We start from the raw sequence: 72,089 nt of genomic DNA on the forward strand, positions 1-72,089 counted from the left end.
GCAAGAACAAAGAAGGTATTATCTCAGTCTAATTTATAGCAAGATTTGCAGAAACTTTACATGGCATCAGAGCTCTGGTAGTGAAACTTAGGCTTTGCAAATTAAATGATTAGACTTTATATATCTAGCAACATCCTTCTACCTTCAATGGCAAGCACAATCAGACTGGAGGACAGATTTGATGGGAAAGAACACTTTGTTGCTTGGAAATTTAGAATTATGATGATTCTTGAAGCCAATGATGTGAAATAGTTTGTTGGTTCAACATCCAAGTAACTTGCTGTTGAACCTAATAAAACTATTTGGAGTAAAGAAAATAGGAAAGCCATGCAAATCATATTAGATGGAGTGAAAAATGAAATAGTACCTATGCTAATGAAACATCAGACAACATTTCATATGATGAATGCATTATTAAATGCATATGAAGTTAACAATGTGACTAGAACCCTTGCACTAAAAAGGCAAAAAAATCATATACAAATAAACAAGGGAGAATCTATGAACTCTTACTTCCTAGGGGTGGCTAGTCTAAGAGACAAACTTGCAAGTATAGGGACCATAATTGAAGAAAAGGAACTAACACTTATGGCTATAGATGGGTTACCAGATTCATGGGAAACATTCTCACAAGGAGTAAGTGCTAGAGACAATCTTCCAGACTTTAATAGACTTAAAGGAGATTATCTGCAAGAAGAATTTAGGAAACTTAAGAAAGGAGGAAGATTGAAAATTGAAGATGATGAACTTAATGTTCTCAATACAAATTCCTACAAAGGTAAGAATAAGTACTTAAAGAAGAAGGGTAATCAAAGAAGATAACTATGATCCTGAGAATCATGTATTGTATTTGGCACCATCAAATGAAGTATCAAGCAAAGCATGGGTATTTGATAGTGGATCATCTTGACACATTACAGGATACAAAGAAGCACTGGACTCTATATCTAAAGAAGTTGATGGCAAAGTTACCATTGGTGATAATTCTGCTCATTCATTAAAAGGAATTGAGAATTGCACCTTGAAACTAAAGTTGGGTAGTTCTCTACATCTCAAAGGAGTACTCTTGTACTCTATGTACTAAGAATAAAAAGGAATCTAATATTAGTTACAAAACATGAAGATGATGGACATAATGTTGCATTCATGGATGGTAAAGTAATGACCTAGTCTAAGAACTCTTCATTTAAGAAAACAAAGTTGATTGGTCAAAGAAAGGGATACTTGTGTCAATTAAATACAGAACCTTGTCAACCTATTCAAGTCTTAATTCATGAAGCTGCTGACATAAACAAAATATGACACATAAGGGTAGGAAATCTAAATTTCAAAACCTTATCAACTATGGAGAAGATGATAACTAGTTTACCTAAGTTGAATAAAGATCACTCAAGCATATGCAAAGGATGCGCTTTGGGTAACAACACCAAAAATCCATTTCATGATGGCACTAGAAAAACTAACAATGTTTTGGAATTAACCCACTCAGGTTTATGTGGACCTATGTCTGTTCCTTCTCTTGGAGGATTCTGGTACTATTTACTTTTTATGGATGACTCTCTAGGAAAACTTGGATTTACTTCTTAAAGTGTAAAGAATTAGAAGAAATCCTTAAGAGATTTAAAGAATTCAAAACCTTGAATGAAAACTTTTCAAGAACAAAATTAAAACTCTTAGGACTGATAATAGAGGAGAATATACTTGAGATTTTTTTAAAGAGTTTTGTAAAGAATCAGGAATTAAGAGGGAGTATACTGTTCCTTATAACCCACAACAAAATGGGGTAGCAGAAAGGAAGAATAGATCAATTATAAAAGCAACAAGAGCTATGATATTTGATAAAAATTTAGAATATTATCTTTGGGAAAAAGCCTCTTGTACTGCTGTCTATATTCAAAACAAGAGTCCTCACTCCTACCTTAAAGATAAAACTCTTGAAGAAGTCTTTATTAAGGTTAAAACCTAATATAAGTCATCTTAGGATTTTTGGGTGCCTAGTATATATACATGATCCAAAAGAAAAGAGAACTAAGAACCCTACGAGAGGAAAGGTATTTTTATCGAGTATAGTGAAACATCCAAAGCATATAAGATTTTCATACCTAGTAAGAAAAATATTGAACTTAGTAGGGATGTAATATTTGAAGAAGATTTAGCATTCAAAAGAGCCCTAAGATCTAGAGAACACTCTCCCTTACCTAGTTCTAAAGAAAGTATTGACCTTGAGTTTTAGAGGGAGAACATTGAAGAAATTGAAGATGAAAGTCAAATCTTAATCTTGAGGAAACTCAAAATCCAAAGAAAAGACCACTTTGGGCCATTAAGACAGTAGAGGAAGCACAAGGCTTCATTGCACCATCTGGAACCTTCAGGGAAAACAAAAGACCCAAAAGATTTTCTAATTATGCAGCAAACACGAGTGATTTATCTAAATTAGAACCAACCAATGTTTCAGATGCTATTAAACATATAGTTTGAAAGGATGCTACAACGGATGAATACCAATTGATTATTAAGAATGATGTTTGAGAAATTGTTCCAAGACCTAAAGGAAAATCCATTGTTTCTTCTAAGTGGATATTTAAAATCAAGCATGCTACTGATGGTAACATTGAAAAATATAAAGCTAGATTTGTAGCCAGGGGATTCTCTCAGAAAGAGGGAATTTATTATGAAGAAACCTTTGCTGCTATTTCTAGATACACCTTTGTAAGAGTAGATCTAGCTATTGCAGCATCGAAGGGATGTAAAGTACATTAGATGGATGTAAAAAAAATATTTCCAAATGGAAAGATTACTAAAGAGGTATATTTGGAGCAACCTGAAGGATTTGGAACTCATAGCCCTAAAGTTTTTGTTTGCAGGCTCAAGAAATCTCTCCATGGGCTTAAACAAGCTCCAAGGGCATGGTATGAAAGAATTGATAAGTATCTCACCGTCTTAGGTTCTCTAAGAATGAAGCTGATCAAAATCTATATTATAAAATGGATAAAGATGATATGATAATTTTGATACTGAATGTTGATGATTTACTAATAATAGGTGATGATTATCTTATAGATCAATGCAAGAAAGATTTAATTAGAGAATTAGAGATGAAAGATTTAGGACTCCTTTTTTACATTCTAGGATTGGAAGTATGGTAGAATTTTGACAGAATCATACTTAATCAAAGAAAGTATACATTAGACATCTTGAAGAGATTTGGAATGTGGAATTGCAAGTCTATGTATTCTCTAATGGAGATTAATCTACATAAACTTAAGGAAGCAACAACAAAATCACCTTCCATAGATTCTACTCTTTACAGACAGATGATTGGGTCTCTTATGTACTTGGTAAATATAAGACCTGATATTTGCTATGTTGTTAATGCATTAAGTTAGTTTATGTGTGAGCCAAAGGAGATTCACCTAGTTGTAGTCAAACACATCTTGAGATACTTATAAGGCACTCTTAATCTTGGGCTCAAGTATGAGAAAGTTGACTTGGATTTACATGGGTACACAGAGTTAGATTGGGCTAGAAGTGTTACTGATAGAAAAAACACTATAGGATATTATTTCAGTTTAGGCTCAGCGATGATATCTTTGATATGTAGAAAGTAGACATTAGTAGCATAGAATTCCATAGAAGCTGAATACATTGCTACAAAAATGGCCTCTTGGGAAGCAATTTGGCTCAGAAAGTTACTTGTGAGATTATTTGGTCAACCCATGAATCCTACTATTATTCATTATGATAATCAGAGTTCTATCAAGCTTTCTATGAATCTTGTTTTTCATGATAGGTCCAAGCATATTGAAATTCTTTACCATTATGTAAGAGATATGGTAGATAGGAATCTTATGTTAGAAAACTATAATGGACTATACAATGACCCAACATGAGTGTGCTACTAATTTTGACAATATTCAGTGCATATATATGAGCTAAGCATGAGAAATGAACACTTACAGCCAATTGATATTTTTACAAACAGTTGGTATGCAAACTAACTAGTTGATAAATAATCCTATTAAATTTCTTAAATGACACCAACAACTATTATCTTCTTAATTGCAATGAAAAAATAAAATGCTCATGAAATATGGCCAAGACTTTGGCATTTACATGGATTACAAAATGATAATGCTGGTATAATGCACACTTACAGCTAAAAGTTTATAACACCCTAAAAACAATACTAACAAAAGAACTTGGTTGTAGATGGCTGTAATAATTTCCTTCAATGCTGCCCCTTCTGCTTTTCTTTTTACAAACTACTTTTTCGGCCTACTTTTTTCAGCATGCTTTTTCGGACTGCTTTTTCGGCCTACTTTTTTGGTTCCATTTTTTTCGGACTGCTTTTTTGTATCCGCTTTTTTAGCCTGCTTTTTCGATTCCATTTTTTTGGACTGGTTTTTTGTACCTACTTTTTTAGATTGCTACTATGTTGAATCTCAAGACCATATCTTTCAATGGTGTCAAGATTTTTAGCTTGAAGAGATTTTGTCCTCCAAACTATTGAGACATAATCTCCAGCAAATTCTCCAATTTCTTTGATATTTCCAACCCTACTTAAAAGAAGCTCTTCTATTTCTTTTATAGTGTTCTCACAAAGGCTCCATCCTTCATTTTCTCAACATGGGATAAAACATAACTCCCTTTATGTAACTTATGTCTCCAATGTGTTATAAAATAAAGGGGACTCTTTTAATTTAAATATTTCCCACAAACTATAGTCTATGCATTAATAAAGTTAAATATTTAAATTTAACTTTATAAAATAGCTTTATCAATGCATAACAGATCTTATCAGTGATTAAGAAGTCTTCTTGTCAATTTTAAACAATTACCATCGACATATTGTTGCCATTGGATGTTCGCCCATGCCCAAGATGACTTACTATAAATAATAAGTATGCCCAAAGTTGCCTCAAAACCCCTCAAAAAAATCTGCAACTGAAACTATCTAGGCCAAATGGCCTCTAAGTCCCATTAATGTCTTGGTTAGTCTACAAGACCGTGGGGAAATAGGCTAATGACAACATCATGCTATGAATGCTAAAAAGGGGACATTACAGTCCACCCTTCCCAAAATTGCTTGTCCCCAATCAATGGTCAAACAACAACCCAATCAATCCACCTGGATCCCAAATGTAGTCATGAACTATACTGCTGTCAGTCAACATAGGCTCCTACAACAACCTCTGAAAATTAACCAAGAGGAATCCATAATCAAATTGGCAAATACAACTCACCCAAACTACAAAGTCAGGAACCCATGAGAAACAAGCTCTCGAAATATCAGAACCCAAGTAGAGTAGATAACCCAAACTGCCAACATAGTAAATACCATCAACACATCCCACTAGCCTATGTGGAATGTACAATACAATTCTACAACAACGATGAATACTCCTACATGAAACTATACCAAATATAGAGAATCCACACACTGCACACCTATTGCAATTAACACAACTCTGCAGGTCACCGATCACTATCTCATAACCATAACACCCATGCACTACTGATGGTGAATAGTCATTACACAGTAGATAGCAAAAACGAGAGCCCAAACCAAAATTTTCTACCATCAACTCCTCAACACATGGATCAAAAGAAAATTGATGAACATATCCTACAATGTAATGTCAGTAAAAAGAACCAATCCTAGTCAAAGACTCATCCTGCAGACGTGGTACAACCAACTGTGACTGATCATTAGCTAAGTCAGAGGATGATATAGCCAAGAGTGCAAAATCAACAACAACATCACTAGTCTCTATGCCCTCCAAGTCAAACATATCACAATGCTCAGCTGTAGTGCCCAACTTAGTTGAATCTGTCTCCAGTGGAAATGGACCAAATATGCTAATACTAGTGTCATGGATAGATATATCCTCATCTCCACTACCTCTATCAACCTTGACCATTGACATCCTTGGATCACCAGACACCACGGTCAGTGACTGTACAAAATTTGATAAAGACTGAAGTCATTCCAACTCCACGATCACCTCAACTAAATGAAATTGTAACTCCTTGAAAGCCAACTGTGTACTCTCAAGAAACTCAGAAGTCACCTCAAGCTGCTGAGTAAGCTTACTCACCTCATCTTCCTTGGCCAATAATGCTTTGTATGTTGTACTCCCCCACTCCATAAGATAATCTCTGTCGGCTACCAACTGCATATAATTTTGTCTCAAAATCCGAATAGCCTCCCATAAAGAGTGGATCTCCATCAAGGAAAGATAACTGCCTCCCTGCTCATTACTAGTAGGAGAACCCCATCCATAAACTGCTAACAACTAATGAGTAGCATTGAAATGCTCGCAAGTGATAGAAATGTCTTGCTTTCCAACTCTCAGCTGACTAGACACATGATTGTGTCGACTGGTCAAACTTCTATACTCTATCCCTAGTACACTGTCCAAAGGAGTAACCTCGGAATAGCTATCATCTGTAATACTCAGATCCTAGGACTCTTCTGTCAACTCTATCATATCTGAGAGATCATCAACCCATTCCAACAAGAATTTTTGACTAGATATATGAACTATGCCCAACACAGGTGTGTAAAAACTAATTCTAGCATTAAACAAGTTGTTGGCATGGATGAGAACTACACCCGACAAACTACTAATCAAGTCCATGATGGTGCAATAGATACTACTACCAAGAAATGATAGATATCTCTGGTCAAAATGATCCCAAGTACTAAGATAAAGATCCCAACATCTAATCCATGAATGAAAACCAGCTGGCAATTCAAGTAAACTTCTCACCTGAGTAATGTGAACAATACCAACTGACTTCATGCACCTGTCTACAATCTTTGAATCCAGAGCGTGAATGCTAGACATACTCATATCATCATCATGTGACCTAACTATAAAAGAAAATTGAGTCCTTACTATATGCACTAACTCTCAAACTGAAATCACCTCAAGACAAAGCTCATCCACCCATCTCTCAGAATCCTAGAGAGCCAACTAAATACACACCAAGGAATTCTGAGTATCCTCTAGCTCATGAGAAAGTCGGTCAACCTCCTCCTTCTTTAATGCATCTAAATAGATGCTTGCAAGATTAAGGAGATGATTGCGATCTGAAAGTAGGTGTACGTAACTTACCTTCATTGCCTCCATGCCTCCCTTGATCTATTGTAAGTTATCACAAGAAGAACCTATTGTGACTCCTTTCTATCTCTCTTGTGGTTGAATCATCCAAATTTGATTCTCAATCAATCCATGCATCTTGTCATGATGAGATAAAGCTGCAACAATATCCTTGTCCCCTGTCTTCAGCTGGCTTGCCAAACCAAGTGAAGAGCTACTAGCCTCCATCTCATGTGAAGAAGCATCCAACTGTGCTTGAAAATCATTTTTTGCAAAGTCCTGAATGCTCACTTTCTAATTAGTTGTACTATCCTCAAACATGACAGTATCCTCAATAGCTGTAACTTCATCTAGCCCAACTGTACTGGAATCACTATTTGTGTCAATCACACAATCCGATGTGCCTATGATATCACCTTCTAATGCAACTGGCTCAACCTACACAACATCTGAAACTGCTTCTACCTGTGAAGATGATGCAAATAAACCATTACCTAAAGATGTGCTAATGTCTCCCTGTATTGAATCAACATTTCTGTTAAACTCCTCATACAAATTTCTACTTGTCATAGGGAAGGTACGATCCTTAGGCCTATCAAAAAATTCAATCAATCTCTCCTTAAACTCCACATAGGAGGTAATGTGTGCATGACCCATAGTGACCATACCATGATGCCACCACTTGTGTGCTAACCCATCGAGGTGAATTGTTGCATACTTAATAGCTTCTTCCTCAGGCATAGGATTCATTTGAAAATATGTGTTAAGCTTTTGAACCCAAGCTCTTGCTGTAAACTTCCCCGAGCCATCATAATATGGTAACTGAAGTTTCCCTACTCTCTTTCATAGCTCATAGCTCTAGTTCTTGTCATGTCCACGTGGCATATGCTTCATCTGCACATCTATATACTCCCTAAAGGTAATTGCAGCTATAAAATTTGGACCTCCAACTTTCCAATCTCTCCTCAGTTGGTCCTGTATATCAGTGATTTGGGGCTTTGGTACGGGCTGCTCTGGAGCTCTAGGAGGAAATGTTGGAACCATGGGCCTCGAACTCACTATCCTAGTTTGTTGGGGTGCATGACCGAAATTGTTCTCAACTTGTTCACCTCCATTATGTGCCCCATCCTGATTATTACCATTATGATTATTTTCTCCAACCACATTAGCATTCAACCCCATTTGACGAGCCATCATTTGCATCATAAGCTCAAATCTCTAACTTTGTTCCTGTGCTCTTTGCTTTGCTGATCGCTGTCCCTGTGCTAAAGTGTCTAATAATTGTAAGAATCTTTCCTTTCCCTTATCTGGACTGGCATTCATTTTGTCAAACATTTTTCTCTCTATCTAGATAATCCAAATTCCCAATAAGACCTTCACAGGATGGCAGAAAACCGCTCTGATACCATTGTAATAACCCCAATAGGTTATAACTTCTTCAAACACCAAAAATCTTTATACTTCAGTGGTTTGACATTTTTGTCAAACACTTTGCAAGCAAGCTTTGATACCACTGTAATAACCCTCCTCAAATCTACACTCAAAAAATGTTGATGAAGGCTCAAGGAATTTCATCAAACAATTCACATGCAAGGGATGTATGACTGATATAGTATTTCAGTTGGCTTTAAATGACTATTTTTACAATTTTGCATCAATGAAAATCTTGTGCTAGAAGACTATAATGGACTACACAATGACCCAACATGAGTGTGCTACTAATTTTGACAATATTTAGTGCATATATATGAGCTAAGCATGAGAAATGAACACCTACAGCTAACTGACATTTTTACAAACAGTTGGTATGCAAACTAACTAGTTGATAAATAATGATATTAAATTTCTTAAATGACACCAGAAACTATTATCTTCTTAATTGCAATGAAAAAATACAATGCTCATGAAATATGGCCAAGACTTTGGCATTTACATGGATTACAAAATGATAATGCTGGTATAATGCACACTTATAGCTGAAAGTTTATAACACCCTAAAAAATAATACTAACAAAAGAACCTGGTTGTAGATGGCTGTAATAATTTCCTTCAATGCTACCCCTTCTTCTTTGCTTTTTACGAATTTCTTTTTTGGCTTGCTTTTTTCAGCCTACTTTTTTGGACTGCTTTTTCGGACTGCTTTTTCGACCTGCTTTTTTAGTTCCACTTTTTTCGGACTATTTTTCGTATCCACTTTTTTAGCCTACTTTTTCGATTGCATTTTTTCGGACTGCTTTTTTGTACCTACTTTTTTAGATTGCTACTATGTTGAATCTCAAGACCATATCTTTCAATGGCATAAAGATTTCCATCTTGAAGAGATTTCGTTCTCCAAACTATTGAGACATAATCTCCAGCAAATTCCCCAATTTCTTTGATATTTCCAACCCTACTTAAAAGAAGCTCTTCTATTTCTTGTATAGTGTTCTCACAAGGGCTCCATCCTTCATTTTCTCAATGTGGGATAAAACATAACTCCCTTTATGTAACTTATGTCTCCAATGTGTTATAAAATAAAGGGGACTCTTTTAATTTAAATATTTCCCACAAACTATAGTCTATGCATTAATAAAGTTAAATATTTAAATTTAACTTTATAAAATAGCTTTATCAATGCATAATAGATCTTATCAGTGATAAAGAAGTCTTCTTGTCAATTTTAAATAATTATCATCGACATATCGTTGCCACTGGATGTCTGCCCATGCCCAAGATGACTTACTATAAATAGTAAGTATGCCCAAAGTTGCCTCAAAACCCCTCAGAAAAATTTGCAACTGAAACTATCTAGGCCAAATGGCCTCTAAGTTCCAGTAATGTCTGCCCATGCCTAAGATGACTTACTATAAATAGTAAGTATGCCCAAAGTTGCCTCAAAACCCCTCAAAAAAATTTGCAACTGAAACTATCTAGGCCAAATGGCCTCTAAGTCCCATCAATGCATTAGAATACATTTGCATTGTAGATCAGACAGTAGATATTCTTACTAAACCTCTCTCTCGAGTGAAGATAAATCACTTTAGGAAAAGACTTGGTATGGTTGAATTGTAAATTTGTAATAGATTTTTATTCTTTAATTATTAATAATTTTTAATTAAAATTATTATTGTCAGGCTATTGACTATTATGGGCTTCACCATTTGTATTCATTATTTAAGAGGTGACAATCTTTGAGATAATAAACACTTGTATAAAAGACATTATGAGAGATGATGATCTCTTAGATAATGTGTTGAACAATAGAGAACTACTGTCAGATCTAGATGAGTTCAAGATCATTTTGTGATATAGAGATTTCTATGCCTATGAGTCACAACTTGGATAAAGGAAGAATTTAATCATTCTATGGATTTTATCTTGTGTTCTAGTAGATCTTAACTCGAGATCATGTTGTAATATAGGATTTCTAGTACTTATGAGTCACAACTTGGATAAATGAAGAATTTAATCATTCTTTAGATTTTATCCTATATGTTGCATTCCATGCAATAATGTTATTACTAGTATGAATGATAAATCATATCAAAAGATGGTAATATGACATAGTATAATGTGTTCTATGATACCACATGCTTAGAAGATTTAGATAGATATAGAGTATCAATCTGTGCTTATTCATCTTGATTGATATTGCTAGATATGTTATCTCTCAGTATGATTATCAAGTTAAGAGGGAGTGTTAATTCTATATAACTTTGATAACATAGTGATCTGAACAGCAGATCGTACATGATCAAATAAAGCATGGACATCCTCATGTAAGATTTTCCTATTTATAACCCTTTATGAATTACCTTATCGATGTCTATTAGGAGCATTAAATAATGTTTAGTTTTCAAAGTTGTTAAACTTTGTTTGCTATCTAATTTTATCTTCTAATAGATGCTGATCTTGGAGGATAATTGTGTTTATTATAAGGGCTGACCTAGAAGATTCACGTCCTTTGTAAGGACATGGCTCTTGGGTTCAATATAAATATAGGGTAAGTATGAGGATAGAGAGCACACAATAAAAATAAAGTCTACTCCTCTACATTACTGCCTGATTCAAATTATTGCAGAGTAAGAACATTTCCAGAATAGTATTTATATTATTGATAGACACTTCAAGTCTGAACTAAAGAGGGTCATCTTTAGCAAGCACAAAGAAGGTATTATCTCAGTCTGATTTATAGTAAAATTTACAAAAAATTCACATTTCCAGTGCCTAGACTGAAAATAAAACTCAGAAAGGCCTATGAAAAGATCTACGACCTTTGGCAAATGATCGACGATCTGGCCAGATTGTTTTTTAAATTCAACACCAAGGATTTCTTGTAGTGTCCAGCTGATTTGCTTTTAAAATATTTCCACAATTAACTCAAAACATATATATGTGAGTTAGCTCAACTTCTTGGTCTTCAATTTTGTCTTTTTCCTTTATTGTGCCTATATTCAAAGCTGCAATGTCCTCTTTAGACTTTAGAGCCACACCTCACTGTAAAGGAGTCTAGATTTGTGTCTGGTAAATGCCAAGTTGCATCCAAGGTGTCAACACACTGTTTCTTCTCTCAAGTCTTATACAGTTTTCAAAAGTCTTTTGCTAAATGCTAACATTGTGAAATGAACCTGCCAGCTACTTCTAGCCCCCATGCTAGGTTACTCACAATATAATATTTTTTTCAACAGGAGAAATAGTGCTCTAATCTACTTCCACAAATATTTGCAATTAAATCAGTAACTGGAAAATTTGTCTCTGAAATAGATTGCACAAATTTGATAAGGTCAACCTTGAATGTATTGTGAAGTATCTGAGTTGATATGTCCAACAAATTGGTTAGGGTAGAATCTTGGCACCAATAAATCCACCTATAAATCTTGAGTGACCTTGCTAAAATATTTGCTAGAGTAGATATTTCACCACTGAAGTAAGTTTTCTAAGGGTGTTTCCATCCTCAAGAAGACTGAGATAACCTAGTCAAACCTCCATAACCACAAGGGTTTTTGAATGGAAACATAATAAACTTCAACACAAAAAAAATCCTTGTAGAGTGCTAGGTGAGTTTTTAAAAGCTTAAGATTTTTTGCTCTGTGGTCCAATAAAAAGTTGCTGTGAAATCTCACTGAGCTTTTCTCAAAAACTTGGTGATTTTGTTTGAAAAAACTTGGCTTCATAAGGAAAAAGATACAGATGTGTTAAAAAATAAATCTCTTTCTTGGGGCACAACCATTGAATCCCCACTTTCAGCCCAGAAGGAAAGGAAACATTTCCTTGCACCCCTTCTATTGTTGGTCTTTTCTCTCTAACACAATGTGCAATTTATCATTGCTATGTCTCAAAACCATTAGGTATTAGAATAAATATCTTAGATTTTGCTAGATTTAGCTCTTTTTTTGGAACCCTTAGTTAATGGTCATTTGGGCTTTATTATTAGTTTTCTTATTGTAGTCTATTTTTAGACATTGTCTTTCTCTACACAACTTGCTTTCCAGTTAAAGCTATTTGTAGCATCTATAAAGCTCTGTTTATGTGTGTATTTTTTTTATAAGAGGGGTAAACACTTTGACTTGGAGCTATGAACCAGTGAGGCCACAAACAAGGGACCTCATCCCATTAGATTTGAACCTTGATGGTAAGGATAACAACTCTCAACAACTTAACCATCACAACATGCCACAATTGGCTCTATTTATGTGTTTATTGTTAATACAAAGATTTTCTATTTTTTAGGAGTTTCATGGTATTACAACAAATTTTGTGGGAGATTATATTTCTGTAATTCACATGTGAGGAAAAATAAATTAAAATTGCTCCATTAATTTGTAGTCATTGTTTTGGTGAACTAAGAGTTTACATAGGTCAAAATCATTGAGTTTCAAAAGAGAGGTTCATGTTGTTGTCAGCTAGTGTTTTTTCCTAGCACATGTGATTTTCTTCATTTTGACTTGGCAATATTGTCTTGGTTTTATTTTAAAACTTGTGACCTATTTTTCATCAATTAGTGGTGTTTTAAGAAGCCTTGTTGTCCCCAGTCATTAGGCGCCACTTCTGGGCCTTTTGTTGTTGTTGTTTATAGTTGTGGTTCACTATTCCTGGGCCACACACACTCTTTCTTTGACATTTATTTTCAGCTGTTCTCAGCTGCAATTAAACCCACATGGCTTACCAAGCTTGCATTTTTGGCTTTTTCTTCTGATTTGATTCTTGGCACAGTTTTGTCTGAGCAACATACTTTTGCACAAGGAATGCTGTGATTTTTTTCTGTCTAAGAGGCTGTGGTTGCATTTTTGCTTTTTGACATTGATGTTTTCTTTTTTTGACTCTCAAAATCATCATTTTTTTTGTTCTGTACCTACAACTTTTTTCTCAGATGCAATCTGCTTCCTTTTTGTGTATGTGAGCCTCCTAATGTATTCTTCGTATGCAAGAATCCTTCCCTACGCATGCTTTCCCATGCCATGTTTCTTGTCTCCCTTGCATACGAAGGATCTTACTTATCCTTTTGTCTAGGCTCTTCATACTATGTGGTTATGTATGTAGGCTGACTCTTGTACCACAATTCCCTCCAATCTACTAACCCTTTTGCGTATGACAATTCTTACTTGAAAGTGACCCCTCCATCTTGTATGTAAAGGGGAAATATTAGGTTTCCTTTTCCTCTTTGATTTGATTATTTTCACTTTAGTCCTCTTATGTTTTTATTATGTCTCCTTTTATTACCTCCCCCTGGATTTCTTTTATGTCTATGGAGTAAGTAGGCAATTCCCCTTTCCTTTCTTTATAAAGTTTCAATTTACATCTTGCTTATTCTTCTTCAGATTCTATTGCTTGTACTTGCAACATATTACAATCTAGCTGAAATACCTCATGTTCCCCCATGGTCAGCACAATGTTGTTGTCCTTCCTTGCTTTTTCTTCCTTCATTGTTCCTCCTTAGTTCTAGTTTTGTGGGTTATTGCCAACTTCAATTAAGGTAGGGTTTTTAACATATCTCTAATCTTTACTGGTACAGTGGCCTCAAGGACTTGCTTTATGATTATGTTTTCCAAAAATGATTCAGTGAAAGCAAATTTGGAAGTACTTCCTTTTTCCTCCTCCATGAAGTCTCAGATCTCCTTCCTCACCTCTTCTAATCTCTTCTTATTTGTACTCATGTAAGGATATAAAATTTTTCTCACCCACATCCACGTGATAGCCAATACTTCCCCTTTTGGCCTTGCCACCTCAAGCATGTTCACACTTTTCTACTTGGTGTAGTTGGCATCCTCATGGTTGCTTGGTCTGCACCACTTACAAAGCATCCCTCCACTCTATCCACCACCACTTTGACAATCATGTACATTGTATCATAGGCCGCCCCCTAGAGTCATACCAGACTCTGCTCCTTGGTGTGTTATTAGTATTGTTGTTGTTGCTACACCTATTGTTGTATCCTCTAGATGATGCTTCCATATTTTTGTTGTGTGGAGGAGTAGAAGGAAGGTGTGGATGGTTCTCCTTGAGTAAAAAATATCGAAGCATTGCATGCCTCTAAATTGTAGGGACAATCCTTGATGGAGTGGCCCAATACCTGACATATGTCATAGAATGCCTTTTAGGGATAAGTGTTCTTTGTGTGTCCTTCCTTCTCACAGTGTGTGCACCATAATTCTTCTCCTTCTCCTTTCTCCTCCTTGCTTCCAGTTAGTTCCTTCATCATCCTCATCATGTCTTTTCGTAATGCTTGTATGGTTTTAGACTCGTCCCCACTTTCTTTAGAACTCTTGCTTCCACTCCCATGCCTCCTTCCTTTAGCCATTTTACTTTCACTTTCTATATCCATTGCCTGAGTACATGTGTAAGAAAATGATGATGGTGGGACAATTTTCATTTTACCCCTTAGAAAGGGAGTTAACCCTTCAATAAACCACCTTTTCTTTAGCTCATTTGCAGGTTTCTTATCTAGTTTCCCTATCAACTCCTTTAGCCTCCTGCTATTTGCTCTTACCAATGTATTTTTCCCTTGTCTCGTGTTGTATATCTCTATTACGATCTTATCATCATCCCTTAGGAGTTTGAATTCTTCCTCGAAAGCTATGTGAAGATCCTTCCATGTGGCCTTCTTCCTAGCCTCCAAGTCTGCATACCAATCAATAGCCATACCTCTTAGGGTGGCAGGAAATGCCTTTAACCATTTACCAATGTCATTCTCCCCTTTTTCTTACCATATCATAATACAAATTCTACAATGCCATGCCAGATCCTCGGTTCCTTCTGCCATAAATTTAGGGATTTTTTTCTTTCTTGAAACCATTCTATCTCTTCTACTATTTGTTTTCTGGGTTATTTGTGTTTGTCAAGATCCTCCTAGTGCGTTGGTGTACTCATACTTCAGACTCTATGTATGACAGATTCTTCATACATCAGCGTACATGACAGATTTCTCATAGAAGACAAATTTTTCATATAGGATAGATTTCTTATACATGATAGATTTCTAGTACTCTTACTAGTTCTCGTACTTGTACCTCTTGTTCTTGTACTTTGATACATCATTGCTTATGAAGTTCCCACTCATACCAAGTCTTCAAGTCTCTAGCCTTTGGGTTGTTTTCCCACACAATTGTACAAGGCTGGCGGTACTCAAAAGCTCGTTCTGTACCATGTTTTGAGCAAGTGCTTCTTGTTGATTCCCTCTTACATGTATTGAAAACCAAGACTTCCCTCGTTTCTACCAACCCTTATCACCTAGTCCTTTTATTCCTTCCTTGTGGCTATTTACAACTTGTACTTGTGCTAGTAATGGCCTGCCAATTATTCCATCTGCCTACAGTAGGACCTCCAGGTTCAAACTTAGGCAACAATGCCAAAATGTAGAGGGGTTTTAGTATAGGATAGATAAAACATGTATTGGATGTTACCAATACCAATCTATAGGCAATTATTACCAATGGCAACTATACCTGATATTCACAAGGGAAATAGTATTCGTTATTTATTACTAAGAACCAACAATGCATCATTCATGTTCCAATGTTCTTAAATAGTGCTCGGTTGGTTAAGGAGACCAACAGATGCAACCCCTTGCTTCCTAACTACCCCAAGCCCACTATGATGCAGAGCCACACCTTGGAAAGCTCAGGAGGAATACTCACTCAACTGAGTTACTTCAAGGGGCACGACATCAATCAGTCAGGATCGAACTTGAACCAAACTCAAGATTGGATTAATCAGAATATATAAATCTCCATAGTTTATCTTCATCCGCACACCAAGATCTTTAACCCAGAATGTCCTCAAAGAAAATATATTTGCACTTTTACAAGAGAGACCAAGATCAAATTACTGCCAAACTCCATAGTCGATTATCTATATCCTTTCTAAGGCAAAAACTGAAACTTTCTCTATTACCCAAATTCGAATGCCTCTCTTACATAGCCAATCAGCTTATTTAAAATTGACTCTCCTTTTCTAATAAAAGGATGAGAAACATTTTTTTTGTCTTCTATCCAAGAAAAGTATAAGAATTTGAAACTGCCTACTACCTATTATTGGAATCTGACAATCATGCAGTAAGCCACATTTTAAATATCCACATTTTTTTTCGTCTTCTATCCAAGAAAAGGATAAGAATCCAAAACTGCCTACTACCTATTATTGGAATCTGACAATCATTATCTATGAATTAAAACTATTCTAATTTTAAAGACCTATACCTGGTCCTAGGTGGCTATATCTGGAGAGCTCATCGAATTGCTACTCTAGGTATGCCACCACATGTAGGACGTTATTACAAACTTCAAAAACTAAAAGCATTTAAAAAATAACATTAAATTTCCTATTACATTTTCAACAATGTTGTCTCCTATAGCATTTCTCTTCTCTACCACTGCGGCATACTCCCCTGTAGAATGAATCTCAAGTCCTCTTGAGATGATGTGTTGTAGAAATGAATCTCATTCTTCTTTCGAACTTTCCAATTTCTTTGAACTAGGATGAGCATATCTACAAGAAAAACAAAAATAATATCCAACTTCTCCACCTTGTAGCTTTGATTCTTTAATGCTGTAAATGTCACAGAAAATTCTCCAGCATGATTCACTATACATGAAATCTGCATCCCTACATAAACATTATTAGAAGAAAACATATCATTAGCATTAAGATTATTTGAGTTCTGTTTTTGAATATGGGCTTCCTTATACACCATGTAATGTGCATCATATCTATCTTCATCAATAGTAACCATAAATTTATCTGCTTCTTGACTATCAACCAGTTTCACATCTTGAATCTTAAGAATTGTATTTATCTCTTCTTCCTTTATTAAACATTTGTCATCATCTTGATCTTCTGTAGTAATCTCACTTTCAAATATCTCTTTCTTATTACAACTTTGCTCAAGAACAATAATAGTATTGCACTCTTTCCTTTCTTCTTCAAGTTGAGTTTTCGTACTACCGCCATGCCTTTTCCATTCTCCCACAATGGCTGCAAATTTTTCCCATAAATCAGATTCTTCTTTAGAACTTGCTGTTACACATTCCTTAGCTTCATCTTCATGCCATTCCTCTTGACATTTTTCTTCATTATGCATATTTAAGGCTTCATTAGTTGCCTCCAAAATCTTTTCCATAGGAGTACCTTCCAACATTGTACTCTTCTCTATTTTCAAAGGACATGTTACTGTTCCAACCACAGATTGTTTGCATTCAAATCCAATAGGGCTTGTCTTGTTACTGCTCTCGTCAAGAGATACTTGCTGCACTTCTTGTTGCAGCACTTTGTGTTCTTGCTGCACTTCTTTCAACTTAGCTTTATTCTCTTTCAACTTAGCATCATTCTCCTCAAGTCTCCTTCTCAAATTGTTTATCTCCTCTTCTATCTTGCTTAGCTCTTCTCTTTGTTTTCTCCTTTCTTCTTTCTCTCTTTTCTTCTTTTCCTCTTCTCTTTGTTTTCTCCTTTCTTCTTTCTCTCTTTTCTTCTTTTCCTCTATCTCCTTCTGTTTAGAATCCTTTCTCTGCTGATACCTTCTAAAAAGATACAATAAAGCTGCTTCTTCTTGTCCCATCATTCCTTAGCTAGGTTATTTTCTTCTTATCTAGTCTCCTGGACTTCTTCTCAGACTATTTCTCTCAATATTTCACAATCACACAAACATATACACAACTACTTTTTCCCAAACCTTTTGTTGGGCTCTGATACCAAAAATGATGCAGAGCCACACCTTGGAAAGCTCAGGAGGAATACTCACTCAACTGAGTTACTTCAAGGGGCATGACATCAATCAGTCAGGATCAAACTCGAACCAAACTCAAGATTGGATTAATCAAAATATATAAATCTCCATAGTTTATCTTCATCCATACACCAAGATCTTTAACCCGAAATGTCCTCAAAGAAAATATATTTGCACTTTTACAAGAGAGACCAAGATCGAATTGCTACCAAAATCCATAGTCAATTATCTATATCCTTTCTAAGGCAAAAACTGAAACTTTCTCTATTACCCAAATTTGAATGCCTCTCTTACATAGCCAACCAACTTATTTAAAACTGACTCTCCTTTTCTAATAAAAGGATGAGAAACATTTTTTTCATCTTCTATCCAAGAAAAGGATAAGAATCCAAAACTGCCTACTACCTATTATTGGAATCTGACAATCATGTAGTAGGCCACATTTTAAATATCCATGTTTTTTTTCGTCTTCTATCCAAGAAAAGGATAAGAATCCGAAACTGCCTACTACCTATTATTGGAATCTGACAATCATTATCTACGAATTAAAACTATTCTAATTTTAAAAACCTATACCTGGTCCTAGGTGGCTATATCTGGAGAGCTCATCAAGCTGCTACCCTAGGTATGCCACCACATGTAGGACGTTATTACAAACTTCAAAAACTAAAAGCATTTAAAACATAACATTAAATTTCCTATTACATTTTCAACAATGTTGTCTCCTATAGCGTTTCTCTTCTCTACCATTGCAGCACACTACTTGTTATCTTTAATCTCATTATTTCTTTATTATGCCCTACATACTTTGGTAACTCTCACCACCCATCATTCATATTCCGTGCAGAGTCTATTGGGCTTCTTCTTTTTAGCTCACCTGGCATAAGGAATCGTTGGAGTTTCCAATCAACACTCTTTTTTAATTGCTGATGATTCAACATTTGTAATGGCAATATTTCTGTTCTTTTATCAAGACAAAGGCCTTTATTATACTATTCAGTTAGAGAGAAATTGGGTTGAGAGAGAGTATTGGGTGTTTGATCATTTTGCTGCATAGATATTTACCAGTCTGAAATATGAGTAAATCTTCTATATCAAGTGCATCTTATGATATTATATTTGTATGTATGTGATCTGTGATAAACTAGATTTCAGTGAGTTAGTTAATCTCATTATTGTCTGTATCTATGAGATACTTGAAGAACTTTTATATTATGTATCTGCATAGTTGAAGTGATTGAACTTCGTATACTACTGACTGATCGATTGTTTGGTATTGATAATCAGAAGTTTAAGAGTCCTATGTATTTGTTTTAGTTTTCTATAAAATGGTCTATATTTTGTGGGGCTGGATTTTCCACCCCTAAGTAGGAGGGTTTTCTCAGGATAACTTATTGTGTCATTTATTATCACATTTCTATATTCTGGTTTGAAAACATTAACAACTAGAAGTCGTAAATAACATGTACTAATGACTCCTTTAAACCATCTAAGCTCATTGGTAAATTATTCCTTTGATCAGGCTGACACTAACTTGCAAAGCCAACACCAATTGCATTGTAAAAAAAACCCAAAATGGAGACATTACACGACCTGCAAGTTTGGACCTTGTTACTGCTTTTTGGATGTCTATGTTTTTAACATGCTTTTGTTTTGGTTCATTTGTTTCTCTTTCTTTTCTTCTCTAGTTTATGTGTTTAAAACATTGTGTTGAATTTTTTGCTTGGATGCAGGAAATGGTAACGTAACACATAAAATGGGAAGTAGGTCTTCTGTAGAGTCCTGGGTTGGAGCTCTTGCAGTGTGTAGAGGGAGTGATCTTGCTGTATCAGGGGTTGGTGATTGAATTGTGCGATTGTGGGCTATTCAGAACAGTAGTAAAAGCCTTAAATTTGTGCATGATATACCTTTGGTAAGAAATGAGATCACCTTTTTCTGTTCTAAAGTCAATGTTAGATGAGAAAAGGCCTAATTAAAATTTAAATAGCACCAGTGAGCATATTTTTACTAGGAAGTTCATATTGCTGAAGTTAATTGAAGATAAATGCTAAGGTTATCTAATTAGACTCATTAAAAGATGATTGTCTTGCACTATTGCATATTGCAAATATATGTTACATTAATGGCTTGCTTTTTTTCCTTTTTAACTTCTGATGTAAAACTTTCCTTGCATTTGAATGCATATTGTTAAGATTATAGCTACAGTTAGATTGATGTAATCATAAGATACAATGTTGATATAATAAAGATTATATATGTATAGTGCATAGAGGATTATCAAACAACAAAAATGAAAGGTATCTGTAGGCAAAACAAACTTCATCTCAGCTATGGGAATGAAAGAAGATAAGGTATCACAAATAACCTACTACCACGTATACTTGAGTCAATGGAATATAAGAATTGACTCATCAAACAAGACTGACATTGATACTTATTATTGAGCATCCACACTATGGAAGAGAATCAGGTCTACTATCATTTGAAGACTTTTTCTATAGACCATATTTTAAATACACAATGCAGAAACTAGAATTGAACAAAATTCTCTTCACACAAAAACCTACCATTGCTGAACTATAAATTAAGATGAATATTAATAGAAGTTGTCTCAGAGATTCATTAGAATGCTCCAGCAATATTCTCTATTGGAAGTGTTGGTACTATAAGCATCAATGATTAGACTCAATTCAGAAATCAATATATATTATCCATTTTTCTATAGCTTAGGATGACACCTCAATCAATGAATAAAAATGATTGATAGAAATAATCAAGAAGGAAGGAATCACATAAGTCAGGTCCAGTCAGAATCAGCAACCAGTATAGAACCTCACAATTATATATCATAAAAAATCTCAGTTTCTCTTTCAGCTATCAGACAGAAATTCAACTCTAGGGTAAATTCATTAGTCACAGATGACTATGATGGAAAAAGAGGGATTACAATTTATAAATCAAATAATATCCCATATGATTGGAATATAATCAGACAATGAATATCCAACCAGGGAATACACATGGAAGAATACATAGTTAATGGTATGAATGAAGATTCAGACTTTGTGTCTATTCAGCATATGTCAAAAACTACCGATGATCATTATATAAAAATAACATGATAACAAAGCATAAGTATCGACCCAAGGAATAATATTAAATCAACTATTTTGGGTATTTTCTAAAAGGTGAAGACACAGAAGAATTTTTTGATGCTTATTATTGATATAATCACCGAATTGGAGAAAAGGGAATCGATTCATCACTTAGAACATACTGTCAGTATTTTTACCACATATAAACAAACAATGATGGGGGTCTCATAGGAAGTCGGTCCATTTCTTACGTAGTTGAGGAGTTTAATGAAAAATCCAAATTGATCCAAATTAACACAAGGCACTATTAAAGACTACAATTGTATCATCCCAATCTATGATAAGTCAATAACCAAGATCGAACTAGATAGCAATCATATTTGAGGACATTGATTATTGTGAACAAAATGGTTTGGAAATGTCATCATAACAAAAATATGGTCTCCAGTTGTATAAGAAATTGATAGCATAATTTTAGTGATAAGGAAGTATGAAATGGGAATGTTGATTCGATGAGTAAGAGTGTAAGAGTGTAACATCTATTGTCAAAATAAGATACTTATATTATCACCCTAAACAAATTGAGAGAAAACTTACCAAAAGGAAGGGGTCATCACAGCGGTAGCTGAGATAGGAAATACGTGATCTAGTTGAAAAATGTTTTGTTAATAGGGATGGTAACAATCATGTTCATCTTCAAAAAAGACAAATATCATTAAAAACTTCTAGAATATATCTAGCATAAATTCAAATTTGGAAAAATCTGCATATTTGGAACAATGTTCACTATCACACCATATGATAGAGGGGCTACATCAATATTATGGGGGGGATATGACCATTCACCATAATACTTGTATCATGCATGGAGGCTTATGATGGATTTGGGGATGTTTTCTATAGCAGTTACACATTTTCTAGACCTGTCAATCTGAAATGACTTGAACACCTCATAGTGTTACTAGAACTTTTCATGTGATATAGAGTTGTTCAAATTGACTAAGTATGTGCGAATTTTACATTGCGGGGGGTGAATAATTACCTTAACCAATGTTTCATTCCCATTGGAGGCATTTTCTATTTTAATGTAGATATGGACCCTCATCTGTAGATAAGTACATTTTTTTTACATTCATCTACTCACCATAGCTAACTCCTATCTATAATTCTATACATACGATAAGAGTTATTTGCCTTGATTTTTTTCCTTTATGCATGAGGATGTTCGTGCAAGAAAAGAAGGCTGGTACTTTACACATGCTACCAAAATATTGTGTAGACTTAATCTTATGGTAGGCTCAAAAGAAGCTGTGATCTAAAATTCATTAGTCATTTGATGATCAGGCTAGATAAATGAGGCTCTTGAAGTGAATATCATTGACGATTGAGATTATGAGCATTCTTCCATTAAGAGGGAGTCTGACACTTCTTCAAAGGCAATGTAGGAGCTCAAATGATTGATATTTAGAGGGAGTATAAAAATATGTGTGTGACTACATGATTTTGATGGGCCTGCTCAAGTATACTTCATGAGGAAGTAACGATTTGTCACCAGAAAGTCATAAGATTGATATTAGATTGAGAGGGAGTCCAACAGGCATCCTTGGTTGAAGAGAGCTTCAGAGGAAGAAACTAGAGGACCTGAGATCCCAGGATCAATGTTCAGAGGGAGAATTTTGATGTGAGGGAGAATTGAGGTGAAAGCCTTTGTACCACCCTTTGACTTGCTTCATGGTGGCTTCTATTTTGCATATGATATGTAATGAAGGTGACAATCTTTCATTGACATATATAAATAGAAGGTAATCATTGTAAGATGAAAATCTTATAAATGGTAGACCTATTATAATAATAGACTTCATTAAGTTGTTGTCCTAGAGTGTCAAAAGTCATGATAACAAATGTATCATAACAAGCTTCAAGTTGTTGTCAGAGAAAGATTAACTAGTATATTTATATTTATACAAATTACTTAAATCTGTTATGAAAGGTGATGATCTTTCATATGTGTGAGGTCTCTATTGTAAGGTGACAATGTTAACAATAGTTGATCTATCTCCTAACACTAAAACATGTTGGAAAAAGTGTTAGCATGGTTCTTTGGGCTGGATTTTGCCAAACACCTTGATAACCAACTTATCATGGTTCTTCGGGCCAGATTTTGCTGGAGACTTTGATAATCAACTCATCATGGTTCTTCGGGCTGGATTTAGCCAGACACCATGAAAATCAATTGTTATGGTTCTTCGGGCTAGATCTTGTCGTACACCATAACTTAAATATGTCATAGACCACACTTAAAGTGGTGTTTAAATCTTGTAATATAATTGTAACATACAAATTTTCATAACCAAATTTAAAATTAAACTAATTTTACAAGTAATTGATTTTATTTCAGATGACAATGATTTTCTATTAACTAATTATAATTGAAAGAAGCTCTTTTCATCTATCTTACATATTTAGCTGATTTCAGAAGAAACAAAAGAGATATTTATGTATTGCTATCGATTTAACTACTTCTAAATGTTCAACTAAAAATAAAGTAATGACTAGTTATATCAATTTGAGTTGCTTATTCAACATAAAAGTAAATCTTGAAATGAAAATATCTATCTATTCCTTTAGGGGTTAAAAGTGAAAGAGTCATACATTATTATCAAAAGATTCTCTTTAACTCGTTGTCCAAACCTCGGCATTGGTGAGAGGAGAAGCATTGACATAGGCTTAACCTCCCAACCGAAGACCATTACTTATCCCCACACATCCTAAATTAATAGAATGGCCCTCCCTACTTCAAGATCAGGCTTGGGATGTTCATAAGCCTAGCCATCTGAGTAATTAGGTGAGTTGAAGTCCCAACAGTTATTCTCCAAAATAACTATAGCGTCTAGACAATCAACAAAGATCACATGTTCGGCACATCTGCCTAATTTCTACCCTGGCCAAGGATTTCAAGTTGGGTCTACAAACTTGATCTCCACCACTCGGCTTGACAAAATATTACATAATTGGAACATGGATGAGCTATTATAGTTTTTCTTTAGTATAATATTTATTTGATCTGATTCCATTCTTATTTGTGCAAACTCTCTACACCTCCTCACCATTTCAGGCTATCATGCTAGTGATTCCTAGGTGCTCATGAGTTTATATCCATGGATTTTTCTTTACACCTCTTCACCTAAAAATGAAACATTTCTAGTTAATTCCTTGGTGTTCGGTTAGATGATTTCATTTCCATCTCTGTGTGATATAAATGGATATATTAAATTCTGATCTCAGATATTTGATACACATGATTGATATGCTAGCATGAATAAATAACATCAATGATTATCAGATTCCATATTTTATAATCTATATGTTATTGCTTTGAATTTGGTTTGAAATAAATAGAGATCAACATTATGGATTCTATGCATCAATGTACAAAATATATGATTGGTGTGATATATGGAAAGAAATGCAAACATGTTTCTGTGGTATATGAATTTGGTTCTTGTACTCTACATGGAACTCGACAGACTTAGCATTAAAAAGAATCATGATTGGAAATATGTGGTTCGATAGACTTAGCATTAAAAAGAAACACAAATGGAAATATGTGGTTCGTCAATCTTCTTACTTGAAACTATGGATATATCTTGGAATGCTCTAAGGTTGGGATAGCAGACTCCACTATTGATTATGATTTTCACAGGAAAGGAACGTGAAAGAGAAGAACGAAAGAGAAATAGTATCAGTAGGAAATAAATCTTAGTCACTTACAGAGCCACCAATAGCAATGAGGAAGAATGAAAGAGTGGGTTGTGATACAATTATGAGACTATAAAAAAAAGAAGAGCTTGACTCTGCAGCTTCCTTCAGTTACAAGAATCCATTCGAAAGCCATTCAAATCAATTAAAAAGAAAGAAAAGGAGGGAAAGAAAATAAAGAAGAATAAGAAGTTAAAGAGTTATTATTATTATTTTATTATTATTATGTATTCTTATCTACGTTCATGTGTACGTATTGATAAGGTGGCATCATTAGATTATAATTTATAATGTATTGGTGTCACCTTATTTTTATATACATATGTTCGTATTTGAGAGTGTTTAATAATAATTAAATAATATAATTCTTTGATAATTCTTTTAAAAGTAAGAATTATGTTTAATTTATACTATTTATTATAATGCTCCTTTTATAGCTCATGCGGTTCCACCATGTAACATGTTGAATCCTAGTAACCTTGCCAAGGTAGTCTTTAGGTCAAACCTATCAATTTTGATGACTGGACCATTCGATCATCCCCTTCCAATGACCCCATTTAGCAATGCTTCCCCTTTCTTCAATCTTCTTCTTGCAATCACTCAAACATTCTTGCCAAGACATTAATTTAAGATATATTAATTGTTAATTCAAAACCATTGTAACAATAATTGCTTCAATTCTATTTTGCTAAAGAGAGAGTGTTGATAAATTTAGCCTCATAGTAAATTGAAGCCAATTCCATATGTAATATACGTTAATATATATATATGTGTGTGTGTGTGGATGGATTTATGTTGATATCCTTAAATATGCCATTCTAGGAATATCACATAGAGATGATATATCTCCATATGCTTGAGAGCATAATGTGTTCCATACCAAATCCTCCCTAGCTAAGAGGGAGTGTTAAAGATTAGAGCTACAGTTAGATTGATTTAATCATAAGATACGATGTTGATATAATATATTATATATATAATATAATACATATGTTATATTATGATTTATTTTGCTAAATAATAATGATTAATCTTAGAGACATGTCTCCTACTCTTATATTTATACAAGATTGGGATCTGCATTTGGAACACATCAATAACAATGGCAATGTAATTACATTTGTAGAAATCGATCCATGTTTTCTAACACATGTATCAAGTATTGTCCCTGCATGTTACTGTACATGTTTTATGCACTCACAAAGGTGTCATAATTACTTTTTAAAGTCTCCTTTTATATCTATTGATTATGGTAGAGTTATTAGCATACTATTTTTTTAAAGCTTTCCTTGCATCAGATTGCATGTGTACTGAGTGTTCTCACTGTATGTTACTGTACGGTTCTTATGCACATTCAAAGGTGTCACTATTACTTTTTAAAGTTTCCTAGCATACTATTTTTTTGTAACAATGGAATAGTCAATAGCTATTTGAGGTAGGGGCATTGTTTTGAAATCAACTATATTTGCTACTCTCTTTTCATGAAAAGTTTTTGGAACACTTTACATATTGAATGTGTATTTGGGCCATGCCTAATACATCCAAATTGGATATAGGGATACATGTGCCCAAGGAGGGATAGAGGAGTGTTTGGCTACTTTGGACCTTTGTGAAAACCAAGTCAAAATCATAAGCTCCTTAATTTGAAAATTGGTTACATGAAAAAAATGATAGCAAGAAACTTAGAGCACGGACTTGAAAAGGGAGCCTTTATCAAGATCCCATTCCATCTCCACATAGTTATTATCAAAGTACAAAATACAAGGCATCGAGAAGTTCAAACTTTAGATTCACACAAAAAATGTTTTTTTTTTATTCAACAACTATTATACCATTAAATGCAATAAGGATGCGCAAGAGCCAACAAGAACCATCCTACAATTTGCTCTACAATTCTATCTTTCATTTTGATGTAGGCAAGGGATGAATAACTAGGGCCAAAGGCACACCTAGCTATCCAAACCACCCTGCAAGAGTTAACACAATGGAAGAAAACACGAGGAACAACACCAAGGAGAAGGAGAACAAGGATATATTTATTGATTCATCAAATATTCAGAATACATGCTCAGCTATAAGGCATCCTGGGTTACGGCCAATTATAAATGTACAACTTCCAAATCTTCAAATCAGCTTTTTAAATCCACATATCTATTTTCTTTTGAACTCTCCCCAAAAATCTACCCTAACCCTAAACCTAAACACCCTACTTATACTTGCCAAAATGGCTTACAAATAATTCTAGAACATAGAGAAACCACAAGTTGGCCCTGATCAAATATAATTAACTATACCAAAATTAAATGTGAGCAAAGTCGGCCCAATTGGAACTAGGCAGAATGAACTAATGTGCAGGATTACAAAGAAACCCAGGATGCTCCTGCATCAGACAACCAGGGTTAGAAAAAAAATGATTCTCCTGAATCATGTAAGTGTCACACCCTGAGCTGAATCCAACTCAGACAGAGAAATCCATGTAGCATCTTCAAGTAGTCTCTTCTTCCACTTCACCAAATATTCATAGTAATATTTTTCTCCTGTACTCTTACCAACTCTTTGATCAAATATCTGTTCAACCTCTTTGATTTGCTTCTTAGGATAATCATCAGGTACAACAATTTCATCCTCTGACTCATGATACTTATACAAATCAAAAATATTGAATATAGGAGATATACCCATGTCATTAGATATTTCAACTTCATAAGCATTACCACTATCAAACTTCTTCAAGATCTTACAAGGTCCAAATTTCTTCATCTTTTGCTTATTGTATGTTCATCTGGGAATCTTCCTTTCTTCAAATGAACCATCACCTCATCACCAACCTAAAAATCATGGTGTCTTCTAGACTAATCAACATTCTCTTTATACTTTTGATTACTTTGTTCCAATCTCAACTTCACTTCCTTATGCAAAGACTCCATAAAATTAGAAAATTCTTCTCCTACAGCACTTCTCTTTTCTTCACCAACAACATCTCTGAAATTTGATATGCCTCTAGGATGCATTCCAGTAATAATCTTAAAAGGTGTCTTTCCTATACTCCTATTCACAGAATTGTTATATGCAAATTCAGCTTGTGCCAATACCATTTCCCAATTACTTGGCTTATTCCCAACCAAACGTCTTAGCAAATTACCCAAGCTTCTATTCACAACCTCTGTCTGTCCATCTATTTGTGGATGGAATGTAGAACTAAACTTCAACTCAGTACCCATCTTCTTCCACAAAGTCTTCCAAAAATGTCCAACGAACTTACTATCTCTGTCAGAAATAATACTTCTTGGTAATCCATGCAATCTCACAATCTCTTTAAAAAAAAGTTCAGAAACATGCTTAGCATCTGATGTCTTCTTACATGGTATAAAATGAGCCTTCTTAGAAAATCTGTCCACTACCACAAATATGGAATCACACCCTTTCATTTTCTTAGGAAATTCAAGAACAAAATCCATACTAATATCAGTCCAAGGTTTCTCAGGAATAGTAGTAGGTGTATACAAACCAGTATTTTGACTCACTCCTTTTGCAACTTGACAAACTCCACAACTCTTTACAAATTTTTGAACATCCTTATACATTAGTGGCCAATAATATTTTTCTTTTAGCAAACCCAATGTCATATCAATTCCAAAATGTCTAGCTAATCCACCACTATGCTTTTCCTTAATTAGATTCAACCTTATAAAACTTCTAGGAATACACAACCGAATGCCTTTGAACAACATACCTTCTTAAATGAAATACTCATCATACTTATGTGATTTGTCAGATTTGGTGCTCCACACTCTCTCCATGCCTCAAAAAAATCAGGATCAACATCGTATAACTCTTTCATCTCATCCAAACCAAGAACTTCAACCTTCATTTCAGTCAACAAAGAATGTCTTCTACTCAATGCATCAGTAACTTTGTTAGTAACTCCACTCTTATGCTTAATCACAAATGTAAAACTCTGCAAATATTCAACCCACTTCATATGTCTTTGATTCAATTTATGTTGACTTCCCAAGTATTGTAAAGCTTTATGATCAATATACAACACAAACTCCTTAGGCGTCAAATAATGTCTCCACTTCTTCAATGCTTTAACAATAGCATAAAACTCTTGATCATACACAGAATATTTCATTCTAGCATCATTCAACTTTTCACTAAAGAAAGCAACATGCTTACCTTCTTGACTTAATATAGCTCCTATTGCATTACCACTTGCATCACATTCAACTTGAAATACTTTGTTGAAATTAGGCAAATCCAATACCGGTAATTCTGCAACCTTTTGTTTCATAGTCTCAAAACTCTTATCAGCTCCATGTGTCCACTTGAATTCCTTTTTATCTCCCCTCATTGTCCCAGTCATAGCATTTCAAACAACACTGAAATTCTTTATAAACTTTCTATAAAAACTAGCTAAACCATGAAATGATCTTACCTCACTCACATTATCATGTGTAGGCCATCCAAAATTGCTTTAACCTTCTTAGCATCCATCTTCAAACCATCAGCTGAAATCACAAATCCTAGATACACAATCTCCTCTTGCATAAAAGAACACTTTTTCAGATTATTGAGAAACTTTTCCTCTTTCAACCTCTGCAATACTTGTCTAATATGCTCAAGATGTTCTTCCTTAGTCTTACTGAATATCAAAATTTCATCCAAATAAACAATCACAAACTTACCCAAAAATATTTTCAGAACTTCATTCATTAACCTCATGAAAGTACTAGGTGCCTTAGTCAAACCAAAAGGCATAACCAACCATTCATATAAACCATCTTTTGTCTTGAAAGCAGTCTTCCATTCATCACCTTCTCTGATTGTGATATGATGATAGACACTCTTCAAATCAATCTTGGTAAAATACTTTGCTCCACTTAAACAATCCATTATGTCATCCATCCTTGGCATAGGAACCTATATTTCACTGTTATCTTGTTAACGGCTCTAGAATCAGTACACATTCTCCATTATCCATTCTTTTTAGGTGCTAATATAGCAGGTACATCACATGGACTCAAGCTTTCTCTGATCAAACCTTTCTGTAACAACTCATGCACTTGTTTGTTAAGTTCTTCATTCTCTATAGGTGTCAATCTATATGGTGCTTTGTTTGGAAAACTTGCTCCAGGAATCAAATCCATATGATGACTTATACTTCTTATTGGAGGTAATCCATCAAGAAGATCATCAGCAATAATCTCTTTATATTCATTGAGCAATTCTGCAATTTCTTCTGGCACTTGGTCAATACTACCATCTGTCACTTGGTCACCACTATCTAGCACTCAGTTAGCATTATTCTCTTGCACTTGGCCTTCATTGACAAAACTGGGTTTTCTTGAAATTATGGCGAAACAAATCTGATTCTTCTTCACTTCTTTTTCAAATTGTTTCTCATTAACCATACAAATCTTTATGGTAGTACAATTAATCTCATCTGGAACTTCAATCAAAGGCAACAATGTTTGTTTCTTCCCATTCACCCAAAGAGTATATTGATTCAATCTTCCATCATGTACAACATGTCTATCATATTGCCAAGGTCTACCCAACAAAATATGACAACAATCCATGGGCATAATATCACACAAAACTTCATCAGCATAATGTCCAATTTTAAATTTCACTAGGCATTGCTCACTTACCAATATCTTATGCTCATCTTTGATCCATGAAACATGATAAGGTTTGGGATGTTTCAGCCTCTCTAACTGCAACTTGGTAACCAGCTCTTCTGATGCCAAATTTTTAGAACTCTCACTATCAATGATCACTTTGCAGCATTTTCCAACCATCTTACATCTTGTCTTGAAAAGACTTCTCCTTAAAATAGGTTCCTCATCACTTCTTTTGTTACATAAGGTTCTTCTCACCATCAGATTTTCTCCAACCTAAGGTCCACTTGGTGAACTTTCAATGTCTTCTTGAATCACAACATTTCTATTATTCTGTCCACTTTCAAAGGATCTACATTCAAAAGATCTATGCCCTTCTTTGCCACATTTAAAACAATTACCATGAAATCCACTTCTAGAATAGGAATTACCTTTTCCTTGGTAAGAATTAGTGCCTCCTTGGTAAGAATTACCACCTTTCCATTTGGTCTTGCCTTTATCATCACTCTTCCAGTCAGATTTGGCCTTTATCTTGCACAGAATTGTCAGGTCTACTACTTTCTCCATAAGATCTACCTCTACCTCTTTGGAATCTACCACCTCTACCTCTTTGTCTTTGTTCATGCTTATTTGTCAAGATCTCCTCAGCCTTCGAGGAATACTAGTATGCTTCTTCCACACTTTTCAACTTCACAAAACTTATCTCGTCTTGAATTCCATATCTCAATCCATTAATGTACCTTGCAATTTTCTCAACATCATCATCCATATGTCCAGATCTGATGTCCAATCTATAGAATTCCTTGGTATATTCTTTCACAGTCATGTCCCTTTGTTTCAAATTTTGCATCTTTCTCAATAAGCTAACTTGATAATTAGCAGAAAGGAATTTTTTCTTTACCTTGTTCACCATCTTTGGCCAAGTTCTTATCTTCTCCTTTCCTCTCCTTTGTCTATCAATTTGCAAGTGCTCCCACCATAATGATGCATGACCTTTCAGCTTAGTGATTACAATCTTCACCTTTCTGTTATCAGGAGTTTTTTCATACTAAAAGAACTTCTCCATATCAGATATCCAATCCAGCACACTATTTGTATCCAATTTCCCATCATAAGGGACAACTTCTATAGCAGGCTTTGAATTTTGCCTAGACAATAATCGCAACAATCTTTCCTCGTCTCAATCTTCTTCAAGTTCTGGATTATGGTTTGGTGTTGTTTCTGCATCATCACTTACATCTTCAAGATGCACTCCTCTCCTTTGGACTATCTCCACAGCATCTAATCTGGGTGCAATTTGTCTTAACTGATTCAATATAGCATTATCAACATTATTTCCTCTACCATGAACCATCTTTACAAATTAGGTTCTTGCAAGATCATAACCCTTTGCAAGTTATAGGTCAAATCCATAGATCTACCACCCTACAACTAGATCCAAATTAGGGTTATACATGATCCAATCTCCACAAGGATGAACTTTGGGCTCTGATACCAACTAATGTAGGCAAGGGATGAATAACTAGGGCCAAAGGGACACCCAACTATCCAAACCACCCTGCAAGAGATAACACAACGGAAGCAAACATGAGGAACAACACTAAGGAGAGGGAGAACAAGGATATATTTATTGATTCATCAAATATTCAGCATACATGCCCAGCTGTAAGGCCTTCTGGGTTACGGCCAATTACAAATGTACAACTTCCAGATCTTCAAATCAGCTTTTTAAATCCACATATCTCTTTTCTTTTGAACTCTCCCCAAAAGTCTACCTTAACCCTAAACCTAAACACCCTACTTATACTTGCCAAAATGTCTTATGGATAATTTTAGAACATAGAGAAACCACAAGTTGGCCCTGATCAAATATAATTAACTATACCAAAATTAAATGTGAGCAAAGTCAGCCCAATTGGAACTAGGCAGAATGAACTAATGTGCAGGATTATAAAGAAACCTAGGATGCTCCTGCATCACAAGTTCTCTACAATTGTATTTTTCCACCTCTCCCACTCTATTTCACTTGTTTAGGTTTGTAACTTTATCCTATTTTTCTTATGCTTTCTTATTTTCATCTTAATGATGGATAATTGAGTGTGATTTGGAACATTGATGCAAAATTATTCGACACAATTTAATCCAGAAACTCTTATAGGTAATGTTAAACTATTTTGATAATTTTGTGGATATATTACTTCAAAATAATTAAATTTATATAAGGCGATTGTAATGTTGATTTTTTTTTTTTCAAATTTGTACCCTTGCATAATCTTAGTTTTATTATTACAAACCCAAATTTAAACCTTGTGACTTAGCGTCAGTTCATTGTTATTCCATATTGGAATTGAAATTTGGATCTTTGAGCCACATATTTTCTAATTTAAATGGGCATTGATCAAGGTTTTGATCTTCTTTGTGTATAGCTAAATTGAGAAGTGGTCAAATCCAAGAATGACAAGCATACTTTATGCACAAGTGGGAAAGATTTCCAGTTGCTACTGATCTAGTATCTTCAGTTATATTAAAAAAACTCAAATGATGATTTATCCAAGTTAAGGGTGCGTCTTTTAGTTTAGTGTTTGGTAAACTTGCTCCATTTACAAATAATATAAAGTCCAGTTATGATTGCTTCACCTTCTTAACAACCGCTAAATTATCTCATTAATAATATATTTTTATTGAATTCTAATGTCCCCTTTTTGAAATAGGACCTAATAATAAGTAATAATAAAATAAAATTATAAGAGAATAAAAAAATAATTTATATATAAAAATTTAATAATATTAAAATATAACAATACGAAATTAAGTCAATAAAGGTTCAAAAGGCATTAAATGAAAAGTTGTGACTCCTTCAAACATGACATATATAAATAGAGAAGAGAATTTCATTAGAAAGGGGAGAGAAAGGAGTAAAAAGGGAAAGGTATGAAGAAAGGAAGAATTAATAGAAGAAAAAAAAGGAAAATAAAAGAAATTAAGGATGTGACTCCTTCAAAGGGCAAAAGTTTTGAAGGGTTGTGACTCTTTTAAAGGGCATAAATGATGAAGGGTTGTTATATGAATTGATAGGCTAATGTTCTCTGCAGCTTGTGGTGATCTAAGATAGAGACATTACAAGATGGATCTAGTCTTGATTGAATATTCTTGCCTCTTGTGGGTTAAAAACTTAAATGATAAATTAATTACCCTAAGGGATGGATTTGGTTCTGGTTGGGCGTCCTTGCCTCCCGTGGGCCAAATGATGAATTGATTCCCCCAAGGGATGGTTTTGGTCCTGATGTTATGTTATTGCCTCATGTGGCCTAAGTGGTGAATTGATTACCCTAAGAGATGTTTCTGGTCTTGGTTGGACTTTCCTACCTATTTTGTGGACCAAGTTAACTTTGGCTACATTATATTCATGTGTTCCCTACTTTTTTTTATGTGTATGTTTTGTGTTTTAATGTTATGCTTTGTGTTTCAATATATTCACTTGTTTTCTTTGTGAATGCTCCATGTCTTCATGCATTGATGTGTATGCATCATGTTTTCAAGTGTATGATCCATGCTTTGCTTTATGTTTTTGGTTGATCTAGAAGAAGAGAATAACTAAGAGTGAACAAAAAGATATGAATTTGTGGTATGCTATCATGCGAACATTGGCATTTGCAAAATCAATTGACACCATTATGAGATGGGCTTGATCTTTTTTCTAGAAGAAGAGAGAAAAAATTCTCTCAAGCTTTGTCAGGTTTCTACTATTGATCATAATTCACTTTCAAAATAAGGGAGAGAACACATATGATAATAATTGTGTAGTGAAAGGTGGATATGGATGCGATTCCATGATCATTTAATCATTGCTTGAGGATGAGCAATTTTGGGAAGGGCATGTAATGTCCCCTTTTTGAAATAGGATTTAACATAATTAAATCAAAATATAAAAGGATAAAAATAAAATATAAAGTAATAAAAGAAATATTAATATATAATATAATTAATTTTAGTTAAGTTGGTGAAGGGTCAAAAGGCATGAAATGAAAAGGTGCAACTCGATCAAACATGAGATATATAGTGGGAGGAGAACTTCATTTGAAAGGGGGAGAGAGTATAAAATGGAAGGTGTGAAGTAAGGAAGATTAATTGAAGAGGATAAATAGAAATGAGAAGAAAATAAGGAAGTGATTCCTTCAAAGGTCAAAAGTCTTGAAGGGTTGTGACTCTTCAAAAACGTGGTGATTTTGGAGGTTTGTTACTCTTTGAAAGAGGGCCAATTTTCAAGGGTTGTGACTCTTTCCAAAGGCATAATTATTAAGGGTTGTCTCATCCAAAGAGGGGTAAACCTTTGCAAAGGGAGCCATGATGAAGAGGTGTGGTTCAAGCTCACATTGCAAGATATAAAGGGGCAAGTGTTTCATTTGAGGACATTTAGGGAGAGCAATTTGGGGAATATTATATTATTCTAAAAGGTAGCATTGATAAGTGTTGACTCAATTCTAATGAAATGTGGTGACCCTTTTACCAATAAAGTATACAAGAGTTATCATTCCAAGCTAAAATGGAGGAATAACAGTAAAAGAGTGTTATGAAGATTTTGAGAGTAGACTGAGTAGAAGAATAACATTTGATAAAGGAGATTGATTTAAGAGATCAAGCTGATATGAAAAATTGGACTTTCAGTATTCATAAAACTTATTTCATCTTATTTAAGTAAGAATTGTGACTCTAACTCCTAAAAATTACAACTCTAACTGCATTTTTGCTCTTGCTTCATTTTGGATTTGTGAATTCAGAGCAAACTATAAGTTGGTTCTGAAAAATGACATCATGTGAATAGTATCAATAAATATGATAATTATTTTCTCGAATCCTTTTATAATTGTGGAAAAATATTTGATTTGATATAATGTTAGTTCTGAAAGGGGACATTACATGAATGGTATCAATAAAGATGATAATTTGTTCCCGAACTCTTTTTAATAGTACATATAGTTGGGCCATATACATTTGATCAAGGTTTCTTTTCTGATAAAGATTTACGTACCCATATACCTTGTATCTTGATTTACCATTTCATTAAGCTCAAGTATTGGATGACCGTGAATGATAAATAACCTTTTTTGTGAACACAAATTCATAATTGTTTGCACAACTTGTTATTTGGTATTTTTATGAACCTTTCTCAATTGATTAAAATTTTGAATGCAATGTTGGACCATTTTTATACCATTCTTGAGCAACAGCAACACTAGATATCTTATGGACATGTAGATATCCAAGGTAAATGCAAGTCGACCTACACGTTTAGGTGAACATGTGATGTCTGTCCCTTTTAGGATTTACTTGGATTAAGCCCAAAAATAAAAAATCAACTTCAAGATGAGAATGCATAATGCTCAGTGACATAAACTTGTAATAAAGTTGACCACTCTAAAGACCCTAATTGGAATTATTTATGGTTTAGGATCTGCACCTGTCAATAGTCACTAGAAACTTATATTACTACAATAAATATTAATAATCCATAATAGCTTTTAATTACATAAATCCATATTAATATATAATTCCACATCAATTTCATTTTGAGCAATTATATTCCAATATTTAATCATATTAGGAATGTATTAGGAATAGCTTGCATACTGCAATCCCAAGGATAATTGTTTTTGTATTCTGAGAGCATGTGTAGAGCTCATATCCATCCATCCCAGGTGGCCTACTTGATAAGACTCTCAAGCCCAAGGGCACTCAATGCCCTTGGTCCATATGTATGACAAGCGTAAGGTCTCCTTCATCCCTCAGTCCACCCTGGAGGTTGCTATCCTTGTTCTAACTTAGGGGCATGCAACTCACCTCAGCCCATGAGAATGGCTCCAACCATCTTAGAGTGGCATACTTGATGGGGCCTCAAACTTAGGGGCACTTAATGTCTCTGGCCTACAAGCATAATAGTCATCTTGGTGGGCATGCTTGGGTCTCATGAACTTCAAAATATGTTCCTAAAGGAAATTTCTTTATCATTGCCAACAAAATATCTCTTGATGGATTAATAGATTTATTCTCAAACAGACGTAACAAGTACACACACATACTCACACACCCCTATGCACGCACGCACACACACAAGTTGTTGCTCTCTATTTGTATTTCCAAATTGATGTCGGTGATGATTGATTGAATGAATTCCTTTGATTTGTTCATTTGAGGTAATTGTGGATGATGATCTAAGATTGTTGATTCAGTAAAGTGATGGTTGATTGCTGGATTGTTTTTATCTTATTCACAAGATGAAGTGATGATTGATGATGATTTGATGACTGTTTGATTGACCTAACTGATTGTTTATTTTCTTGATTTCTTTAGGGATTGTTGATTGATGGATGAATGGAGGATTTTTTTTGTTGGATTTTGGAGTGATGATTGAACATTGAATGCTTGAAACAATTTCTCATTTATACTTCATTGGTGAAAGAGTAACCTCCTTTCATAAGAATTGGGTCACAACCCTTCTTTGTGCCTTTTGATAATACTACCAAAAGTATCTAATAGAAGACTAACCTAGCTATTTATCCAAGGTTAGAAGATTGTATTTGGGGCTTGGTAAGTGCACTCAACCCTACACCTGTTAACAATGCAATTCAAAAAGAACTTAATGTAGTCATCATGCTTACGAAGGACAAGAATTGTACAAAGACTCAAAATCTCCTAAGCCTTTTAGTTTTTATAAAGACAAATGGAAAAACCATTGATGACTTACAAAGAAAGGAAAGAGTCTATGAAAAACAAATTGTGTTTTAAGTGCAAGGAAGAAAGGGAATAGGATATATTTGTAAAAGATAATGCGAAGACCAAAATTTGTATTTTAGCTACCAATAACAATTAATACTAGGCATGTGTGGAAAGGAAAGTCGAGCATGCTATATGGAAGCATTATCTGGAAAAGTAGTATAGAAAGGAGGGAAAGAAAACCCTAGCAAATGAAGATGGGGTGAAGAAGGGAAGATCATGGGAACTTAGCCACCATCTCACAAGCCTCCAAATCTTGGGTAGTGGGGCATTCTACAACTTGATCAACAAAGAATTAGTTGCAAAATTGAAATTGGAGATTAAGGACTTCAATGGTTTTACAATGGGTCAATTTACCAAGATAATTCCTTGAGTAGAAATTACTCCAGGGAAACACCCTAGCAAAGAGGATTTCCATGTAACATTAGATGCTAGTGAGAGATTTGGTACTTGGATATGCTCCTTGGGATGCTTCATTTTTGACATTCCAAATTTGGAGATATTTTTCCAACATAATGGAGTAGTAGTCACTTTGAGAGGGTTACTTGATAGATCACCATAAGTAGTCTCATCTCAAATGAAGAAGAGTGGATTTTTAACCACTAGGGTTGTACCAAAAGGTCGACCTGCGAATACTCGATACAACCACTAGACTTATAGAAGACACATGAGTCAGTTAAACCATGTTGTGAATCCAGTGAGGGATGTTGGCCTATTTCTAATTTAGCCAATAGGCTATTTGTGGGAACTTTGTTCCCAGAAATTAAATTTTTGATGAAAAAGTTGTCAGTTTGGCTAAAAAATTGTAAATCTTTCCCATTAATTATTATCAACCAGTTTTTATCTCACTCCACTTTTAACTCTTGTTTTGATATTTATTAGTTGTTATATCCACTTTTAAATATTGTTTTTCTTTTTCTATATATTTAAAAAAACTATTACTTGTGATCTCATATTAGTTCATGTTGTGATCTTTATTTATTTAACTTTTGATTCTCAAAATTGATTTCGGTTTTAGCTTGTAAATTATTTTATTTTGTTCTAATGATTGAACATTGAATACTTGAAACAATTTCTCATTTATACTTCATTGGTGAAAGAGTCACCTCCTTTCATAAGAATTGGGTCACAACCCTTCTTTGTGCCTTTTGATAATAGTACCAAAAGTATCTCATAGAAGACTGACCTAGCTATTTGTCCAAAGTTAAAAGATTGTATTCGGAGCTTGGTAAGTGCACTCAAGCCTACACCTATTAACTATGCTATTCAAAAAGAACTTAATGTAGTCATCATGCTTACAAAGGACAAGAACCATACAAAGACTCAAAATCTCCTAAACCTTTTAGTTTTTATAAAGAAAAATGGAAAAAACATTGATGCCTTAAAAAGAAAGGAAAGAGTCTATGAAAAACAAATTGTGGTTTAAGTGCAAGGAAGAAAGGGAAGTAAGATACATTTGTAAAAGACAATGAGAAGATCAAAATTTGTGTTTTAGCTACCAATAAGAATCGATACTAGGCACATGCGTGGAAAGGAAAGTCAAGCATGCTATATGGAAGCATTATCTGGAAAAGTAGCATAGAAAGGAGGGAAAGAAGACCCTAGCAAATGAAGATGGGGTGAAGAAGGGAAGATCATGGGAACTTAGCCACCATCTCACAAGCCTCCAGATCTTGGATAGTGGGGCATTCTACAACCTAATTAATAAAGATTTAGTTGCAAATTGAAATTGGAGATAAGGACTTCAATGGTTTTACAATGGGTCAACTTACCAAGATAATTCCCTGACTAGAAATTACCCCAGGAAAACACCCCATCAAAGAGGATTTCCGTGTAACATTAGATGCCAATGACAGATTGGGTACTCGGATACACTCCTTGGGATGCTTCATTTTTGACCTTCCAAATTTGGAGATTTGTTTCCAACATAATGGAGTAGTAGTTACCAAAAGTAGTCTCATCTCAAAGGAAGAAGAGTGGTTTGTTAACCACTAGGGTTGTACCAAAAGATCGACTTGTGTATACCTGATACAACCACTAGACTTATAAAAGACACATAAGTCAGTCAAACCATGTCGCGAATCCAGTGAGGGATGTTGGCCTATTGCTAATTTAGGTGATAGGCTATTTGTGGGAACTTTGTTCCCAGAAATTAAATTTTTGACTAAAAAGTTGTTAGTTTAGCCGAAAAATTGTAGATCTTTCCCTTTAATTATTTACCGACCAGTTTTTATCTCACTCCACTTTTAACTCTTGTTTAGATATCTATTAGTTGTTGTATCCACTTTTAAATATCATTTTTCTTTTTCTATGTTGTGATCTCTATTTATTTAACTTTTGATTTTCAAAATTGATTTCGATTTTAGCTTTTAAATTATTTTATTTTGTTTTTTTATATTAGTTTATTTTTTCTTTAAATATTATTTTTAAGTTTCTATAATTTATTTAGTTAATAAAATATTTGTTAGAGATGTTGCTATTTTTTAATATTATTTTTTTGTATTTCTTTTATTAATTTTTCATAATAGATTTTTTGAAGGGGTTTTTTTAATGATTTTTTTTCATATTTGATAAATTGAATTTAAATAAATAATATTTATTAATCTATTTAAAAGATTTTTAATAAATATTATGTTATTTAAATTGAAAATTATTAATAATCTAATTTGTTCATAGAAGATTATATTTTAAATCTCCATTTTTAACTATTGTTTTTCTTTTCCTATTTATTTTAAAAATAATTACTTGTGATCTCCACATTAGCTCATGTTGTGATCTCTATTTATTTAACTTTCAATTTTTAAAATTGATTTTGATTTTAGTTTTTAAATTATATTTATATTAGTGTAGTTTTTTTAGTTTCTATATTTTATTTAGTCAATAGAATATTTGTTAGAGATGTTAGTTTTTCATCTTATTATTTTTTTATTTCTCTTATTAATTTTACATAATAGATTTCTTGATTTTTTTTAATTTTAATTTTTTTTCATATTTGATTACAAAAAATTTATCGGTTAATTATTATTATTTGTGTTTAAATATTTTTTATTATTAGTTAAGCTTGAGTAGATTTGAACCCAAAACCTCCCAATTAAGAGGCTCACAATTTACTGTTGTGTTGTAGGCTCTTGCCTTCATATTTGATAAATTGAATTTAAATAAATAATAATGATTTATCTATTTAAAAGATTTTAGTAAAATGTTATGTTATTTAAATTAAAAATTATTAATAATCTAATTTGTTCACGTAAGATTGTGTTTTAAATTTTATTATTATTATTGAGCACCTATCAACTTATCGTTGCAAGCACATGTATGCAATTGCTAGTAATCCCCCTCCCAACATTGCTCATTGCGACCTGCAGGGATTCAAACTTGTGACCAAGCTCTGATATCACTTGTTAATTGCTAGGGGTGCCGTTGCACCAAGTGATCGACCTGTCAATGCCTGATACAAACTACTAGACTTATTGAAGACACATGAGGTTGTTAAACCATGTCGCAAATCTAGTGAGGGACTATTAACATGGTTTGTGCAATGTATGACTATTAACAAGACTTTTTCCCAAGGGAAGATAGTTCACATTGATATCCAACCCATGTAAAAGGAACATAGGAAGGTATTTGGTGATATTCCTCTAGGACTACCCCCAAAGAGAGGATTTGAACCTTTTGCATCCATCCTGGTGCTAGTTGAGAAAGTCAATGCCACTATGAAGATGTGCATAAATAAAAGGGTGTTAAAACAAAAAGACAAGAAAAACTCCCCTACTTTATCCCAAGAATTATCAGATTAATTAATGAACTACACAAATCAATATAGTTTTCCAAGATCAATTTAAGGTCTAGGTACCATCAAATAAAAATGAGAAAACAAGATATTCCCAAGACGACTTTTAGGTCAAACACTTGAATTTTTGGTCCTACCCTTTGGCTTGACCAATGCACCTACAACATTTGAATTGTGCACGAATAATATATTGAGGAAACAACTAAGGAGGTTTCTATTGATCTCCGATACTATCCCTAAAATATTTTTTTATGTTAAAACTTTTTAAATTTTATGTAAACAAAAAAAGGGGGACGGCCAGCCGTACCCAGTACGAAAAGGGAACGTTTGGATGTTTCCTTTTCGTATTGGGTACAGCTGGCCATCCCCCATTTTTTTCCCTCTGGCGTCGCCAAGTTTTTGAGATGTCCCCTACATTTTTTCAATTTTTGGAGATGGCTAGGGGACGTCCCCTACCTGTCCCCCCCATCCTTGGGATGTTCCTATCCCCAAAATGTCAGGTTTTAGGCTAGGTATGCATCCCTGGGGAACATAGGAATTATATTAAGCGAGTTCTAAGCATTTTGTGACAAGAACCACTATACACCAAGACTTGCAGATTTGAATATGGGCTAGAGGAGATTTTGTACCATAGTCATCAAATCAATGCACGTGGAGTGAGTGTCGATGAGGATAAAATTAAAGCCATCAATAAATGGTCAACTAAGAACCCTCACACATTTATGGAGATTTGTGTGAATATGCAATTATTATTGATGATTTTTAAATGGATTTTTTGAACTAGCCACTCCACTCGCAAGCTTAACTAAAAAGGGCACTTTTGTGTGGAATAAGCGACTCAATAGGATTCTAAGAAATTAAAAGAGGTATGGGAGCTTATGCCCTATCTTAGCCATCCTTGATTTTACGTTCTTTCAAATTGGTACTCCATCTATGACAAGAAGAAGTTAGCCATCATGCATACCCTATAACCTAGTTAAGACTATTTGGTTTGTGGGAAGTTCCATGTCAAAATAGATCATAATAGCTTGAGATTCTTTATTAATAAAAGTACCTAAATGAAAAACAATATACAAGCCTATAACTTTTGATCTTCATTATGTTTGTCCCTAGATGCCCTATCATAAGGATCCCACCTTAACTCCATGAAAAACATTGGAGCTAATTAGAGGAATGACATCATTGCGAAATATGTTAAAGACACACAAGATGATAATATTCTAGAAGGAAATATGCTCAATGAAGAATACAAAGTAGTAGAAAAACTTTTCCTATACAAGAATAGGCTTTCTTGGTACCCAATTCTAAAATGAAGGACACGATTATTAAGGAATATCGTGGCAACTCGTTATCCGGTCACCATGGATTTGAAAAAACTTACAAAAAAGAGGAAAATACTTTTGGAAGGGACTTAAAAAAAGATGTCCTTTGATGTGTACAAAAATGTATGACTATCAAAGAAAGAAAACTAAAGAAAGTCATCCAGTCATGTTCCTACAACCTTCATCCAATCCAAATAAAAAATGGGAATTATCTTTATGGAATTCATAATATGGTTACTCAAGTTTGAAGGAAAGGATTGTATGTATGTAGTGGTGGATTGTCAAGCTTTGCAAATAATTGAAACTTCTAACCGCATGACCTTGCAAGTTATCAGTGGTAGAGATAGTTCTTGAGCCTATCTTGGTAAGTTATCTTCCATTTAATAGGGAATAAACTTACACCCAATACAAGATACCATCCCCAAATAGATGTACAAACAAAGATTGTAAACAAGTGATAGAAGGATACTTGAGGAACTATGTCTCTAGACAAGAAAATGAAGGGACAAGATGGTTGGACCTTGGTGATCATTCTTATAATACCTCCAACCACATGTCATTGTTCATCCAAGAAAGTTGAGTACCAAGGGACAAGGACTTTGCACAACTAAATATGGATATCGTGAACACTCTCAAGGGCATCTTGCATCATGCCTGGAACTAACAAAAGATCTATACCAATTGGAATTGCATTGAGAGAACACTTGAAGTTGGAGGTTTGGCTTTCTTATGGTTACAACCTAAGTTATCAATTCAAATGCGAATATAGGATGTAGGATTTTTTTGGGTATGGATGTGTTTAAATTCTTTGCATATTAATAAATATGCAAAGAATTTAAGAAATTTATAAATACAAGAACTTAGAGTTAGAAACATAGAAATATACAAACATACATCATTTGATAGTATCGTATGATGCTTTACCATTGATCAAGATTCAAGATTATTCATATGTCAATTAAATAGTTCAAACTTCAAATTTAACTTCATAGCCACAATTATTCATGTTCTAGACTCCATGTCCAAACTACAAAATCAAAAACATAGTTCACGATTCAATGTTCACTAATCAGAATCATAAGGATTCTCGAAAATTTTTGGATCCTCCTCATCTCCAACATTTTCAAGTTCCATATCATTTGAACCAAGAATGGTTCCACTTGCACTAGATACACCCTGTGTCATAGACCTATCATCACCATCATCCACCATCTTAGTAAGATCATGAAGTGTTACATCCAAGTTTTCACACTGAGGGAGTACATCCCAAAGTTTGGCTGCCCCATCCAAGTATTCATCATCCTTATGGGACAAAAGATGCAAGTTGGTATGAATGCAGACCAAGTCCTTAGCTTTCTTTGACCCCAATTGGTTGCGCTTCACTGAATGGATATAAGAGTATGTAGTCCAATTCCTTTCAGCAACATAAGAATTCACAACTCACATTGTGTTCACAAAATTAATTTTTAAACATACAAACGAAAAGAAAATGACAATATGATAGATGTTAAACACTAGATTGTAGAATACAAGTTGTATTCTAAAAACAAAAATCAAAACTTACTTGTGAGATGATTTTGATTGCAAGATGGTGTAGATGTTTTAATGGCTGATCATACATGTACCACCATGTGATTGCTCCCATTTCATTTTGGTCCTTAATTGCAAATGGAGTAAGTGTTGCTCTGAAAGCAAATAGTTAAAATCTAGCCTCACCTTTTCATGCATCTCATCATCTTGGAAGATTCTTGCAAAAGCTTTGGAGCACCCATTAGCAATATGTTCATCACCATATGGTGCAATTCTATCTGGCATTGAAATTATCGCCTCACTATAATACCTGAGAGATAAAGCATATGCAAGGGGGTGCAATGGGGTAGTCATCTTCTCCCAATGATGAAGAATAATTGCTTCTACTTTAATGCATAAGGCTTGAAATTCTGTAGGGTCACTCTCATGTGCTTGTATAGAATGTTTTACCATCTCAATCATGGTGTCCATGCCATTGTACACATCTACCAAGCAAGGTGTATCTGTATTGGCAAAGCGAAGTATAGTCATGATGGGCTCAGTGATATCTAGTACGTATTGTACACGAGTCCACCAAAAATCATCCAAGATCATACCCCTAATCTTTAGGGCTCTTTCTGTATTTGAAGCCTTCCACATACCCCATTGAGGAAAAATGACCATTTAGCTCAAAGCATCTTGCACCTTAGAAGTCGTCTCATAACAATAGCATGAGATGAAAAATGGGTCTTAACAACCTAAGCAAGTGAACAATATGTCAATTGACAATAAAAGTGTAAATATTAACTAAATTGCAAATCCATGAAATTTAATAATTACAAAAAATTAATTTACCTTCAGCAACTCCAATTTTGAGTACGTTCTAAAAATGGATTGTGATTTTTTCCAAAAATTTGTGTGTCCTCTCCCTTTTTGTATATTTTCTTCACCTAATCTATTTGAGTGCCAATCTCTTGCATGATCAAGTTGAGGGAGTGTATAGTGCATGGTGTCCATAAAATATGGTTATACTGACCCTCAACCAAAGCACCAACTCCCCTACAATTTTTGGCACTATTTTTAACAAGTTGGACCATATTCTCACTACCCACCATATCTATGGCCTTCATGAAAATATTAGAGATGAATTTTGAATCCTTCACCTCCCTCTAACAATCAATTGCCTTTAGAAACATTGCCCCTTGGGGGACACTGCAATCACATTAATTAATGACCTGTTTCTTGTATCTTCCCAACCATCAAACACAATTGTCACACCCAAAGTTTTCAAAGCACTTCTAATCGGTTGAAGTTATTTCTCTATAGAAACTCTCTCCTTTTGCAAGAGTATGGTACACACCTTTTCATACCCAAGACTTGTGTAATCATTTGGTGCTTCTTTGATGACTCTTTCCATTTCCTTCCAATATGGTGATCTTACCAGGTTGAACGGAAGGCCATTAGCATAGAGGCAACGTCCAATGGCTTCATTAGCGTGGTCTATTGCCTTCATTTTAAATGTAGAGTGTAATGGGCATCTTTTTCAAGCTGATGCACTATTTTCTACTTCTTCCTCCTCTCCTAGTACAAGTACTTGCATGAATGAATATTAGGAGGATACAATTGGTTCCGGTTCAATGGGTGATTGCATTTTGTTCATTTTTGAGGAAGGAGGTTGATAATAACTTTTTTTTGATCTTTTAACCAAATGATCAGCAACTTCTTGTTCTTTTATGAATGAACCTATCTATGCATCAAACAACCCCTTCCCCTCTGCACCTTTTCATATTCCAAAAGCTCTACCAACTCGGCCCATAAAATGAAGTTTTACTTGGGAATAAGAGCTATTAGAAGGCTTTCTTTTGTTACTTTGATAATAACTACAACTCCAACTATAGGAGCCACCACTTGAAACTTGTGATATTCTTGTTGCATGTCTTCATAAAGGAGACCCTAAATTAATTTTGAAATTATCCCCTCCTTCCCTTGCCATTGAACTCTGACCTTGCCCTCCCTCCCATTGAACTTTGACTACTAGTGGCCCTAACTACCGGTGGCAACCATTCTTGCACAATACAATGTAGTTTCTTTCTATAATAAGAAATTAAATAAATTTAAATAAATAAAAAAACTATGAATATCAATTATCAAGCATACAAGTAAAAAACAATGATACAAAACCATTCGAATAGATACCTAAACTTGTTTCTAAATTTCTTTAGAAAAAGTAAATTGAAACAAACATGGAAGATTTCTTCACAAACTTCCAAAGATTCATCAAAATCTCAAAAAAATTCATTGAGACACTCAAGAATAGGATAAAATGCTTACCTCTTTGTGTTTTAATGAACTTTTGGAAGTCAACTCTCGCCCTACGATCATTCCTCTTTGAAAATGTAATTAAGTTGCCTTCAAAAGGCCAAAATGGAAGCCAAATGAGAAGAGCAAACCCAACTGCAACAGAATGATAGTTGAATGGTTGAAAGGCCTCTATTAGGGCCATTTTAGGGTTTGGCAAATAAAATGTTATTAAAGTGCTAAAACGTACATGTTTTAATTTTCTTGTAAAAGTGAAAAGTCATTATTTTTTTGTTTTTCTAGGCTGACGCGCGTGGATGTGACTGGAATTTCCTAGATGCCTCCCACAAGCATCCAAATGTGGACGAAAGTCTACAATGCCTACATTGGTATCCTAGGTTACAACCACAAATAATTTTCAATCCAGGCTAGTGGAGTGGAAGCTCAATTTTTTGGATAATACAAGATTGTTAGAGAGATGTGATAGCTTTTGAATTGGAATTGTCTAGAAATATTAGAATCCACAATATATTTCATGTTTCCATTGAAGGAAAATATATTTTTGAAACTTGAAACCTTCCTTGCTATGCAGGAAAAAAAATTAAAGAATAAGACTTCCGAGCTATGGGGAAGAAAAGATATTATTCCCAAATTATTGGTTCAGTGGAGAAAGGCCTACCTATAGAAGATGCTACGTGGGAAAGAGGAGATCATCAATTGTCTAAATTTGAGATTGCTCGAGGATAAGCAATATTGGGAAGGGTAGACTGTCATGGCTCTGCAATAACCTAAAGTAAAAAAAAATATTTAAATTGATAATGAAGATATATGTATTCCACCCAGAAAACTGTTACTCTCCTCCAGTGAAGGTGGTGATGGTAGTTCATCGTCTACAGCAAACAATGGAAATTGATGATACATTTTTGTCAAGCATGTATTAAGAATATTAATAGTTGCGTTGTGAATAGATGTTAGAGATAGTCACAGTTAAGAGCAACCACCTAATTAAGACAAGCGATCAAGGCCAACAATTAGTTGCAAACAGTCACAGTACATTCGGGAGAAGGTATATCATATGTTGGTTGACAGATTTATCCTTCAAAATGAATGATAGAGAAAGACTCAGAATGCTTGAACTAAAGAACAAACTCAACCAACAGTTGGAAAGACTATCATGGAATTGCTAGCTTTCCTCTAAATTGAGAGCTACAGCTCCCTCCTAAAAGATATTCAACGAATTAGTTACTAATTATTTCTTTAACCAAAAGACACGAAGGAAATTGACATTCATTCATCAATACAAAATGAATGTGATTACATGAAAGATTTTAGAGAAAAATAAACAAATGATCAATAGATCACATATTCAATCTTCCCTATTACAGAGAAATCAAAAGGGAATTTAATATCTCTATCTGCAAAACATGTATACACAAACCAATAGATTCACATTGCAAACATCTACTTGACAAGATGATACAGGATAATATTAAAAGACAAGAAAGAAACAACCAACTAATTTATTTCAATCAGAGAAGTAAATATCTGGACCAAAACATCTAGGATACAAACTTCTCTTTATTTTTCAATACACAACAAAAATGATCCCTGGATCACTTTTAACCCTGCCACTAAAATCTAGCTGCAGAAAACACAAATACAATTCCCCTTTCTCTCTGTTATAATTAGGACTTCGAAAACCATCTTCTCTTCCCTATAGCCTACAAACTTTCGAGAAAGAAGCAACCTTTTTTGGCCCATCTTTTTCAATAAATAGATTCCCCTGGAAAACATTATTCAGTTTTGCAATTGAATCTTGAAAAGGTCGCTCTTCATTAGTTTCTCACTTTTCCCTATTTTAAAATATCCGACCCTTATGTTTACCTTTGCTATAAGGAAATATCATTTTATTTTTACCAATTTCTTTACTGTTGACAAAAAATTATGCACCCTTGCTTGAGGCATGACCCTCAAGTGACCTTGTGTAACATGGAAACAACCTTCAAATGTGCAACTTGCACTTTGAGGCTAAATCTCCGGAGAAGGCTGGCTTCCTTACTATTATGCACCTAAACTAAAATTGGGAAGGAAAAGGGAGAAGGAGAACTGAAAGAGAATGTAGAAAGGGAAAGGGGGTGATGCAACAAGATAGAAGTGTGGTCACATCTCTGCCTATGACTGCACTACACAACAATGAAAAATTGGAATACTCTAGTCTTGACTCTATTCTATGTCAAAGGAACCACATGCAAGTTTGGAACTGATTGAAGTGTTGAAAGGAAAGATATTTCATTATGCAACAATTACTAATAGACTTAACACAACATATGAATCAAGAAAACAGAAAGGAACTATTCACTACAAGGAAAATACATGCACTAGAGAGCAGAATGGTAAGAATAGTTAAGAAAATGACAAGTTTCATCAATGGAAGGAAAAGTTGCAGTTACAATAATAGTGCACAAGGTTGTTGTCATGAACCAGAGAAGAACAGAGAAGAACCCAGAAAAGGTATTTACAACTTGTCTTTATAGAGCAGGCATAACTCAGATCTAAACTATGGAGTTCAAACCCCAACCTAAGTGAAGTTGAATTGCAGAGAGCAATAAATGAATATCAGAGTAAAATTTGATCTTAAAATCAGCTTGCTGTAGTGAAGTGACAGGAAGGGCAAAACAAATGCACCCAACTGTAAGAAATCAAATCCCATGAGATTTGATCATTACATTCAATAAAGAGGCATGGAGATGCAAAGGTGTCGTGCAAACAAGGCCTAAGAATGTAGTTCAGCATTAAAGACCAATCCTTGGAATGTGTCATGGCTGCAACAAATGAATTCAAACCACTGTTAGAAAATGCGTGATGGGATAACATGCATTGTTAACCTGCCGCAAAATTGTAGAGTTAACCCACGTGGAATAAATCTGATTTTCCCCAAAAAAGATGAATCGTTGATGTAGATCTTCATTCTAAAATAGACGGCCCAAATGTTGCAAGAAATCTCCTCAATAAGTTTATAAAACCCAACTGTAGATCAAGATCTTCATAACAAATGGATGGCTGAGATGCATACATAAATTTTAAAAGATGCATCCAGATCTAAGGTACCTATGCAAAAATACAAGAACCACTGGATCAAAAGCAACCCAACATAAGAAGAATCTAACATGTGGCATGAATCAGTTGGTCAACACATTCCCAAATGCACGATAGAGGAGGAAGCATGCGATTTCATGAAAGCAAAAGGGTAAGCCTTCTGAAATAGAAAATTTTGTTATTTTGAAAAGAGCAGCAAAGTCATTCTCTAAAATGGCAAAAATGGTTAACCCTGACAAAAAACGTGTGTTAACCCGCAACTTGACAAATGAGATGACCTAGTTCACTAGGTCAAAGAACACACTGAACTAGCTCGATTGATGAAGGAACTGAGTTAATTTGGTTCATGAAGAGACCAAGTTGACACAAAAAGTTAGCCCCAACCTAATTGCGTGTTAACCCACAAAAAGAAAATAGCCCATTAAAGATATCCCTGATCGATTATTGATGGTGGGTTGAATGGGAGGCAAAAATGGCTAACACTTATGTTAACTCTCCCGTGAACATAATTTTCACCTTTAATGAAAAGATTTAATCTCTTAATAGATATTAAAAATTGCTAATCTGGGTGAATATAGTTTCACTTGAGATCGCAAATATATATCCAGGTTTCCTGTCCAATGAATTTCACCTTTCAGAACTTTGTGTAAATATTTCCAATTGAGTAGCAATACTCACTTGGCATATTTTTGGGCCTAGAGAGAACTATAATTTTTTAATTCTCAATACCATACTTCATGCAAAATGTTTCCTTTAATCCCCTTTACTTTTGGAAATGGATATAATTTTCAATTTTTTGATGTACCTTTGCCATTCAAGGGTAAATTTAGGAAAGTTGAACCCACTTTGTGTAAAGTTTCTGCTAATTCTTTGTTCTTTTGATCAAACTTTTAGTTCAGTCTTGAATTTCTAAGAATGGTCTTCTAAATATTATGAATATTCAGATTGTTGAGGAATTTAACACTTATCTTAAATGCAGATCCAATACTCTACAATCAATCTTGATTGAATTAGAATATCTTTGATTTAGAATTCGTTGGATGTAAAATGCTTAGAGAAGAAGACTGTTGTAATTGTGTGTCCTATAAATTGCATTTACAACCTGCTATATATCCTTTCTAAAGGGTATGTCCCTTAGAGGGACATAACCCTTCCTAAATGAGCACTAATCAAACTCCTTCCTAGTCCGTGATTCATGAGGATATAATTAATAACACTTAACAAACTAATTGTTAGTTTGGTTAAACATTATAATCTTGTTTCCTAAGAAGTCGCTGGCCCTTAGAGTCATATATAAAATGATAATTTAGAGATATATTATACTGAGAAGAACATTTATGGTCTATACTATCAAACCTGTAGGTGATCAGGTTAACATTATTAACACTTCATCTTAAACTGATAATCCTATAGAGAGATATTATATCTAGCAACACCAATACAAAAGAATTAATACTCTCTATCTGTCAGATTCTCCTTAGTATATGGTATCATAGAACACATGATAAAAAGTCATATTACTAAACTTGTGGTATGACAAATCACTACTACTAGCGATATTATATAGGATAAATATGAAGAGTAATCTCCTTGTTTATCCAAGTTGTGATTTCATAGAAACTAGTATCACAACAATATCCAGAGTTTAAGCTCTATCGGAAAATAGGATAACCTCAAAGAAGAATAAAATTCTCCCCTTATCCAATTTGTGACTCATAAACATAGCAATGTCTACATCACAATATGATCTTGAACTCATCTAGATCTTACAACAGAACTCTTGTGTTTAACACATTATCTAAGAGATAGTCATCTCTCATAATGTTTTGTACAAGTGTCCATTATTTTTTAGAGATCGTCACCTCTTAAAATAATGAATAAAAATGGTGGAGCCCATAACATTTGATAGCTTGACAAATATAAAATTATTTTATTAATAATCAAAAGAGTACAAATGGATTACAACTCAACCATACCAAGTCTCCTCTCGAAATGTTCTATCTTTACTCTAGATAGAGGTTTGGTGAGTATGTCTACCATCTGATTTTTAGTACAAATGTATTCCAATTTTACAGAATTCCTATCTATCATATCTCTTACATAATGGTAAATTTTTTTAATATGTTTGGACCTATCATGGAAAACTGGATTCACTAAGAGTTTGACGAAACTCTGATTATCACAATGAATAATCATAGGATTTATGGCTTTCCCAAATAAATTAATAATCCTACAAGTAACTTCCTCAGCTAGACTGCTTCATGAGAGGCCATTGCTGTTGCAATGTATTCTGCTTCTATGGAGCTTTGAGCAACTAAAGACTGCTTTCTGCATATCCAAGATATTAGAGCTGATCCTAAATTGAAACAACATCTTGAAGTTCTTTTCCCAAATTTAACACTTCCACCCCAATCTGAATCAGTGAGTCCATGCAAATCTAAAGCAACTTTCTCATATTTGAGTCCAAAATTAAGATTACCTTGTAAGTATCTCATAGTGTGTTTAATCGCAACTAGCTGAATCTCCTTTGGTTCACACATAAACTGATTTAAGGCATTAACTGCATAGCAAATATTTGGTCTTGTATTTACGAAGTACATAAGTGATCCAATCATCTGTATGTAGAGAGTAGAATCTATGGAAGGTGATTCTCTTGCTGCTTCTTTAAGTTTATGTAAATTAGTCTCCATTGGAGAAGGCATAGACTTGCAATTCCACATTCCAAATCTGTTCAAAATGTCTGATGTGTACTTCCCTTGATTAATTATGATACTATTAGAATACTGTCATACTTCTAATCCTAGGAAGTAATGGAGAAGCCCCAAGTCTTTCATCTCGAATTCTCTAGTTAGATCTTTCTTGCATTGATCTATAAGATGATCATCACCTTGATTAATAAATCATCAACATACAATATCAAAATTACCATATCATTTTTATCTCTTTTATAATACAAGTTTGGATCAGCTTCATTCTTGGAGAATCCTAAGTCGGTGAGATATTTATCAATTATTTCATACAAGGCCCTGGGAGCTTGTTTAAGCCCATAGAGAGCTTTCTTGAGCCTGCAAACAAAAGCGTTAGGATCATGAGTTCAAATCCTTCCGGTTGCTCTAGATAGACTTCTTCTTAAATCTTTCCATTTAGGAATGTTATTTTTACATCCATTTGATGTACCTTCCATCCCTTTGATGTGGCAATTGCTAAGACTACTCTTACAGAGGTATATTTGGCAATAGGAGCAAAGTTTTCTTCATAATCAATCCCTTCTTTCGGAGAAAATCCTCCGGCTACAAATATGACTTTATACTTCTCAATACTACTATCAACACCATGCTTTATTCTAAATATCCACTTGGGAAAAACAACAGATTTTCCTCTAGGTCTTGGAACAATTTCCCAAACATCATTTTTTATGATAGATTGGTATTCTTCTGTCATAGCTTCTTTCCAAGCTATATGTTTAATAGCATCAGAGGGATTGGTTGGATTTTTTTTGGATAAGTCACTCATGTTAGCTATATAACCAAAGAATCTTTTAGGTCTTTTTCTTTCTCTAACTGTTTTGGAAGGTGCAACAAAGTCTTGGGCTGCTTCAATTGTTTTAATGGCCCAAAGTGGTCTTTTTTTTGAATTTTCTTTAAGGTTCATATTTTGAATTTCATCTTCGATTTCTTCTAAGTTCTCCCTCTGGGACCCAAAGTCACTATTTCTTTAAAAAATCAATAAAGAAGAAGGTTCATCAGAACTTATGGCTCTTTTGAATGCAAGATCTCGTCAAAGATTACATCTTTGCTAAGTTCAATAGTTTTTTGTCTAGGTATGAAAATCCTATATGCTTTAGAAGTTTCACTATACCCTTAAAAAATACCTTTCCTCCCAGAGGGTTCTAACTTGGTTCTCATTTCTTTTGGAATATCGATATATACAGGATGTCCAAAAATTCTAAGAGGACTTATATTGGGTTTTACTTTAGTAAATACTTTTTTAGGGATTTTATCTTAAAGATAAGAGTGAGGGCTTCTGTTTTGCAGTACAAGAGGCTTCTACCCAAAGATAGTATTCTAGATTTTGGTCAAAAATCATAGCCCTAGCAGCTTCTTTAGTTTTCTAGATTCCTCTTGAAGACAACCATTCTTTAGTTTGTTAAAGTCCAGAAGCTGATCTCGCACACTTATTCTTTGTGCGAATGTCTCCCATGAATCTGGCAATCCATCTATAGCCATAAGTATTAATTTTGTGTCACTAATAATGGTTCCTATGCTTGATAGTTCATCTCTAATGCCGGAAACTCTTAGGAAATAAGAATTTATCAATTCTCCTTTCTTTATTTGAATGTGATTTAGTTGCCTTTTTAGTGCAAGAACCCTAGTTGCATTTTTTTACTTCATATGCATTTTGTAATACATTCATCATATCAAAGGCAGTTTGATGTTTTGTAAGCATAGGTACAATATCATTTTTAACTCCATCCAAGATGATTTGAATAGATTTTCTATTTCCTTTTTTCCATATAGATTTGTGAGGTTCAACTGGGGGTTGTTTGGATGCTCCGTCAACGAATTGTTTAACATTGTTCTCTTCAAGAATCATCAAGATTTTAAATTTCCAAGCTTCAAAGTGTTTTTTCCATCAAACTTGTCCTTGAGTCTGATTGTGTATGCCACTGAAGATAGGAGAAAGCTACTAAATATATATGAAGTTTGATAACTGAGTTTTGCAGAGCCCTAGAATCGATAACTTGGCTCTGATACAATGTAAAGTTTCTGCTAATTCTTTGTTCTTTGGATAAGACTATTATTTTAGTCTTGAATTGTTGAGAATGGTCTTCTAAATATTATGAATATTCAGATTGTTGAGGAATTTAACACTTATCCTAAATGCAGATCCAATACTCTACAATCGATCTTGATTGAATTAGAATATCTTTGATTTAGAATTCGCTAGATGTAAAATGCTTAGAGGAGCAAACTGCTGTAACTGTGTGTCCTATAAACTGCATTTGCAACCTACTATATATCCTTTCTAAAGGACACATCCCTTAGAGAGACATAACCCTTCCTAAATGAGCACTAATAAAACTCCTTCCTAGTCCGTGATTCATGAAGATATAATTAATAGCACTTAACAAACTAATTGTTTGTTTGGTTAAACATTATAATCTTGTTTCCTAAGAAGTCTTTGGCCCTTAGAGTCATATATAAAATGCTAATTTAGAGATATATTATATTGAGAAGGACATTTATGGTCTGTACCATCAGACCTGTAGGTGATCAAGTTAACATTATTAACACTTCGGTTTGGAGTGTGATAATCTAGTGTGTGTGCACAAGACACATAAAGCCCCATGACTCTGTAAGCAGCTTGCACACTATACTAGTTGCATTTGTTCAAACTATGCTCCCCTATGAAAAGATCAGAAATGTGAAAGAAAATGGAAAAAGTTGAGCTTCTCTGCAATGACAGTCACTATAGAACTCTATTGAAGATCAAGACCAGATTAAGTATTGAGATTTCCAATATTTAGCATGTTTTCAATAACTTTGATAATACTCCCAGAAGGAGCCTTATCCATTTCCTTCTTTTCCTTATTTATATCTTGAAGAACAAACTCAGAACTTGTATCCTGCATCTCCTGCAAAAGTTGCGCCCTAACCTTGAATAACCATTCATGGAGCTTCTCCTTTACCAACTGTGTTGATTCCTATAATGGCATTATGTTTGAGATAGTGTATCTTAACCTGCGCAATTCCTCAACACAAATTTCAACTTGAAGTTGTATTTGGTCTAGAGTATGTAGAGAAGAGGCAAGGAATTTAGGACATGATAGATATCCAAAGATTTTTCTTGAAATTTAGTGATATTCTGCTGGCTGCGAAGTACCCTATAAACTTGACTCCCTTTTGTACTACATCTCTCTATAAGTTCCTAAGCCTTCTTCAAAGAAGCATATAGTTCTTCAAATACCCTGACAACTGATCCCGTCAAAGCTTTCTTTGAGTCCTTAACATCATCTAGCAGAGGCTTCAAAAGCTTCAATCGTTCAACCAAACATTGGAAATTTGTATGATCTGCCCCATTCTTTCCATTCAACGTCACAATTTCATGAACTACTTGATAAATGTCAGCAAATAAAACATGTAGAGTATCCATAGGCCTTACACTGTCACCTTGTACATAATGACGATCCACAATGTTTTGAGCAGAAGGAAATCATGGCATTGCCATGTCATAAAGACCATAGTCTCTGAAAAATAGCATCCCCCTGGGCTTCAAAATCAATAAGCATTCTTTTATGACATGTGACATTCTCTTCAAAGGTACTGAAGACACAGTGAATATCTATCACTAACCAATGTCATGAAGTCCAATCCACCGGTGCAGTATAGCCAACTGGGAAATGTTCCAATAGAGAAGTCACAACAGAATGGTTTGATGATTTGCTTCAGACATTCCAATTGCAACAACCACCATTTCTTGAGCTCTCTCTAGAGTAACCATGATACAGTCACATGCATAGACAATTCAACCACTATTTTGCCTCATAATCCTCTATTTTGCAACTTTAGAGATTGACCGTAAGAGCTGGAGCTCGGCATTGGAGTTGCATGCATTTTTTTTGAACTTAAGAAAGAGCCCGATCCTCTACTTATCTCATCTATTCAAAAGCCTTTATAAACTGTCTGGAGAAAATATAACTTTGGGCATCCTTTTCGGGCTTTTCTTTGAAACTCACTAGCCACCCAATAATATCTACATCATAAATGAACCAAGGATTATAAGAAAGAAGTGTTTCTCCTACTTCCTAATGTTCTTTGCATAGTCGATCATAGGGCTATTCATAATGGACTCCAACATTTGTCAATTGAATGCCATAAAATTTGTCCATTGCATCATATTTATGGATCCCATTTTCAGTCGTGATTCTAGAATAATTTTGCCAAAACAGTGACCTTGAAACAAATCAAGCATGGGGTAAATATAATGCCCATCACGCTACCCATTTTGTGAATCAGTAACTTGATCATGAATTCTGCCAACAATGGATCAAAGATGTATTATGAATCCAATACTCAAAACAATGCAAATAGCACAATAACACCTGTATAATAGTTATAACCATAGAAGAGGTCATGATTCCTAATCATCTATGGGAATGTATAAGTATCCACTCAAAGTAAGCAAGAATGGTTTACAATATCAATTGGCTAATTTTTGTTATTGGACTTTCATTTGATGGGAAGTGGGAATGTGTGCCGATATTCTATTGCTTCTAATGTATAATTAATAATGAAGATTCCAATAAGCTTAATATACCATTCCATCATGGAGGGGAGTGTACATATAGGAATTGTAAGTAGTATAAGATCCATTTGAGAGTGGTAACCCTGAGTGGGGCAGGGAGGTTGAATGGCGGCTATCACTTTCTCGCTCTTGGGCTTGATGGATAGGTTCCATGTGCCCTGTACGATCTCCCATGGTGCTTCATAATGAGGATGGGTTCTTTGAAAAAGCCTTAAGGAAATCTCGTGTACATTAGGATTATATAATAATGATTAGAATTTTCTTTGGAACATTGTTGAAGTATGTGTTTTTTTAGCTATTGATAACTAACTTGGTGCGGGCTTTAAACCAAGGTATTAATCCAGACCTCGTTTAGGGGTCCTAGTGAAAATTAAGTGAAGTTCTAATAGGGAAAATTATGCTCTCCCTCTTCCTCTCTATCTCCCTTTTCCCCTTCTCTCTTTCTATCTCTCTCTCTACATCTATCTATTTGTCTCCCTTTTCCTCTCTTGCTCTATCTGCATCTGCCTCTACTTTCCTCTCTGTATCTACTTCTAGACATGTCTTACTCTCTTTGCCCATTCATCTCTCCTCTCCTCTCTTTCTCTCCCTCTCTAGCTTCCTCTTCCTCAACCTTTGTATCTCTCTCTATCTCTCTAAAATGTATGTCAAAAATAGACCAAAATCTAGACATGTCTTAGTCTCTTTGCCCATTCATCTCTCCTCTCATCTCTTTCTCTCCCTCTCTAGCTTCCTCTTCCTCAACCTTTGTATCTCTCTCTATCTCTCTCATGGACATCAAAAATGTATGTCAAAAATAGACCAAAATTTTCCCCATTTCACCTTCCACTCCTCCTTGGCATACCCATCACACAGTAATAGCAATTATTGGTTAGTACCAATGCCAGAAAAAAAAAAGGGCAGAGATCACTGGGATCGAACAACCTTAAGACATTTTCACTGCCTAACTCTGATGTGAGATGGAAACACATACCAAATTGTCTCAAAAAATAGGATAATTTTTTTCCATGTTGTGCATTGTGGTGCTAGAAATCAACTCATGCATCTTAGACAAGACATAGAACTGCTTGTACCAAATTAAGTAGTCTATCATTAATTTGCAAACATTTCACCATCAAACCATTTTTTTTGTAGAATTTTTTGGAAGTTTTATGCTACACTGACAATTTTACCATAAAATTTGTAATTCTGAAAACACTGCAGTTGAGTTCAATATTTCCTGAGCTCTTTAATACGTGTCTACTAATTACACAGATGCTGAAATCAATACACATTAAGGTTGAGTTTATCCTGTTAAACATTTGTAAGTATTACTGTATAGAAGCTTCATTTTAGCAAATGATAGAAATGCTTGCAATTGCCTTGTGCATCTGCACAAAGGTTCAATTAATGTTCTACATTCAGCTACCATGTTTGATTTTGAAGATAAGTTTCTATCAGATTATATGTTGGAAAGAATTGTTGCTGGCTTTTAACCAAGGTTGCTGACTAATTTGTGGGTCAATTCAATAGAAATAAAAATAAAATTTAATAACTAAATAAAGAAATACTAGCACAGATCAATAAAATATTAAAAATAACACTACAAGAAATTTGAAACAGCAAAGAGGTCAAAGGCTTTTAGATCTAGAAATAAGGCCTAAAAACCACCCTTCCATTGACAGACATATACTCCTCTATTATGCATTACTATTTTGTGTTTCAGTTTTACTACATGAAACTTCTTCTTATGCTTCAATTGCTTTAATGTGTGCCATTCTTCTTGGCTAGTTACTGTTCACTAATTCATTGTCCTTATGTTGTTGCATTGTTTCAAAAGGAGAGTTTAATCGAGTTTAATCATTGCATACAATATATAAGTGTTTTTATTAGGGTTCTAGGTTACTTCCAATAATTTCATGCTTCCCAATTGCTTTATATGATTCTACCTTTATATGCTAATTTAGCCCCATTTCTATTGGGACATCTTTCATTGCAACTTGTTTTTTTGTAATTAATGCAAGGGAGTAGTACTCATGGCTATGCAAAGATTTGGGATGGAAGACTGTCACAAAGTGTTAAGTGAATGCCGCCTTTGTCAAGGCTCTTTAAGCAATGATATTGGGGTGATATTAGAGTGGATGAAAAACTCCATTAATGGGTCTTAAATATATCTTTATATATGTATTATTGATACTCTAAGATGTATGTGGGCATGTTTTGGAAGAGGGTAGGCAGCTCATCTCACATGTTAATTTTGTAGTAGAATTTATCGGTAGTCTAAGGCCATCACTCTATTATCAAATTTATATTTTGTTCTCCTTTTTTTCTTAATGTTGAGTATATTTTGTTGTTACAATACTTGGAGGATTCCACTCCAGTATTGCATTTGGTCTATCATTTTGTACATTTTTTAGATATATCATATCTGTTTATCATTGAAAATTTTTCTTAGATAGAAACTGTAAGATCGTAATTCCAATGTAGCATTCATATGAGTTTTTGGTTCTATAGCTTTTTGTCTCCATTCCTCTAAAATTGCCTACACCAGACCCTGCATGGAATTATCCAAACTCTGTACATTTCAACCTTTGGCATTATCAGTGGTCACAAGCATAATTATTGCTGATTTTTGTGATTTATCTATCCTCATCGTACCTACTTAAATGCTTGCCTTGTTATAAAAGACTGCATTGCACTATTGTTAATTAGTTCACGGCTTGATTTTTTTGGTGGTACTATATCCAATACATTTAAAAAGTTAATACATATCCAAACTAAATGTACTAGATATGGTGTTACATGTCTTTGGGAAAGGGAGGGCTCTGGTTTCAATAAATCCTATTTGCTCCTATACTTTTGCTTCCTTGCTTGTTGATTTATAGCTACAAACCAATGCTAAATGTACAATTTTTCACATTCATCTGCATATCTTTTCATTTTGAATTTTGTACGGATTCCTTCATAGATTACAATTCAATTTGTTTTATCAATCATTAAAATTAACAGTTAGAGCAAGCACTAATTATATAATTGGAAATTTCTTAAACAGGAGCCTTGGTTAGGTAGATGGCATCGCATTCAAGCTGCTCGCAACGGTGTTGCTTTGTACCCTATAGATATTTCATGATGAGCATGAGGAGAAAATTGGAATTATCATATCATATCTTTGCTGCTTCTCTTAGTGATATGCCTGGTATGTACATTAGTGTATAGGAGAACTTGGTGCTTGTTTTGGGAAATCCTTTATAGCAACACATTCTCCTGATTTGTGAATGTTTGCTTTATGTCTAAGGTTGTCTGCCACATTTCAAGTTTCAAGCACCAAGATCATTTTGACCCCTAACTGTGGCCAACCAGAATATTTTATTCGAGAATATATCAAATGTATTTTTAGGAAGGTAGCTTGGCATGAGACATAGTGCAGAGAGAATTTTCTAATTTTGTCCTCTCACTCTATGCATTCTTTTATTTGTTTTAAAGCCAATGTAATTTTGTAGTAGATATGAAAAAAATAGCTTAATGATTTAATCTTTTTAATACACCTCTAGAAGTTGCCTTCTTGAGGTCAATTTTGAGAAACCTGAATCTACATCAGGTGCCATGCAAATTTGCCAATTTTTATCAAATTTTAGGCTATATCTAAATGGGCCTCGCAAAATAATTTTACATAGAAGGTGAATTGTATGGCCTATTAGTGCATGTCAAGTGCCTTAATTGCAGTTCCCAATTCCTTGTTATAAAATTGGGATTATTTGTGAGTGATGTGCACCCGATATCTATTTAGTGGAGTTGGATTCTACTGAACATTATGTATTTTGGCATTTCTCATATTTAACTTTTCTTTAATATAGAAAATGTGCTCGATCTTTACTTGTATCATAAAGAATTATGTCATCAAATTGTCAAACAAGGTGACTGACACATGAGGTTGGTAGTAAAAAATTACATTAATGTTGCAAAATATTAAAGAATGGATTTCACAACATAAAAATGCAATGTGTTGTAACATATAACTCATAAAACCATAATGATAAATTGAATAGCCATATGTTACTGCATGTGTGGCACCTTTTATGCTGAAATCAATCGTTGTATTATTTTTGGCATTTTAACCTTATGGTGTTATATAATGTGTAATGTAGATCAAAGTTAAATACGTAGTTCTTTGGCAGTTGAAGACCACATTGGTTTGCACAGATGGCATCCTTTTCAAGTTTAAATCAATTAGTGTCAATTTTCATTGTAACTATACGTTTTATACTTTTTGCAATTTAGATTAATGTTAAATTTGGAGTTCAAGTGCAATAAAATAAGCAATGGGCACTGTATGGCACACATGCAAGGAGTTACAATTCACCGTGGCTATTAGAGAATACAATGAGTGCTTGTCACGACAATAACCAATAGTATTCCACATTACACAAAGAAGCGAAGTTCCACTCAGTGGTAGAGAACTACACACATCAAAATATTACATGTGGGGTGAACTTTATGATTTTATGTTTTGAGCTTATTTGCATGCTATTTCCATAGCTATACATTTGAAGATTGACAACATTAGTTGGCTTTTGATTTGCATGCTTTTTATGCAAAGTCTTGTTGAGTCTATTGGTGCAAAAATAGTGACAATCACTTAAAATCATTGTTGTTGATGTGTAAGGGCATGACATAATTTGCTTCATCAAATTGTAAATGATGACACACACACACAAAAACTAGGCAAGGTTAGTTTCTCCATTCATCAAACCTTGAGATGAATAGATTTAAAGGCCTGGAGCAAAGATGAAGGATGACAATAATCCAAATTGTTTGCCCTAGGATGATGAAATAATGTTAATATCATATTCTTTGAATGATACAGAAAGTGAAAAATGAATTGATACTTTGCCAATTGTGGATGGTAGAGAACTTGTGCTCTTGTAAGAGGTCAAAAGTTCAAATCTGTAGTGGGGAGGGGTTGTACACCTTATATTAAAAGCATTAATATAAGCACAATAAGAATAGCAATCGACCAAAGAGTACTGTCCTAGGGTGATGAAATAATGTTTTTGATTAAGTAAAATAGGGTTTGAAGGGTGCCTGAAACCCTGTACAAGCCTAAAGTTTTCAATGAGTGCATAAACAAAAGGTACAATAAAAAAATGTAGAACTGGTCACCCCCCAATATAAGGGTAACCATGGTGACAAAAAGCCAGTCACCAGCCAAAAGAGAAGATCCAGCTAGGAGGCAGGGCTAGATACATCACGATTTGTCCTTTGATTTAGAGCCTCCCTTGCATGATCAGAGATTCATTTTTAAGGAGTAGATGGCCTAGTTTTCTTTCTTTTTACTACATTCCAACCATCCTCCACCTTAGTTACCTCAGCAATCCGATCTCTAGAAGAAATAGAACAATGGAGCCCAAGAGAATTCGAGAAAACAAAAATCTCCCTAGAAGAACCCAAAGCCAGTTGGCCCCCCACTGAAACAGGAGGAAAGTCCAGATTAAGGGCGGGGCCAAGAGAGGGAATAGGGTCCTGGCCCCCAATAGGACCAGGAGGAACAAAAAACTTCTCCACCAAAGAATCATCTGCAAGGGAGACATCCGTAGACAAGGGTAGAACTGAGGAGGTCTCCAAAGAAGGGGCCACAAGAGAGCCATTCGAGACAACAGTCGTGGAAGCCACCAAAGAGTCCTAAGGAGAGTCGCCATCCCCAAAAAAGGGGGATTTGAGGATAGTGTAATGATCATTTGAAACATTCTTCCACCAAGGAGACTTCTTCTGTCTAGGTTTTTTAGAGGAGCAGCAAGGTGACCGATCTTGTGGCACTTCCTGCATTGAAAAGGGATATCTTCATAATCAAGACACTGGATTCGAGATCCAATTAGAGAGGCCAAAAAAATCTTCACTGAGAGACCTTTGGAGATGTTGACCTCAACTAGAATCCGAGCATAAGTGGTGCGATACACATTGGAAGAAGCATAAGTGATGAAATAATGTTAATATCATATTCTTTGAATGTCAAAAAAAACTAAAACAATGATTCAATACTCAACTTTAGATGGTGGGAAACTTGTGTTCTTGTAAGAGAGGTCATGAGTTAAAATCTATAGGAGATAGGGTTTGCACACCTTATATTAGAGGTGCAAAAACATGTCTCCTAGATATTGAAGTATGAGGTAGTCTTGTATAATGGATTATAAATGACCTATGTGCTATGCCATTTCAATGTTCAAAATAAAATAAAGTTCATCCTTCATAAACATAGCATACAATTTAAATACTCCAACTCTAGATGGTGGGAAACTTGTGTTCCTGTAAGAGAAGTCACGAATTCAAATGTATGAGAGATAGGGTTTGTACAACTAATATTGGAAGTGCAATCAGATGTCTCCTACATATTTAAATATGAGGTAGGCTTGTACAATGGATTATAAATGACCTATGCTCTCTCATTTCAATGTTTAAAATAAAATAATTTTTTTCCTCCATAAATATAGCACACAATTTAAATATTCTCACAAGCCAATCAATTCGTGACTACCAAATAAGTTAATTTATATATATATATATATATATATATATATATTTTAACATAATTGATCTTTTACATATAAATTTAAAAAAAGTACAAATAGAATCAAACCTAAATTAAATTATTTATTATTATTATTTAATAATAAAACACCAGACACACATAAATCAATAAACTAAAATAAGGATTCTAACATAACCATCAATATTTTTAAATATATTGATGTACATATATACCTGCTTTATGTTTTGTGCCTTACTCTTTTATTTAAGATTTGTACTCTTAGTAATTTCTCTAAAACCACGTTGAATATGGGCAAACTAATATTTCTCTTTTATACGCCTTTCAATTAATAAAGTCATCCACCTAAATAATTTGTATTCATTGGATTATTATTTTCCTCATCTCTATCTACATCATAATGTCTTCCATTATTTGAACTTATCTATCCTTCCCGAGATATTTATTTTTGAATAATTCTTCCATTCGAAGGAAGATTGGATTGCCTAATCTTAGAAAGGTACATATTAAGACCGATGTTGACATCCCACCGCCTTTAGTCCTTTAGTGTATCTCTTTACTATGGTTGGAGAATGGAAAGTTATCTTGCATTTATAGATATAAATTCTTTTTTTTTTATCAAGTATAATTAGTATCAAATTTGAATAATTTCTATAATGTAAGCATTAAAAATAATATATAAAAAGATTATTTTCTTAGGATATTTTTATTTTAAAGTTTTTATAGAGCACATCAATATAATTATTCAAGTAATCTAACAATATCTTAAATTTACTATATGATCTGGATTTGTGTTGATATAGTATCTAAAGTCTTATGTGATCATTTCTTTTGAAAAGCTTGGGGAATACTTGATATTTAAAGATAACACAAGGGACTCAACAATGGTTATGCTAATCGACCAAGGCTTGTATGAGTTTCTTGTTTACTTAATTTTTTGATCTTGTCTTTTTGCCATATATCAATGGATCACTAATATCCAAAAGCTTATTTTGAAGGAAATCTTAGAAATTTATCCTTGTGTTAGTGGCTTCTCAATTGTGTCTTGTGATCATATTGAGGACTGTAATGTAATTCTCCACAATCTAAAGGCATGGGAACAATATATTTTGGTCAAATTGTGACCATTTTTTTGATCTTTCTGTAGAATCATTCTATATTCAATTTGGTTTGGGTTCAACATCTCCCACTACATTATTGTAGTGATTCTTGTTTTGAGGTGATTGGTGATGCATTAGGTTACATTTGGATATTGACAATCACTCCATATTTTATCCACAACATTTACACATATTTTGGTAGATTTAAACATATAAAAGGATCTACCACAAAATTAAAGCCCAGTGTGAATGACCAAATTAGGTTTCTCATGTACCAACAAAGAACTACACGTCTGTTGTTGGTGATGTTACACCATTAGGCATGTGGTCATTGATTTCCCTAATCCCAAATCCAATGAAAAGTTTGTTGCAACTTGGTGTTAAGAGTTTGCCCCACACCACTACACAGTTGACTATCCAATTGAGGTTACACACATTGCATCTAAGTTTGAGCAAGGACAACATTTCTCAGTTGAAAGTGAGTAATGATCATAAGAGATCTAACATGGATGCTTGCAGTTATCTTCATTGTGATTTTTTCATTTGTTGGTTGGTTATTCTTATTGTATGCTCAGACTTATAGGACTTAGAGATGACATGCAATTTCTTAGGCAATGTGTTATGCTCATGTGTTGTGTTATTCTTCCAATAAATCTTGTTTATATGTAAGATTAATTATGATTGTTGATAGTAGTTATAATGTTGGATAATGTTTTCCTTACTTTATTTATGCGAACTAGGAAATAGAGCTATATCCTTTGATTACACCAAGGAAAGTGGACCCACTTGGTTCAAGCTCATATTTGATTGAAAAGGTTTTAGCAGAAGGTGAATTAGATACTACTTGATTTAGTTGAAAATGACTATCCAAAATGACTAAAACGGATCTCAGATTGTCTAATACATTAGGTACATTACTTTATGGTCTAGAATCAATATTTATAGGGTCAATTAAAGATTGGCCTTTATTAATTTCTACATCTTTGAGCTCATTCATCTCAAAATTGATATCCTCATGTGAATGAATTGTAACAAGGATTCTAGCTATATACAAATTTGATTCTCTGACTGTGAAAGAATTGATCATCACCAAATTTTTTGTCTTCATTCCTCTTAGTTCTTGGCTCTTTCTTCCTTGGAACATTTGGTCTAACTTTCCCAATCATTCTACGTATAACATCATCAATTTTGCAGTAACTTCCTTTGCTTCTCGATTGTGAAAATACTTATTCTTCTTTTAGCTTGCTCCAACATGTTACATATCTCATCGATAGTGATTAAATGGAGTATTATAGGTAGTGATGCTTCACTAATCTTCCAATTTTTGTCTAAAGAAATCGATCTCTCCTCCAATATACCATATCAATGCTCAAGTAATTGATCTTCAATTTCAACCAAGGTTCTACTAAAATTTATCAATTGATCAATAACTCATTTCTCTAACTTTCTTTTATCCTCTTCATTAGACAATTGATTACACTTTAATAGGAACTAAGATACCATACTTAACTACTTTATCAAGTATTTTAAAAATTGTATTTTTATTCTTGCCCACATCAGTTTATCAACTAATAATACAATTGGCCCAAACACAAATTAGTATACTGAGAGGGGGAGGGGGGTGAATTAATATACTATACTAGTTTCAACTTTTTTGCTTATATCACACTTCACACCAGTCTACAAGTTTGTGCTTGCTACAACTTAACTAGTTAGAATTGAGTAAAAACAATGAACATGAATGTAGAAACACATAACACAATATTTATCTCATGGAAATTTGGCTACGGTAAAAACTATAGTGTGTAAGTCGATCCTCACAAAGCTTGCACTCTCCTAAAGTGCGCCTGGTCAATCTTATCTATGTTAAAATATTACAAAGATATTGTTAAGGGATTTTGATGAGGCCTATAAAAATATTGCCCTATTAGGAGCAACCCGATCAAAGGACTTTGGAACACAAGTTAATGTGTCACCCTGTTAGGGAATTTGACGCAAGAAACCTGTCAGGGTCCACTCTCAATGAGATTTTCTATTATGGAGATTAGTAAACAGTAGGGAATAATCTAATAAAATAGCTACTACACTTATCTTGGAAATAGATCCCTCTTCAGCCATTTTGACACATTTGGAACTATGGTCCATCTTCTCTTGGCTTAACAACTTCATACACGATCACTTGTGCACTTGGCTCTGCTCACTCTTGACAATGATCACACTTGTGTTGTTTTGGCTCACTAGATTACCCTCAACACATTCTTAGGTGTAAGATCTTTCCTCACTTTGTCACTTTCTTCACACTTTTAGATTACACTTATCTTGACTATCTGGCTAATCAATCAACAATCTCATTGCAGTAGTGCGTCACTCTTGTTAGATGTAGTACCTTTGTATAGGAGTCATGGGTGTCTTGTGTCTTCGATGACTTGCTTTTGTTGGAAAGAATTCAAATTTGAATTCTTTCGACCATTCCTTGATATGTCAACCCCATCACCATTAAGTGCAATGATGAGTGCAGTTCTACCCACTTTGTGACATCGTAGTCATTGGTATCTTGCTTCATGTTTTCCTTGCTAACTTGGCCAAGCCATTTTTCATAGTCACTAGTTGATCTGACATTCTTTTTGCTTGACATCCTTCAAAAAATTCTCTCTTCACTTAGCATAATTCCATCTAAGTGGATCTCCTTTATCATTGCCTCTACTAGGCTTGTACTTCATCTTTCTCTGATCACCCCTGTAAACTAGAGTCACACCTATAAGATTAATGTGCCTTTTTGGCCATTACTTCCTACTAGTCTTGGTTCCTTCTTGTGCCTTGACATCAATGAAAACATCTTCATAACATCATCATTACTTCCTACCAATCTTGGTTCCTTCTTATGCCTTGACATCAATGAAAACATCTTCATAACATCATCATTACTTCCTACCAGTCTTGGTTCCTTCTTGTTCTTGATCCTTTGTGGGTTTACTTAGACTTAAGGGTAAAAGCACAAACCTGTGTCACCCTTTTATAAAGGAAAATGATATCAAAATTTAAACTGTTCAAATTTAATGACAGAAAAGGGACATTTGTGTTTAAAATTCGAAGATGATGTAAACTAATGAAATGTGTAAAATTGGATGAAGTTTATGCCTATAATTTTTTATTTTTTAATTGAGTGAAATTTTTATCATTTAAAAAAAAGTTTAAGTCTATTTCTTAATTATTTTAAAATGTTGAAAATATACAGTTTCGTTCCCACCAAACAAATATATGCAAATGATCATATGTTGGTCTAATTTAAACTATGTTATAGTGGACTTGTATACCTAGAGGACAAAAAAAAGATTTTAAACTTATATGTTTCAAGTTATAAGTGTTCAAAGTGGAACTTGTCAGAAATTGACAGTTTATTTTCCCGCCAAACTTTTTCTATCAAATATACACATTTTAAAAAAAAAATTACATATTCTTGAAGATCACTCTCTCCTGTAGAGGTACACATAAAGTTTTTTTTTTTTTGAACACGATTTACTATTTTTTTTCTTTTTTTGAACAAACATTTTGTTGAATTTTAAAAGACCTACTTGTAATATTTTATAAATATAACATATTTAAAATAATCAAAATACCACAAAATTTATATGAACATAGTCTTGACTCCAAGATCTTCAAAAGGGTATTTTTAGTTTTTAGAAAAACTTCATTTTTTATGGAGAAATTAGTATTGAAAGTGAAAAGTTTTTAGAAATTGCATCTTTTGTTTGTGTGGCTGCCACTTAGGATGACACATAGACAGTTATGACCAAACCCCTTTTGACTGCAACTCTTCTGGTTGTAACAGTTTCGTCCGTAACCCTTATTGGCCCCAAAAAATCACTACTGGTTACATTGGTGGTTTCATATAAAATAATTTTCTTTTAATTTCAATTTATAATAACTGCACAATAAATTGGAAAATTTAAAGGAGCATTTTCAAAAATAATTATTTTTTTGAAGCCGTGTTTATCAATTGTTTCATGGAGTTTAATGACAATTACAAAGGATCGTCAATAAGGTATTTTTTTTACCTAGTTATTTTTATGTACTCTATATTGAAGTATTGAAATATATTTCTAGTGGAATCTAAATTAAAGGATCGTCAAAGTATTGAATAGGTAATAAAAAGGCTAGATCAAGGAAATACGATAGAATAAGAGATGACAAAATGAAGGGTCATACAAAACGTAATCAAAACCAACCTATCGAAGTTAATGAAGAAGATGAGATTCATGAAGAGGACGAGATTCATGAAGATGAAAAAATTGATAGTTTTAATGATAGAAACATATTATTAGGTGTTGGAAATTTGATGGATATGGATGAGGACCTATTTTTTAGTTGAATTCCATCTACAAAAATGGCAAAAGAGAACACTATTAAAAAGCATTGTCAAAACATGTGGGATGAATATTTCAAAAACAAAAGTATATTTGGAAAGACACAATTATTTGTCAAGTTATTTAGGAGAAAATATATGAAAAACCATGCACATAATGTTAATAAAACAATAGTTAAAAATTTGCAAACTGCTTGTAACAAAATTGACAACACAACTCGAGGAGGTGATTTGAGTGCTACAAATAGAGCGTTGATGATTATTATATCTAGTAGAAAGTTAACACATAGAAAACAAGTAGGTGCAATTTCTGATTTACTACATATATCTAGAACTATTCAAAGATACATTAGGAGGAGAAATATGTTAGATGAAAACATTGAGAATATTTGGGTGAATATTTGCAGAGTTCCTCGAAAAGACAGAATTTTTGAAGATATAAAAAAATATAGATTATTGAATTTGGGACCACATCGTCTCGTGTTTCTTCCAATAGACATGATACTATACAAATTAAAGATCAAGAGACAGGGGCAAAAATTGAACATCCAAAACATTTTATAGATATAACACAAAGTGAATTATTTCAAATATTCAAGCAAGAATTTTCAAATGTGAAAATATGTTAGAGAATGTTTGAGAGCCTACATCCTTCCTTTGTATGCATAAATAAGAAACGTAAAACTTGGTGTTGTCAAAACCATATTGAATTTGGTCTACACTTGTAATCATAAAAAAAGGTTATGGCAGTACTTGATCCAAATTTGGTCATCCTTAGTAGTACATCACAATTTGTGAAGTCTATATTGCGTGATATATTAGAAGATTCAGATGAGTTCAAAGTACAGTGCATCATAAATCAATGTCTAGATTGTGGAGATTTATCTAAATTTCCACCGAAAATTGAGAATGTTGATGAGTCAACAACAGTTTCATGCATGAGATATGAATATGAGACATACCAAAATAAGAAAAGAGTTGAATCCAAAAAAAATGTATTGAAGGAGAGTGAAATGCGGTATGATGAGTTTGCGAACAAGTTTCGTTCATTGATATATCTACATATCCAACATTGTCATGGTGCACGATGGCAAGCTAGACAATTTTGTGATTCAAAAAATTGTTTTCCACTTGGTTGTATTCTAGTTGTAGATTTCTCTGAGAACTATACATTTTCACCTCAAACAGAGCTTCAAGGGAAATATTTTCATTTTGAACAAGTTGCAATATTTGTACAAGTGATTTATAGACATGCATAATTTGAGGTGGATGAGATAGAAAGTTCGGAGGAAAATGAACACATTATCATCAAGGAGGTTCATTTCTATATTAGTGATGATAGAGTTCATGATAGGAGCTATGTTGCTCATTTTTTGCAATGTCCTCTCAAGATCTTAGAAATTGTGGAATAAATGTTTCAAAGCAATGGATCTAGTCTGATGGTTGTGTAGGTTAGTGTATGTATGTGTACATTTTTATTTAACTTTAAATTCAAAACTTATATTGATTTGTACACATATTTCAATTTGATTTTTATATATTTTTATTTTTAATAATCTCATTTCATGAACTCACAAGACAACTTAAATCTGCAAAAGGATTTAATTGGTTAGCCATGCAACTTGCTAGAAGCAATGTTAGTTTTTTGTGGAACTACTTTAAAAGTGGACATGGAAAAGGGGAGAATGATGGAGCAAGAGAATGTATAAAGTGCGCACTTAGACAACATGAATTTGTAGGTACATATGTACATACATTTGGTGTGTTCTTGATCTACTTATAACATATATACATGTATAGATTATGTCTACACACACACACACACACACACACACAGATTTAATTCTTTTAAAATTATATATACATGCATGTTACACATGTAGAAGTTATAAAAACCAACTTCATAGATCACCAAAATCACCTCCATGCAAATAACATGTACTGAAGAGAAGCCAGAAAAGGAAAAAATAGAGCTTAGAAAATCTCAATGGTGTGAGAGAAAAATTGTATTCCAAGTAGGTTTGCACATTATAATTAATATAAAATATTAATTATATGCACCTAAGAGAAAGCTTAAGTAACTAGAGTAATAAAGAACTTGATTAATTAAATCAACATGATCTATAAATTAATAAGAGAAAAAAATAATTACTCTAACACCCTACCTTAAGTAAAGCTCAGGAGGAAGCTAACCTAGCAAAGCTATGAAAGTAGGAAAATGGGTCCTGACAACAAGGCCTGATCAGGTACCCAAAACAACGAAATCTCTATAAATTGAAGAAAAAGGAGAAAACCCAATGGGAGAAACCCCTCTCCAAAAAGTGATGGAACAATTATTCTAAAAAAACATGAAGGAAGAAAGGCCTCAAGAAGACCCCCCAAGGACAACTTCCATAACCCCAAGCATAGATCGCAACTAAAGATAGTGAGGTAATGCAAATGACTTGGTGAAGATAAAAACCTGGGCATCAGTGGGAATATATTCTAAAGAGAGAAAACCATCCTGGATCAGATGACGAATGAAATGCATATGAAGCTTAATGTGTTTAGTGCGTTGATGCTCCACCAGGTTGCGAGAAATATGAATATCACTTTGGTTATTGCACCAAAGAACAATGGGATGATCAAGAGGGAAACCAAACTCAGTCATCAACTGCTGAGCCGTAAAATCTCTTGACTAGCAAGCACCACTACTCGATACTCAGCCTCTATAGATAAAAGTATGTGAGCATGTTGCTTCTTGCATGACCATGTGATAGGACTAGAGCCAAGACACCAAATGTAGACTTTCGATCATCAACATCACTGGCCCAATTTGAGTCAGTGTAGCCAACAATGTGAGGAGTCCCTAATGTGTAATGAATGCCATTCATCAGTGTTCTCTAAATATATCTCAAAATTCACTTGGCAGCTTGCTAATGACTCTCATGAGGCTCATGTAAAAACCAAGAGACAAGACCCACTGCAAAGGAGAGATTAGGAAAAGTGTGTGTCAGGTACAACAAGCTGCCAACCAACTACCTATACAATGTAGGATCCACTAAAGGTGAAGAGCAGGAGGTAGACAAGGTGACATTTGACTGAAAAGGTGTTGGAGTAGGCTTGCAATCAAGCATGTCAAACAACAAAGCATGTCAAGAGCACACTTCTGCTGATAAACAAAGTAGAGGACTGAATAATCTAGAGACCAAGAAAATAGTGTAGTAGACCAAGATCAGTCATCTCAAACTATTC

Source organism: Cupressus sempervirens, chromosome 1, assembly GCF_028749045.1.
Source record: "Cupressus sempervirens isolate cs-2001-9-10 chromosome 1, ASM2874904v1, whole genome shotgun sequence".
In the NCBI taxonomy this organism is placed as follows: Eukaryota; Viridiplantae; Streptophyta; class Pinopsida; order Cupressales; family Cupressaceae; genus Cupressus; species Cupressus sempervirens.